The sequence below is a fragment of the Triticum aestivum genome, chromosome 3B (genome assembly GCF_018294505.1).
Source record: "Triticum aestivum cultivar Chinese Spring chromosome 3B, IWGSC CS RefSeq v2.1, whole genome shotgun sequence".
Lineage (NCBI taxonomy): Eukaryota > Viridiplantae > Streptophyta > Magnoliopsida > Poales > Poaceae > Triticum > Triticum aestivum.
In genome coordinates this window covers 424,114,512-424,186,600 of record NC_057801.1, presented here as the reverse complement: position 1 = coordinate 424,186,600, position 72,089 = coordinate 424,114,512, and positions in this window count along the sequence as shown.

Below are 72,089 nucleotides of genomic sequence, written 5' to 3'. Positions count from 1 at the left end.
TAATCATATCTAACTAAAGTCATCTTCAAGATTGCAACGGGATAAGCTCGATGCCCCCCACCTGCGGGTTAACTTGGCCCTTCTTGTAGACTCCAAGGCGTGAGCCTCATAAATTTGGACTCGCCGATGGCCTGTGCTGGTGTTTCACTGGGATAATGAGTGGCATCTCTCCGAAGAATCAGCCGACTTGAGTTTCATGGCATGTCCGGATTCAAACCTCTAGTCTATCTCTCCCGAGAGACATTCAAATGCCACCAAGTTTTGCCTAGCAGTCAACACAAGCCGGTCAGTTGGGAAACTCTTAGTACAGAATCCGTTGTGGTTTTGCTTGGGTCACGATAGGTTATCACTTGGTGACAGATTTTCAGTGCACCCGAAGCACTCGACCCGAACCAAGAGTTCAACCCATTCGTTCTATGAAACGTCAACATATTCAGGGGCTAATGATGGGATCACTTACTAAGGTTAGGATCACATACCTGACATCTAAGGCCCACCTAGGGCCCCACACCATCATTGGATGGTCTCCGGACCATTAGCACATTCGGATTTGCACTCCTGGATATCTACTTGGATATGGTCTAGCCAGTCGGATGCCTTGCTACCACTCAGCCTCACAAGCACCACTCAGACACAAGAGGCGCGGAGGCGACATGGGAGCAGCAACAGTCGAGAGGCTTAACGTTGCACTTCAAGAGTAGTTATAGTGGTAGTTACTAGTATCGCCTGTAGTTACTACCCCTCTTATCACCCCTTCTAATATAGCATTGATTAGGGAGGGCGCACTCTATATAAGCCCCCTTCATCTCCATGGAAGGGGTTCGCAAACCATTGTAATCATACACCCCAGAGAAAACACAGCTTCGGAGCTCGAGACATGGGGCTATTATCTCCCCGAGAGGGGCCTGAACTCGTGCATCCGAGTGTTACACCTGTGCTGTAGCTATGTTCTACCCGTATTCGTACCCCTAGTGCTCATTGTCAGTTTCATTGCCTCGACACACACTCCATGCATCGAGCACTTTCTGTTGAAACCACACCCACCATATTTGCACACACTAGAAATGACCATTTTGCCCTTGGGCACCGTTAGGCTTTCTGGAGCGATGTTTTGTCACTAGCTCTTTTCACTGGGCTATCAGGCTCTGTCGTGATCCTCCCAGTAGACCCCTGGGTTCAAGGCAAGCTAATCATCTAATATGTTCACCAAGTATTTCATTCGATGTTATTGTTTCATGTTTTTGGTTTTTGGGCTTGCTTATGCCCCTATTTTTTCTGGGTTGAATTACTTTCTGTATTTATTTTCCGTACTTACTTTGGTTCACTATATGTTATGGTTATTGCCATATAAGCGACTTATATGTAGTAGTATCATGGAGTTAGGTTGTTATGCTTTATATTTTTGCATGTTATTATTCTTGTGCTATATTAAGGTCGTAGGTGGAACACAGTTATGGTAATAAATCAAAAATTATAATAAGGACCTCCTCCATCAGCTGGATTGAGTCATAGTGCCACCAAATTGAACTAACCCGTCCGACCACATTTGCCTTTGTGGTAAGGCCCTATTCCATGTTATAGTTATGCCTCTTACACGTAGCGAAAATGAGGGAAGGTTGGACATGTAGTATCTCCTGATAAGGGATTGCAGTTCAAGCCCCGAGTGCATAGGTTGATGAGGAAGTTTTGAATAGATTGTCAATTCCCGGGTGAGAAGATTTATGCCATGGGGTGGTAGGGACCCAGATTTCCTCTCCTAGGAAGAACTTACAGGATGACGGTGATATGGTAGGAGTGGCATGTTGTGGATGGAGTTTGTCGGACTATTAGTCCATGATGTGGATAATATGTGCAAGTGTTGTAGAGTCTTATAATCTATTCGAACAACCACATCCTCGGTACTAGATGAAGTTTGTAGTAATTCGCATAGTTGGTTCTATCAAGTTGGAGGTATAAACACAACACAATAAAACTCACCAAGATTGGAACAAGACAAGATGGAAGTATTACATGAATGGTATAAGCAGCCCGGGCATAGGAGTATGCTAGGGGCTTGGGATTTAGCTAGCGGATGGCTATGAGGATTATGATGACTTGTTTATTTTGTTTACTTGTTGTTATGCTTTATATTTGTTGTGATCTAGTTTACTTTAGTTGTTACCGGATTAAGTCATGATATGTTTGGTGGATGGACTTTAGTATTAGTTATGATATGTTTGCTGGACAAACTTTTGTATTAGTTATGATATGTTTGGTGGACAGACTTTAGTATTATTTATGATATCGTTGGTGGAAAAACTTTAGTAGTAGACATATATGATTTGTAGGAATATCTTTAGTATGGTTATGAGTAGATGAATATAGCTAGTAGACGTCCTACTCTTCTTATTAGGTTGTTTATCATGATAGATATTGATGCTATGGTTTGATTATATTAGTAAACTAATACGTCTCCAACGTATCTATAATTTTTGATTGTTCCATGCTATTATATTACCCCTTTTGGATGTTTATGGGCTTTATTTTACATATTTATATCATTTTTGGGACTAACCAACTAACCGAAGGCCCTGCCCGTATTGCTGTTTTTTTGCCTATTTCAGTATTTCGAAGAAAAGGAATATCAAACAGAGTCCAAACAGAATGAAACCTTCGGGAGCATGATTTTTGGAACGAACGTGATCCAGAGGACTTGGAGTGCAAGTCAAGAAGCAATCGAGGCGGCCAGGAGATAGGAGGGCGCGCCCACCCCTCCTGGGCGCGCCCCCTGTCTCCTGGGCCCCTCAAGCGGCTACCGACGTACTTCTTCCTCCTATATATACCTACGTACCCCGAAAACATCCAAGGAGCCACCGACACACAATTTGCACCGTTGTAACCTTTTGTATCCGCGAGATCCCATCTTGGAGCCTTCGCCGGCACTCCACCGGAGGGGGAATCGACCATGGAGGGCTTCTACATCAACACCATAGCCCCTCCGATGAGTTGTGAGTAGTTTACCACAGACCTTCGGGTCCATAGTTATTAGCTAGATGGCTTCTTCTCTCTTTTTGGATCTCAATACAATGTTCTCCCCCTCTCTTGTGGAGATCTATTCGATGTAAAATCTTTTTGCGGTGTGTTTGTCGAGATCCGATGAATTGTGGGTTTATGATCAAGTTTATCTATGAGAAATATTTGAATCTTCTCTGAATTCTTTTATGTATGGTTGAGTTATCTTTGCAAGTCTCTTCGAATTATCAGTTTGGTTTGGCCTACTAGATTGATCTTTCTTGCCATGGGAGAAGTGCTTAGCTTTGGGTTCAATCTTACGGTGTCCTTACCCAGTGACAGAAAGGGTTGCAAGGCACGTATTGTATTGTTGCCATCGAGGATAAAAATATGGGGTTTATATCATATTGCATGAGTTTATCCCTCTACATCATGTCATCTTTCTTAATGTGTTACTCTCTTCTTATGAACTTAATACTCTAGATGCATGCTGGATAGCGGTCGATGTGTGGAGTAATAGTAGTAGATGCAGGCAGGAGTCGGTCTACTTGTCACGGACGTGATGCCTATATACATGATCATGCCTAGATAATCTGATAATTATCCGCTTTTCTATCAATTGCTCGATAGTAATTTGTTCACCCACCGTAATACTTATGCTATCTTGAGAGAAGCCACTAGTGAAACCTATGGCCCCCGGGTCTATCTTTTATCATATAAGCTTTCAATCTACTTTTATTTGCATCTTTACTTTTTGCATCTATATTATAAAATACCAAAAATATATTTATCTTATCATACTTTCTCTATCAGATCTCACTTTTGCAAGTGGCCGTGAAGGGATTGACAACCCCTTTATTGCGTTGGTTGTGAGTTCTTTGTTTGTTTGTGTAGGTGCGTGGGACTTTTGAGGAGCCTCCTACTAGATTGATGCCTTGGTTCTCAAAAACTGAGGGAAATACTTGCGCTACTATTGCTGCATCACCCTTTCCTCTTCAAGGAAAACCAACGCAACCTCAAGATGTAGCATAAACTTCAGACTGTTTTACTACCGTTGTTGACCTTGATAGATGTTTATGCTTTGTTATGATGGTTAGAATGGTTGAGATAGTTTATACATGCTTGAATGCCTTGGAATGTTTGCTTGGGCGGGATATGATTGATTTGCTTGTGAGTACATTCGAAGTACTTAATTGGCCTTTAACATGGCCATGTATAAGGATGGATCTGTCTTCCACTAGTAAGTGGTCGGAGTAGTCACATGCTAGGAGAGTGACCCAGTCAGATCCTTGTGGAGTGGAGCCACAGTAGGATTCATGCTGCCATAGATAGAGTTTCCGCCACCGGTATCTCTAAAGTTAGTTATAGAAGACTACCCTATATCACTCCGGCCTTGATGCATTGTTGAGCCTCAGAGCCTTATAAGTTGACGTTGTATGGTCATTGTTAGTTAATAAATCACTCTTTTGTCAAATGGTTTTTATCCTGTCACCCATGTATTGTAAAAGGATACGCAGGTTGATTTCCTAGGCCGGCATGTGTTGCGGTCCGTCTGAATTCGGGTGCCACATGGTCTAAGAATTGTTTGTACGTTAAGGTCTGGTGTTATGGACTATAGACTTGTGACAAAATCATCTCTAAGTAGAACATATAGCTTGGGTCAATTCAACATGAGTGTTCTTCTAACATCATACCCTCAATGTTTCTGGCATCCTCGTTACAATTTAACTCATGCCTGTGATTAGGAAATAGAACTAGCATGCAACACTTCGGCGAGTCCTAGAGGAAAGTCTAGAAATATAGTTTACCATTTATTATTCTGCATATGCATATGAGTTTTCCTTTGAACCTCTTGGTTATCACTGACTAGAGAGACATAACATTTATAGCATAGAACATAGACATTTAGTTATAAACTTGGAAACAATAAACTTAATTTTTTTAAAAAAAATTGGACAGTAGGAACACGTCCTACTGCATGGTTATATTAAAGCATCCAAAGATGGGTGATTATGTTACAAATGTACAAGGGGGGAGGGGGTCTAAACTATTACAAAGTATAGTTAGAAGGATATGGTGTTAAGCTAATTAAGAAACAGAAGCTAGGATGCCAGAGACAAGGTGTCTATTTTTTTGACCAGAAACAGTAGGAGTACCTCCCACTGTGTTATGTATTAATATAGGTTAGTAATACTGTACATTGGAATTACAAACCATCCCCCTTTGGGGGGTGGGAAGCAGGTACTAGTTTACAGGGAAGCAAGGATTATTGAAATGTATTGTTTGTGTTCTTCTCTAACCCTATGGGTGAGCAGTGAAAAGTTAGCCTTAAGTCTAGCCAACCAAGAAGATTTGGATGGTATGATCTTTCTAAAGTGTTTGTTATTACGCTCCTTCCATATGCTCTAGGCCGCCAGCAAAAACAGCTCCATAAAGAGTGGCCCATTCCAGTCTTCTTTTGCTTTGGAGATGTTGTTCAATCTTGTGTTGCCCTAAGGCCAAGAGAGGCCAAGGTGGGACCAGCAGTGAGAGCTGAAGTGGCACTCGAAGAAGAGATGCTCCAACGTCTCCTCAATTGGTAATCCACAAAGAATGCAATCATGAACATCTCCAATGTTGTAATGCCGTCGTTTTAGCATATTCCTGGTGTTGAGGCGGTCAGAAAGTAACAGCCATCCGAAGACTTTTATTTTCATGGTTGACTTAGATTTCCAAATCCATCCAAAAGATTCATGTGCTTGAATTTCTCTGAACTAGAATGTATAGTATTGTTTTGCAGAGAAGAGGTTGGTGTCCCAAACATATCTCCACTTGTCAATCTCATTGGAGAGCTGAACCTCTGAAACTTCAAGATGTAACTGTCTCAATTCTGCATGCGCTTGTGACCAAAGTAACAAGGTGTATCCTGCTAACGTTGTAACAAGATGTAACAAGGTGTCTATTATCTTCAGGGAGTCTGTAGGAGATGTTGGCAAAGTCTTTATTAAATCTGACTTGCCAACTTTCAATCGAAGGGGCCACCTTTCGAAAGTAGTTATCATTCCTTTTGTTCCATAGGCTCCACGCGGTGACCAGGAATATGTCCATGATCATTTTACGATGATCCATCATCTTTAGGTGTTTCATCATATGCAACCGATCTCCCATGGCAGGCCAGGTGATGTTGAGCTTGAGCCAGCATTGTTTGCTAAAATTGCAACGAAAGAAGAGATGTTCATGGGTTTCTTCCACGTGATCACCACAAAGCAGACAATTAAGGTTGGTCCCAATGTTATAGTGTCTCCTGCTAAGCATGTTACGTGTGTTAAGGCGGTCCACCAGCAAAACCAACCAAAAACTTTGAGCTTTGGGACGCTCTTTTCTTTCCAGAGCCATTTGAACACCTCGTGGACTTGAAACTCTCCAAAACAGAACTTATAGTATGCCATAGTTTTGAACACCAAAGCTCCCCAGGTGCAAATCCAAACATCTTTCCCATCTGAGAATGTGGTGGAGGAGACCTTGCGTTGGATTGATCTAAGCTCATCATGGGCCTGAGTTGAGAGTGCGAGGTGAAAGGCTTCACTAATGTTGGAGATAGTAAGCATCCCACAGACCGAGGTGTCTTCTCTCAAAGTATAGGAGAATGCCCTAGGGAAATTTTCTTTGAAGATATGGTTACACCAGTCGTCTTTCCAGAATAGGGCGGTCTCACCACCACGGATTTGAACTTTTGTCACGCCCCGATAAATTGGCATGAGTTTCACCAGTTCACGCCACCAGAAGGAGCCACGGGTGGGTGATGCATGCGGGATTGTGTCCACATAATAAGTATGCCAAATCAACTTGACCCAAGGGATGTCCATCTGGCTGTAGAATTTATGCAGTAACTTGAGCAGCAAAGCATCATTTTGAAGTTTGAGATTGAGACTCCCAAACCACCTTTCTCTTTAGGGCAGCAAACCATGTCCCAAGCAGACAAAGAGTTGCAGTTGTCTCCATCATCTGTTTTCTTGACCCAGAGAAAATGACGTCGTATCTTGTCTAGCTGCTCAATTATCTTTGGGCGAAACGAAGAATACCCATGGGGTAACTGGCCAAAGATGTGACAAGCGAGTTCATCAGGGCAAATTTGCCCGCGTAGGACATCAATGACATGGCAACCGTAATTTTGCACTCGGCTTTGCAAATCCAGGGGGTCATGTCAAGAACCATAGGTTTAGTAGTCCCAAGCGGCAGGCAAAGGTAGGTGAATGGCATGTTGGTAGTGGTACACACAAAAATATTTGCAATGTCGTGGCATTTATTAGCAGGAGTATTAATAGGGATCAACGTTGACTTGGAGAAATTAATGTGGAGACCAACAGAGGCGGCATAATCTGTGAGGATAGATTTCATACGAGCCGCTTGGTCCAAGCATGCGGGCATGATGATTATCGTGTCATTAGCGTATTGTAACACGTGGTAATTGGATGGCTCAGTCGAGGGGATAGGCAGTTGTAACAAGTTATGAGCTAGGGCCTCATTAATTGCAGTTTGAAGGAGGTCCGCCGCAAGGACAAAGATAAGGGAGAGAGAGGACCCCCCTGCCTAACCCCGCATTTGCACCAGAATTGTTTCCCCGGGACACCGTTTAGTAACACTAAAGATTTTCCCGAGGAGGAGATACTTTTGAACCAAGAAATCCATTTGTCATTGAACCCCATGCTCTGCATGATCTGAATGATTGCAGCATGCTCAACCGTATCAAATGCTTTTGCAAAGTCCAGCTTAAGGAGAACGATCTCACGTTCGAGGCTTGGTATTGATTAATATACTCGAAAGCCCAAGCAAGGTAGTCATGGATGGATCTCCCCTTTAAAATACCATATTGGTTTCTATGAACAATTTTCAAGATCACCCTCTGAAGTCGGTTGGCTAGGATTTTGGTGATCGACTTAAGACAGCATTTTAGCAGCGTGATCGGATGAAAGTCATTCACAGACTCCGGGGCTCTAGTCTTGAGGATCAAGGTAATGTACCCATAGTTGAGGCTCTCAAGGTTAAGCGTGCCCTGATGGAACTCCTCACAAAGACGATAGAAATCCTCTTTCATTATGGGCCAGCACACTTTCAAGGATGCACCATTAAAGCCGTCTAGTCTAGGGGCACGGTCAGGTGGCATTTCTTTGATCACGACATCAATCTCTTCATGTGTGAATGGTACGGTGAGGCTATCAAAGTCAACATGAGATCTAAGCATGTTGGAAAGATTGAATCTCATTTGTGGAGCCTTGGCTTTGCCCAAACGATTTTAAATGCCTCGAACAAGATGGACTCCTTGCTCGCGTGATCATCCACGCTAATTCCATTCTCAGATTTCAGACTCAAAATACAATTTTTTTTGTACCTTTCAGTAACGACAGCTTGAAAGAATTTGGAGTTTTCGTCCCCGAATTTAATCCAACGAATGGTGCAACGTTTTTTCTAGTATTCCTTCTCATATTGAAGCAAGCAGAGCAAATGGGCCTTAAGAATGCGCTGAAAGTTTCCCTCAGGCATTGTCGAGTGACGATGATCTGCTATGTTATCAATCTCCAGCAGAGCTTTGTTGGTGTTCTCAATGGCAATTTTCAAACGTGATATGCTTTTACTCCAATGACTGAGAGCATGTCTGAGATTTTTAAGCTTCTGGCACAAGCTGGCGGCCGCATTCACATTTCTCACATGTTTGATATGCTTGTTCCAAGCTTGGGTCACAACATAAAAAAAATCCCGGATGAGCAATCCAGTAAGTTTCAAACCTGAACATATTACTTTTAGAAATTGAGGTTTGAATGGAAACATTACAAGGCATATGATCAGAAACAGGCCTTCCAAGAGGGTTGACAAGAGTGTTAGGGAAGGTGGCCGTCCAACTGAGTGATGTGAAAAACCAATCGAGCTGTTCAAGAAGGGGATTTTGTTGCATGTTTGACCATGTAAAGTTACGGCCCTTAATAGGTAGCTCAGTAAGACATTGCTCGCGGATAAAGTCATTAAAAGTAAACATGTCGTTAACATCACCTCCAGGTTTATTACGATTATCCGGCGAATGAATATAATTAAAGTCTCCGAGAATGAGCCAATCTTCAGTAGGGAGGATATCCAAATCAAAAATCTAATCGGTAAAAGAGATGTGTTGGTCTCCTTGACACGGGCCATAGACATTAACTAGTTTCCACCGCATGCCGATTGCTTAGATGAAAATTCCACCCCTAGGGAAAATTGTTCAGACATAAAAACTGTGCCATCAAAGACATGACTACACCAAATCATGATAATACCACCAGAAGCATCACCGGGACAAAAGCAAAATAATCAAAGCGCTTAGGACATAAGGTTTTAAGCATATTCACATCAAAGTACTGCATTTTAGACTCCTGAAGACAAATAACAGCGCATCCAGAGGAGTTGATCGCGTTTGATAGATATAAATGTTTCTCAGGCGAATTTAAACCACGGACATTCCAGCAAAGAACGTTCCAATTATGCAAAAGGACCATGAACTAGAAAGGATTAGAGAAACTAAGAAGAGGAGGAGGCCGAAGTAGCTCCATCATCTCCTTCAGTAAGGATGTCTTCAGTGAGCTCCGTAGATGGAATGGCAGAGAACGGCGTACCGATGTTCTGCATCGTGGTGATGGAGGTAGGAGGTGGCAACTCGACCTCGGTCGTCCTATCCCTTGAGGCATCATCAGCAGTGGGACGGGGCAGCAAAGATGGCAAAACCCTAGGGTTCACCTTGGACTTTGAAGGGCGAGATTCATCATGCAGATTGACACGAAAACCATCATACTTATTGGACCTATTGTTGCGTCTGAGCGAAGAAGTATCAATGGGAGCAGGATCTTTACCCTTTCGAGCCCTGGGAGGAGGCAGCATGGGGTTGGTAGCCTACGGGATGACAGAGAAAACTGTCAGATTGTCAGCGCCATCAACAGCAGTGGGAACAATTGGGATATGTTCAACATCTGGAGTCAGGCTGAGCAGAGCAGTTACTTGTTCATGCATAACAGGTGTAACTGAACTAGACAGAGTGGAAGAGAGGTCCTGAACATATTCAGCAGTCTGAGCAACATCATTATCTGGAGTGGCATCAGGAAGCACAAGAAGCTCAGGCCCATTGTCAGGTATCTCTTGAATGATGACATGCGATGGAGGTGCAGACAAGTTGTTGGGGTGAGGTACAGAGACAAACTGAAGCCCTTCATCCGTTTCTGAGAGCTGAATTTCCACATGAAAGTTGTCCTATCTCATCCCGTATCCCTGGTTCCAAGGTCCCACGGTAACCAGCAGAGGGCACAGAGCCAAAAATATGGAAGTGTTCAGTTGCTGACGAGGAACAGGATCAGCCAACAGAAGTTCAGGCAGGTTAGAGCCTTGGGACGAGAGATCAAAGCGAATACCTTGACGATGCACATCCACAGTGACAGTAACCAAGTCAGATTGCGCAGTATTGGTGGCTTGCTGGTTCTCCATTATGATCATATCAAAAACAGAGTCCCCAGAACTGGAATCATCTGAAACAGTTATGGAGACATTCCAAGCATCAGCAGCACTGTCAACAAGATTGTTCTCTGGAGTAACACCAGCCTGGAAATGTGAGCCCCTCTACATTTAGCCAAGCATGAAAATTCATTAGGTGCAGGGGCATGGCCACCGGAGGAGCAGGAGGAGCAGGTTCTTCAGGCCAAGCACCCCAACCTGCATTCTGAGCAGGAGGGACAGGAGCTCCATTGGGGGTAGCATTTTGGATGAGCCAGTTATGAACTTGTTGCTGATACAATTGTTCAGCAGTGAGATCTAGTCCAAACTGCGGGTGTGGGTTTCCATCAGGCGGAGGAGGCTCCTCACCAGCAGGTGGAACTTCAGGCAACAACGCATTCCAATCATTGCTTCGCAGTATAGTAATTTGGACTGTCCAACAATCCCTAGCCCCTCCTAACTGCCAGACCACAAAACTCTTTGGAATGAGACAGAGATGAATCACTTGAGCCTTAATCAACATAAACCGATGATCTTGCCGCGGGTTGTACCAGTAAATGAGAGATCCAAAACCCCCAAGAGACTTATTGATGTAGTAATCCGTCTGGTAATCATAGGGAAACCCAAAATACATCAACCAAACGGCTGGACCAAAGATAGTAGTGCGACGGCTGAGAGCTCCATTGTGTGGCACAAAGGTGATGAGGAGATCCTCATCTTCGAGCTCGAGAGGAGTGGCCACAGCGGTATCGCGGAGGAAGGAATCAACAAAACCAAAGATCCCAATGCCAAATGGATGATCGCTGACCTCAGTGGTGAAGATTTGAGCTTCTTGCAGCAAACCTTGTACGGCATGGCGGATGGCCGCACGGCGATGGAGGGGAACATACTTGCTCGCCTCTGCAATCGCCAGATAGTCATGGTTGAGGGGTGGGATGGGACCAACCACCATCCCACTACGGACGACGCGATTGGCTGGACCTGGTTCCACGGCGAAGCCCGGCGGCAGGAACGACACCGGGTTGAGCGGATAGTTGGCGATGGTGACCAGAGAGGAGGAGGGTGGCAGGACTAGAGCTAGAGAAAGGACGGGACTGGGCGGCGTCGTTTGGGTAGTCGAGGTGGAATTTGGAGCGTGAGGGGTAGAATGGGTAGGTAAATTTTGCTTCGGGGCCCAACACCAACGTTGCAAATTGCGCTCCTTGAAGAAGGATCTCACCACGTGCCCGTAGGCCCCACAGAAAGAGCATCGGACGGTGCCAAACGAGGGCAGCCACAACTGCCGAGGATGGATAGGTGGGGCAATAAATCCAGCCTGATTAGACTCATTTCCATTATGAAAGATTTGGGTCCCGAGTGTGACTGTTGTGCTAGTCTTAGAGGGCAATAAATTGCCTTGTGATCAGGTGTTGAACAATAAAATCAAATCAATCTAGCATGGCAGGAGATCCGTTGATGACCCCATTGAAGGCATTTAGAGCAGAGATTAGCCCAATTCGTGGATAGAGATGAAATCTCTTGCTCATTATAGCTGGCTTGGGCCAGGTCCACTTTGTGCTGGGTCGATAACATAGGCGGCCAATCTTGAAAGGGTGGAGCATATTTGAAAGTCGATGCAAGGAAACATTGAGGTGACGCAGGATAATCCGCTCTGATAGGGCATTTAAAGCTCCCCAAAATAAGATATGAAAGTGACGTGGAATTTTCAAATTCCACTTGCCGCTGATATGTAGCATTAATTTTGTCTGACAATCAGAGGCCGTGACTTTCTCCTAGGCATTAATGCTTAATTGAACCTTGCCAATAGTGAGAGAACTAAGCGAATGATCATGCGTAGCATGAGAATGATCTTGAGCCATGACTGATGACGATGCCTTGTGATGATGAGAACTGGAAAAGACCATCTGAGTCATGGGAACTAAATCAAACTTGCTCAACTCACGAATAGAAGAAGAACTTAAGCAAGCACCTTGATCCAAGGAAGGAAGTTTAGAACGCACAAAAATTGGTCTTCTGGCCGAAATATCAGTTAATTCCTCATCCGCATGCCAGGAGGAGACCAGGGGTGAGTGTCTAACAAAGCGACCATTAAACAGATGAAAGTGGCAAATAAAATTAGGCCAGACATGATCCTTGAGTCCATATATGAAATGACCAACTTTGTTGTTTGCAACCGAGAATCTGAATGCCCGATGATGAATTTGCACCACTTTGAAACCATCACAAAACCGACCAATACAGCATTGGAGGGCAACCCCCACCGAATCAACCGTGAGAGGGAAGGATGTAGAGGAAAATATGACCACCAAAAAGAATTCCTTGGCATCATGGGAAGGAGAGAAATGAACCGTGGATCCAAATTTTCTTCTCACCTGATCCGCAAGGGCAAGGCCAGGGGCAAAGTTCCAATGCAGAAGACCCTCCATGATGACGAGAAAACCTAGAGATCGCCATTGTTACTAGGGAGAAGGTGGGAGGGGAGAGGTGGGAGGTGGGAGGATCCATGATCACAATAAACTCACTATTGTCTCTAGGAATGTTTCCAACAATTTTCCACTTGCACTAGAGTCAGTAATCTACTTTACATAACTTTTTTACACCAATGACAATTAGGTGTTGTTCATGCTTTGCTCGTGGTAGAGGCTTCGCCATTGGATCTAACAAATTTAGATCTGTGTGAATCTTCATTGTTGATACATCTCAAACACACACACGCACACGCACACACACACACACAGATATATATATATATATATATATATATAGATAATTTTTTGATTGTTTCATGCTATTATAATATCATTACAATACTTTTTATAGCAATATATTATTTTGTGGACTAACCTATTAATTCAGTGCCCACAGTCAGTTGTTTTCTGCATGTTGTTGATTTTCCGAAAAATCCATATCTAAGAAGGTAAAAAAACTGAGGATTTATTACAATTATTTCGTCACCAAAAGATTCCAAAAGTGTGGGACCTGTCGGGGCCTAGCCCTGGGGACCAATGTAGCGAGGTGGCGCAACCAGGGGCTAACCCGTGTGGGCAGGCCATGTGGCCCCCCTGGCCACCGCCTTCCTTCCATTATTTCGCCTATAAATTCCATAATTCATGAAACACTCAATACCAGTTTTATCTAAAAAAATCCACCACCGCATGTTTCTATTCCGGGAAGATCCAATCCGGAGGCCTATTTTGGCACCCTGTCGGATGGGGAATCCACCACGGGAGGCTTCTTCATGAACCTTGCTTCCTCCATGACGATGTGTGAGTAGTTCCTTTAGGACCTTAGGGTGAATAGAAGTAGCTAGATAACATATTATCTCCCTTGTAATTCAATACAAAGTTCCCGTGAGCTGCCTCACATGATTGAGATCCACATGTATGTAATTGGTGGTGTGTTTATTGGGATATAATGAATTGGCATTTTACGATCAAATTGTCCATTGAAATCAATTGAATCTTTTCAAGTTTCTTTGTTGCATAAATAGCTTAGTTGATCTTCTTTGGACAACTTTGATGGGTAGTTCTTCATAGGGTGTTGTGCATTGTAGTGCGTTCATATCTTCTAGTGATCTATATCCCAGTGACAGTAAGGGATGAGACACTTATTGTATTGTTGCCACTAATGATAAAACGATGGTTTCTTATCACATTTGAATGATAATTTTACTATCTACATTATGTGATCATGCTTATTGCAATGCTCTATTTTTCATGAAATGAATACTTAGAGATGCATGTTGGATAGCAGTGTTGGGGTGGAGTATTAGATGTAGATGCAGTTGGATAACAATCTACATATCGCTAGCGTAATGCCTATATAAGATTATACCATGAATGATCATAGTCATGAATATAAATGTTGCAGTTTAGTCATTGTCCATCTATAATTTGTTCACCACACCACACTCATACGCTTGGAGAGATACCACCTGTAAACCTATGGCCCCGAGGGTCTATCTTCTTATACTGAAAACTTTACCAAAGATATTATTTCTTTGTTATACTGTTCTTTTTATTTTATCTATCGATTCCTACCATACCGTGCAATTTAATCTTGTAACTAGCAAGACAAGAAGCTTGACAACCTTCTTGATGTGTTTGGGACAAGTTTGTCTTTTGTTTCGTGTGGAGATACCAATGACTTTGTTTGCTGGGAGAACTCCTAGTTCAATAAACCTTGGTTCTCTACTAAGGTAAATACTTATTAGTAGGTTACTTCACCCTTAGTCTTATGAGAGAGCAAGCAAGATTTCTGGCTCCATTGCCGGGGAGTTTCTTAAATAAATAGGTCGTACACACTACCACATTACTTCCTTGTTATCTATCTTGCCTAATTACTTTTACTAAAACTTCAAAAATAAAAAATATTGAAATTTCAGTATGGTATCTTTATCGTAGACACACAAAAACAAAATGTAAAACATTTGAAATGGATTGTAATGCTTCATTTTCTAAACTTTTTAGACTTGCTACACACTCTAAATCAATAGCTATTAATGAAGAGCTTATAAAAGAAAAGGCTATTGAGATATACTCACTGAAAGAAAAGTATGATAGGAGTACACATGGTAATCTTTATGATTCAAGTGATGAAGATGACCCATTTGATGAAAGTATTTCTTTTTATGGTGACACTATGTTTGTAAGCACTATTGAGGATGATTTTGTTATGCCTACTACTTATTGTGATGATCACGGGGAGATAATTATGATACTTCTTGTGATCTTGCAAATTTACTTGAGTCTTGTAATGAATCTATTATTGATAATAATGTTTTAAAAACTATTGAAAGTAGGTTTGGAGAGGTATGAATTTAATTGGTGTTAACCCACTATATTGGAAGATGATAAAATATATATGCATGTGGGTCATGAAGACAAAGTCCTAGGTGATGTTTATATTATTAAGTTTGATTTGATACCACATGCAATTATTATGAGAAAGGAAAATATGGTTGTAGAAACCTTCATGTTACTAAATTACCTCTCTATATGTTAAGATTATTAATGTTCCATTCTTCTTACTTGCATATGCTAGGTATTGCTTGACATAATAATTGTTTACTTATAAGAATAAGATGACTATGCATAGCAAGTGAGTTAAACTTAAATCTGTTTGTTACATGCTTATTGATGCTCTCTTCTGTGCTTCAATTCTTGTTTTTTATGTGAGCATCACTAAAATCTCAAGCTTGTCCTTATGGCTATAAAGAAAGAGCTTGCGGGAGACAACCTGAATATTTTGTGTCTCAATATGGTTATTGCTACTGTAATGGTCATATTTGTATATTTGCTTTTAATAATGTACCAATATAGCCTTTGGGCTGTTGCAACTGAAATCTTGTTAGGTTTTGTGTAGAAACACAAACTTTTGCCTCCACTGTTCGGACAACTATTAATAATTGGGGTGATGTGGAAGCACACGTACAAAAAGTCAAATAGCGGAGCCTACTATTTAGATATAGAAGATTCGATGCTTGTCTAGATGCCCCACAATTTACAGAAGTCCTCATTTGTTCACGAGTTCACAAGAGCTCATGATGAATAGTAAAATCTGAATGAATCAAAACAAACTTCTAAAAGAATTGTGAAAATATTGACAAATGTTTTGAGCGCTTGCAAAGTTTCATCATGAAATGATATTTGTGGAAGTCCTCACATCATAAAATGTTTCCTAAAACATTTTGGAGCGATTTTTTCCCATGACTTCCACTAATGTCATTTCATGATAAAACTTTGCAAGCGCTCAAAACAATTGTCAATGTTCACTACAAAAAATTTCACAATTTTCTAAACTTTTATTATATTTTTTTAGATTTTAATGTTCAACCGAGCTCATTTGAGTTTGTGGTAAGGAACATCGCGCCCACAATTTAGCCACACTTGTCGTCTTGTGATTTCCACCTAAACAAAGAATATGGCCAACGTGTCCTAAAAGCAGTGATGGATTCAAAGACCTTCTTGTTCAACGCCTATCTGATACAAGCAGGAAATAAAAAAAATTGATGGTCGCTTTGTAAGGAATATAAAAATTGATGGCTTTATTTTTCAAAGAGTAAAGGAAAGATGATCTTGCCAACATGCTGGTGCCCCATGACCCTTGTAGCATGTTCATATATGATCTGGCCGTCCAAGGCCATGTGCGGGTTGTGCAACCGCACAGGACCCCCAAATTTTAAGGGCCCCCAGTTTTGAACCAAGGTTATATTTACTATTATGATTTGTTTTCTTTGTTTGCATGGATTTTGGGCCTGCCAACCTGCTCTGATCACTCGAGCATACACGCTAGCACTTATACACGTTTTTTTAGAAGAAACCTTTTTTCTGTTTTTTCGAGAAACCCTCTCACATGCTCATTCGATTCATACAAGCAGCGTTCCAACTGAGCCCACCTATTATAGCGAGACTCGCTCCTAGGGAAAGCATTATAGTACTTTTTATTATTTTGACCATTCTACACACAACAAATAATGTATGGATCATGACTTTTTAAAATTTTGGAATATATTTTGGAAACGTGAAAATGTTTTGAACTGTGAACTAAATTTTAAAATAGGAACATTTATTAAAATTATGAACAATTTTAGAAAATACGAACATTTTCTAAAATTCACAAACAAATTTTGAAAAGGCAATTGTTTTAGAAAACACGAATATTTCTTGAATTTATAATCTAATTCTGAACGTCGCAACATTTTCTGAAATTTCCGAACTTTTTGGAAAACATGATTTTTTTGAATTCATGGAATTTCTAGACAATTTTATAAAACATGAACATTTTTTACATGTGAATATGTTTCCAATTTGTGAACAATTATAATAAACGGGAACATCTTTTGAAATTCCTAAATGTTTTGGAAACAAGAGCACTATTTAAATGTTGTGAACGTTTTTTTATAAAATCAGATTTCATTTTTGAAATTTGTGACTTTTCTATAAAAAGAGGAAGAGGGGAAAAAAGAAGAAAACAAAAACTTGAAAAATAGTAAAGAAGCCACAGAAAATGAAAACAGGTTTGGAAACCTTCTAGAAGGTTCCTAAAACCAGCCAATAACGCTCTAGAAAGTTTGCAAAACTAGAACCATATGTACATGCTACCGCTAAAATGGGCCGGCCCATTATGGCATCGCTAGCTCGCTGCTTATGAGCAATCCTGAACGGCGCCTTGTGCGCAAACACCCCGTGTTTAATGTACGTTGCAACAACCAACCAGCCACCTCATTACTCACAACTTTTTCCATATTTTCTTCTTTTATTTCTTTTGGAACTGTTTTATCTTTGTCCTTTCTTTTTCTTCTTCTTTATTTTTTATTTTTCTTTTCCTTTTTATTTCTCTTGCAACGTTTTTTTGTTTTTTCGTTTCAATTTATTTTCTGTTCCATTTTTCTATTTGCTAAATGCATGAAATTTTTATGAAATTATTTTCAAAACCGACGAACTTTTTCCCAAATTCAGGATTTACTTTTCGAAGCCCATGATTTTTTTTAAAAATCGATGAACTTTTTTTTCTAAATTGGTGCACTCTTTTCAAAGTTGATGCACCTTCTAAAATCAATGAACCTTTTTCAAATTTGTGTGATTTTTCAAATTCGATGAACTCTTTTCCAAAGTCAATCAACTTTTTCCATATTGATGACTTTTATTAAAAACTGTTGAACTTTTTCAGATGTCTCAACTTTCCTTGAAAAATGATGGTCGCCAAATTGATGAAAATTTTTAAAAATCAATAAATATTTTTCATTATTATAAAATTTTCAAATTCTTGATTTTCTACAAATCATGAAACTTTTAGTTTTTAGAATATATTTAATAAATTTATGAAATTTTTAGGAAATTGTTGAACTTTTCAATTGAATTCACACATTTTGAGTTTCCCGAACATTTTTGTTGAAATTCAAGAACTTTTTCAAGTCCGTTAACTTTTTAAAAACGTTGAACTTTTTTAGATCCCTACAAATTTTCTAAATTCGTAAAATTTTGTGCTACTTTTTTTTGAAAACTAGCGTCCATTTTTTCTAAAAAAAACAATACTTTTACGGTAGCTATTTGGTGCGAGGCTAACGATGAGGTCGAGTGAGCGGGGCCGACCCAGTTGTCACTTGGTGATGGCCCTGGTTCTCCTTACGGACGCTGAAGGCACCGAATAGGGAGTCCTGCTGCTTATGCGATTTAGCGGCAAAGAGAGTGATATAGGAATTACAGATCGACGCATATCTATTAGTCGCAAACCACATTTGACGCTAGGTGTGTCAAGGTACTCGCGCCTAGGCCAGCGGGCCGCGGCCCAATCTTGAGCATGCTTCGTCGGCTTGCTCGGATACTCGATCCCAGGTTGTTGGTCGCTGGCTCCCTTCTTGATCTTGACCGTTGACCACAACCATAACAAGAAACAATGACCCTTAACTTTTCAAAAACATCACAAAAAATTGCAAAATTCATAAATTTGGTTAAAGCTTACAAGTTTTCAAAAGTGTTTGCAAATTTGAAAAGTTTACAATTTTGAAAAAAAACTTTATTAATTTCAAAAAAATCTCGGATTTGAAAAAATGTTCAAATTTTGAAACTAGTTCCTTAGTGAGAAAAGTTGCCAATTTTTTAAAAAATAAAAAACTAGACAAGAAACTTCAAGCATTTGAAAAAAAAATCATGAATTTAAGGATTTTCTGGGAATTTGGCAAAAATGTTCACAAATTTGAGAGAAAATAATCATGAAACTGAAAAAAGTTCATGAATTTGAAACGATTGTTTGCAAATTTATAAAAGTTAATGAATTTGGGAAAAGTACACAAAATGTAAAAAGTATGTGAATTAAAATAAACAAAAGAAAAACAAAAACAAAAAAGCCAAACGAAACATGTCCTAAAAAAACCAAAGATACTAGTAGATAAAAAAGAATGAACCAGACGTAGGAATATTGTAGAACGTTCCTAAAACCTGAAAACAAGAAGAAAAAAAAAGAATTTAATGGGCCGAGCCCAAGGTCGGCGGTAGGGATTTGTGGGTGTGGGGGGGGGGGGGGGGGAGTGTCGCTAGTTGACACTAACTACTAAAACCGACCTAGAAGAGCCAAATAGGGGTCGCCCATTTTAACTGTTTTGGGCACCTTCCAAAAGATTACAATCCTGTCCTGTCTTGTAGTCGTTGCTACGTGGTCCACAGACCTATTTCTAATTTTTATTACCTTTCGTGTTCTTTGAACTACCATGATTGGGGATGAATAGATTGGAAGTCCTCACGCAAAAAAAGGTCCTGTGTAGTTTTTACTAGATTTAACTTTTTTTTAATGTTTCTTTTATTATTTTTCTTTGTTTTTTAGTTTTCCTTATTCTTTTTCTCAAAACAATTCCTTTTCAAAAAGATGTTTGAAATTTCAAAAAATGTGGGAAATTTTCAAAACATGTTTGTCTTTCAATATTTTGTTCGGTGTTTCAAAAAATGACCATTTTCAAGGAAAAACCACAATTTCAAAAAGTGTCTGAGGTTCTCAAAACTCTTTGGAAATTTAAAAATGTTCATGTGTTTTCAAAATTTGTTCAAATGTTCAAAGAATGTTTTTGTTTTAGAATTTTGTTCACAAAATAAAAAATACTCAAGAATTTTTGATAAATTTTTTCATACAAAGTTTTAAATTTTCAAAATTTTATCAAACTTCCAAATTTTATTTGCATTTGGAAACCGTTCCAAATTTCAAAATTTCTACATTAACCCTGGTCACTTTAGTGCGGTTGGTACCTGTTGTAGGATGGGTCGCTACGATAGTCACCCACTACAGGCTTGCTCACTCTACTCTCGCTACAGCGTGTATAGGCGCCAATAATGATGTTCTTGTGCGAGAGCACTTCTATTTGACGCAAAGAGCGTGAAGTTGAAGGTCCCTTTATTAGCAGGTTGTCGAGCTCGCTTCACGGGCCGGTATCCTCCTAGGCCTCCTTCTGGTTACTAGGAGCAGTGTCCTCTTCAGGATTGACAGGGGTGATCTCTCTGGATTTTCGTCTTGATCACAAATTTATTAGCAGAACTAACCAAAAACATCGCTTTTATCAAGGAGTCAAGCCCAAAAGTCACTCATATTTTATGTGCATATTGGGATCTTGAGGATCTCATCAGCGTCGATCGACATGAAGATGCTACGAACTAAATGTTCATCCCAAGCAGGTGTGGCTGGCACAATCAACTCCGACACCTTCTCCAGCAGATTCTGAACTATAGAAAGGATTGGCTGCAAAGAGGACTCTTTTGGGATCCAATTTTCTGACCATACATTAATATCATGTTTGTTCCCTATCCTCCGAGTAATGCCCTACTTGAGAATATCCCTCGCTTCCAGAATCGCATGCCATACCTGTGAGTGTCCTGTGCCTAGCTCTATTGTTAAAATAATTCCATCAGGGAAGTAAACTAATTTTAAAATTCTTGTATTCAGGGAGGATGGATCTTGAATAAGCCGCCAAGAATGTCTTGCCAATAGGGCTAGGTTAAACAGTTCCAAGTCTCTGAATACTAAACCCCACAAATATTTGGCCTTGGCATGACTTCCCACGAGACCCATGCTAGTTTTCTCTGACCTTCTTTATATCCCCACCAACACTTTCTTATAATCGAATTTAAGTGTTCACAAAGTCCTCTGGGTAGCATGAAGCAAGGCGTCGAATATACTGTGATTTCTTTAGCAACCAATTTAATTAGAACAACTTTACCCATCCATGCTATAACCTTCTCCCAAATGAGATCACTCAAATATTTGAATGTACCTCTCTTGGAGTGTCCCACATCAGTTGGCGTACCCAAGTACCTATCATCTAGTGATTCATTTGGTACATGAGAATGCCCCTTAGCTGCATCCCGAACAATCTGAAGACATCCCTTGCTGAAAAAGATAGTTGACTTATCCCTGTTTATCCTCTGACCTGATGTCCTGCAATAAGATTCCAGTAGGTTTGATACTTCTTCCACTCCATAAATGCTTGCCCTGAAAAACAACAGGCTATCGTCCGTGAACAAAAGATGTTCACCGTCGGAGACAATGCGACCACCTTAATTCCACTTAGGTGGGATGGTTGAATCTAGGATTTTAAAAGACACGAAAGGCCCTCAGCTGCGATGAAGAGAAGATATGGAGATATAGTATCTCCCAGCCGAATGCCCGGATTGGGCTGAAATTCCTCCGTCTTCATTCCATTAAAAAGACATAAAAGGAGACTGAGCTCACCATATGCATAACTGTCGAGATCCATGGTGTAGCAAAGCCCAACTTCTACATCATAGCCCTCAGATAACTCCATTTCACTTTGTCATAGGATTTCATCGTGTCCAATTTTAGAGCTGAATAACAATTGTTCTTGGCCCTGTTTCTTTTCATGAAATGCAAACACTCATACGTTGATATGATATTGTCAGTAATTCATCTCCCCAGAACAAAGGACGACTTCTCTTCAGAGATAATATTAGGCCAGATCAACTCCAAACGATTTGCAATGACCTTCGAAGAAATTTTATAAAACACATTGCATAGGCTTATTGGACGAAACTCAGATAAGTGAGAAGGATTGTGACCTTGGGAATTAGAGCATGTGTGGTATAGTTTATGCAGGTAGCACTCTCTTGTCCCCATACTATTCCAACACTTCTTTTGTCACTGAGAGATTGGCAAAACACTCGCTACCGACCACAGATGTTTTGAAGTACAGGAAAATGTCGTTGGCCGACGCATGCCGGCTTTGTGGAGCGAAGGAATCATAGAGGCATGCTCTCCGTAGTTGCACTATAGCAAGGTGTGTTTGGGCCCTATTAGACGAGGTTCTAGTGGAGAAAATGTCCGAGAACCGAGAACCGAGCGCGAAGCATTCCTTGTTCGAACTACATGATGAACTAAACTAGGAGCTTTTCATGAGGCTGGTTGTGACGCTCTGGTCAATAAGGCACGCGTGCCAAAAAGCTGTATACGAGGCGATCTTCCAGGGACCACGCCCATAATTTTTTGGTAACTGAAGCACCAACGCAACAACCAAGTACGGTAGCAGCAAATCCAGTTGATGACAGGGAGCGTTGGCTCTCTCCTCGGCCCGGAACATGTAAGTTTAATGCTGATGGCGACCAACATGGGGCAGCAGCAGTAATTTGCAGGAACCAGGAAAGAGTTTATATGGGCTCGTCGGCGGTTGTATTTCATGTGAATGATCCTACACTTTTGGAGACCTTTGCAGTGTGGGAAGCCCTCGCCCTAGCAGAAGACAGCGGTCTACGACACCTTCATGTTGCGTCATTCATTTTCATATTGCGTCGGACAACTAGGGAGTGATAAATGACATCAATCCGAGTATGGGTGGTCATCATGGAGCTATTGTTAAGAAGATATCCATCGATCAAAGAACTTCCTTTCTTGCGCCTTTATTTTTGAACATAAACATTTTAATTTTGAAACTCACAATCTTGATAAATATGCTTGTAATCTAGGAGTAAGCCGTCATTTGTCGCTGGTATACCCCATATGACCAAAATCTTGTACCAATGAACATGTGTGAGGATTAATAATGTTGGGTGAGATTTCTCAAAGAAAAAAAGGAGTGACAGGGGTGATAGTAGCACCCTGTCATTCAGTACTGAGAGATCAAAGCCTGTAGGATCTTCAGGATCTGGGAGAAGAGCCAAAACAAAAGTAGCGAGATCGACAGAAGAGAAAAACATTTCTCCGACGAGGGAACGCGCCGACCGTGTGTTGTGGACTGCCACATCCTCTGTTCCGTACCGACGATCTGATCAGGATCGTTAGTTCAAGTTGCCGGGACGGGACCACATCCTCCACTAACATGCTTGTTGATTGCTGACGCGTTGAGTGGAAAAGGTGGGAAAAAGGAGCAAAAAAAGGGTCGAAGCTAGCCTAGTGATCGGTAAACAAGGTTCCTAAGTAATTAACCTGATCATAGTGTGCATTAAACTATGGCGCTGTGCCTCTTTTGTGGAGCAAAAATACTGGTATATTTGGTCATGAGAATGATGTGCGCCATCATGTCTTGTGAAGATTGCCTTTTTGTGAAACAGCATTACGTGTTGTTGTTTGGTACCATCTCTGTTTGGATTTATTAGTCTCATCGTATTTTAGGTTAAAATTTGATCACATATTTGATTAGCAAAATATTAATGTATATCATGAAAAGTTATATTGTTAGATTCATATTTCAATGTATATTATTTTTGCTAAGTATAACTTATATTTTATTATTAAAATCATGACCAAACCTAAAATATGAATGAGACTAGTAAATCAGGACAAGGAGAATATATCACGAAAGTCGTTTAGTACGGCATGCCATATTAGATTAACCGCATGACGAAGTTAGCCAAAGCGCAACGTGCTATGCTGCAAATTCGAAAGTTTAGCTTAGTCCCGTGCCAACAGTACGAAGGTCTTCTTACCCCGGGTGTTGAGTTGTACTTTGTACTGTCACGTTTTACCATCTGTTGTAACAGTCCTAGATTATAGGATCTAGGTGACCAGGCCTTCTCCACGTTGTATAGATCGTGGCCTCTCTCACGGAGCTGTTGTGCTGCTCCTATATATGTAAACTCTGTAACTCATAAGGCAATACAATTGACAGTGCGCACTACTCTATCCTCTAGCTTGGTATCAGCCATGGCCTTCGAGGACCTCTTCGACCTCCCTCCGTCTCCGCCCGCTCAGTCGTCCTCCTCTCAGGCCTCTCCACCTGGGACCTCCCCGTCTCTCCTGTCCTCCTCCTCCCCGGCGACCACCTCTGCCATCACTGCTGTCCTGCCCGCCGCTGCCCCATCCACCGCCTCCCCTACCCTCAACATCCATGCCGATCACATCTCCAATTACATCAAGTTCAAATTAGATCCTGCCGAGAACAATTTCTCCCGCTGGCGCACCTTCTTCCGCCTCGTGCTCACCCAATACCATGTTCTGTCTCACGTTGAATCTCCCCCTCCAGCCCAGCCCGACGCCACCTGGCTCGCAGTCGACCACCGCTTACTCATCTGGATCCTCTTCACTCTCTCCGATTCCCTCCTTGAGCTTATTATGGGCGGCGCCCACAATGCCTACACTGCCTGGCAGCGCGTCTCTGACTACTTCCTTGCCAATCAAGGAGCCCAAGTGCTTCATCTCACCCGACAGTACATGAATCTCAAACAGGGTGATCTCCCGATTGTTGAGTACGCACGCCGACTCAAGACTTTGGCGGACGGTCTGGCGGACGTCGGCTCCGAGGTCTCTGACAAGGATCTCACCATGCAGCTTCTCCACGGGCTGTCTCCTCGATTCGAAACCCTCCGGATCGTGCTCGGCGACACGACCCCTCTTCCTCCCTTCGTCGTCGCCCGCTCGCGTCTTGAACTGGCTGAGTACAACCTCTCTCTGCGTGCCGCGGACGAAGGGATCTCCGCCCTCTCCATCACCCCTGGCGGCTCTGGCGGATCTGGCGGCTCGGGTGCCGGCGGTGCCGGCGGCTCGGGTGCCGGCGGCTCCGGCGATCGTGGCGGGGATCGCGGGTCTCGCGGTGCTCCGGCTGCTCCTCCTGGTGGCGGTGGCCGTGCTGCCCATGGCGAGCGCGGGCGCGGGCGTGGCCGCGGACGCGGCCGTGGCCGCGGCAACGACTACAGCGGGCGCGGTGACTACGGGGGGCGGGGCATCCAGCAGCCGCTCGTGTCCCCCTGGACCGGCTACTTCGCCCCATTTGGCATGGCGCTGCCTTCTCCTCGACCGGGCTGGGTCCCCCCCAACGCCGCTGGCGTCCTTGGCCCGCGGCCCGGTGTGCACTCCCAGGCCTACCCGCTCATGTACGCTGCTCCTCCTCAGCAGCCTGGCGCGTCAGCCTATCCTCCTCTGCTGCCGGCGTGGGATCAGTCCGCCATGTTCACACACGCCCCCAGTCAGCACGGGCTCCCTCCCAATGGCCCTGAATGGATCCTCGACTCCGGCGCGGCGTCCCATGTGACCGGCAACTCTGGTAATCTCTCCTCGTCTCGTTCTTTCTCAAAGCATTATTTTACTACTGTGGTTGTTGGCAATGGGCATCACTTTCCTATTACTGCTATTGGTTCCACCACTTTATCTCCCTCTAATCTTGCTCTCAAAGATGTTCTTGTCTGTCCTTCTATTGTAAAGAATTTAATCTCTGTTCGTAAGCTTTCTACTGACAACAATGTTTCTGTCAAATTTAACCCCCATGGCTTCTCTGTGAAGGATCTGGCCACCAAGAACATCATCATGACGTCCAGTAGCTCCTCCGACCTCTACCCACTTTCCGGCAATAAGAACTCCGGCGGCTCCGCGTTTTCCACCTCCATCGGCGATTTGTGGCACCGCCGCCTTGGCCATCCGGGCAAGGCCTCCTTAGATTCGCTACTTAGACATTTTCTTCTAGATTGTAATAATGATTCTCATTCGGTTTGTAGTTGTTCTGGTTATCAATATTATCTTGTGATACTTGACGACTTCTCCCATTATTCATGGACCTTTCCTTTACGGGCCAAATCCGACACGTCTTCTACCTTACAACGCTTCTTCACTTACATACTCACCCAATTCAACACTCTCATTAAATGCTTGCAATGTGATAATGGTGGCGAATTCATCAACACTTCTCTCCGATCTTTCTTTGCAACCCATGGCATCGTTTTTCGTCTCTCGTGTCCCCATACTTCACCACAAAATGGCAAGGCTGAGCGCCTTATCCGCACCACCAATGACATAGTTCGCACCCTTCTCATTCAAGCCAATTTACCACCCATCTTTTGGGTTGAGGCCCTCCACACCGCCACTCACCTTCTAAACCGTCGCCCTTCTAGTTCCATCGCTCACGAAACACCTCACTTTCGTCTCACCGGCGTCCATCCTCGCTATGACCACCTTCGTGTGTTTGGGTGCTTGTGTTTCCCTAATCTCTATGCGACTAGCCCTCACAAACTAGCACCGCGCTCTACCCCTTGTGTCTTCATTGGGTATCCCTTAGAACACAAGGGCTACCGCTGCTTCGACCTTTCCTCCCGACGCGTCATTGTTTCCCGTCATGTCGTGTTTGATGAAACTAATTTCCCGTACACACTGCTGCCCCCACCAGTTTCACCCACACGGGATCCAGCGCACGATCCAACCTCCCACCGTATCCGGCTCGGGATCGCCCCTCCACCCACGCCCGCAACTACCTCGTCTCCTGGATCCTCGCGCCCACCCGACTCGCCTACCGTTCTGCGCCCAGCCACCCGCATGGGCCCCACCAGCGCACCCATCCGTCCCGTGTCGCCCGCCTCTTCCCCAATGAGCCGCAACCCTGCCAGCCCATCTCCCGCTCCCCCCGCCTCGGATCGCTCTCTAGCTTCCAGCCCATCAGATGCTGCCATCGGATTTCCCTCGGATCGTGCGCCTGCTTCCTCTGACGCACCAGCTTCTGGTTCCCCCGTATCGTCCTCGAGTTCTGCGTCCACCTCTCCCTGTACGCCACGCCTTCCACCTCGTGCAGTCCCTATTCTTCCTCCTTGCAACACACATAAAATGAAGACTCGTGCCAAATCCGGTTTTGCCCAACCTAAACGTCTTTTCACCATCTCAACCCCCACCACAATTTCCCCTATTCCTCCCACTTACAAATCTGCCCTTAAAGATGCTCATTGGTACAATGCTATGCGTGAGGAATATGATGCTTTGTTAAAGAATGATACTTGGTGTTTGGTTCCTAGACCTGCAGGTGTTAACGTGGTGACGGGCAAATGGGTCTTCCGGCACAAGTTCAATACAGATGGTTCACTTGCCCGCTACAAGGCACGCTGGGTCGTCCGAGGATTCACTCAACAAGAAGGTGTTGACTACATGGAGACTTTCAGCCCGGTTGTCAAACCGGCCACCGTTCGTGTGGTTCCCAGTCTCGCCACGTCGCACTCTTGGCCCATTCATCAAATGGATGTCAAGAACGCCTTCCTTCATGGCCACCTTGGTGAGACAGTTTATTGTGCGCAACCCGCTGGTTTTGTTGATGCTTCCCATCCTTCCCATGTGTGTCTTCTTAAAAAGTCTCTCTATGGGTTGAAGCAAGCACCACGTACATGGTTTCTTCGGTTCAAGGCGTTTATCTTATCCCTTGGCTTTGTGGCTTCCAAGTGTGACTCCTCCCTTTTCATCCTTCATCGCGGTTCGACAATTGCTTATCTTCTTCTTTATGTTGATGATATCATTCTTACCGCCAACACCACCTCTACCTTGCACTCCATCATTCATGCGCTCAAACAGGAATTTTCCATGACTGATTTGGGTGACATACATCATTTTCTTGGTGTCAATGTCACTCGTTCCTCTAGTGGTCTTTTTATTTCGCAACAACAGTACATTCTTGAGATACTTGAGCGCACGCGCATGTTGAACTGCAACCCCATTGCCACCCTCGTCGACACAAAGTCTAAACTTTCTGCCTCGGATGGTGCTCCCGTGTCCGACCCATCCCTTTATCGGAGCATTGCTGGAGCGCTCCAATATCTCACATTGACCCGACCAGATATATCCTACGCGGTCCAGCAAGCATGCCTCTTCATGCATGATCCTCGGTCTTCTCACCTGCAACTCATCAAAAGGATTTTGCGCTATCTCCAAGGGACTTCTCACTTCGGCCTGCAGCTCTACCGGTCCTCTTCCACGGATCTGGTAGCTTACTCCGACGCGGATTGGGCGGGTTGTCCCGATACACGAAAATCCACCTCTGGCTTTTGTGTGTTCCTTGGCTCCAATCTGATCTCATGGTCTTCCAAGCGTCAACACACTGTCTCCCGCTCCAGTGCCAAGGATGAATATCGCGTTGTTGCAAACTATGTGGCCGAATCATGTTGGTTACGACAGCTCCTTCAGGAATTATGGAGACCGCCTACCCGTGCTACCCTGGTTTATTGTGACAACATCAGCGCCACCTATTTGTCTACCAATCCGGTCCAACACCAGCGGACCAAGCACGTTGAGATCGATCTACATTTTGTCCGGGACAAGGTCGCATTAGGAGAGGCACGCGTTCTTCACGTTCCTTCTTCGTCACAGTTTGCTGATGTGTTCACGAAGGGCCTTCCAACATCGATTTTCCACGAGTTTCGATCCAGTCTGAACATCCTACCAGGAGGAGTCCCAACTGCGGGGGGCTGTTGAGTTGTACTTTGTACTATCACGTTTTACCATCTGTTGTAACAGTCCTAGATTATAGGATCTAGGTGACCAGGCCTTCTCCACGTTGTATAGATCGTGGCCTCTCTCACGGAGCTGTTGTGCTGCTCCTATATATGTAAACTCTGTAACTCATAAGGCAATACAATTGACAGTGCGCACTACTCTATCCTCTAGCTCCGGGAAAACAAATGTAAGGTGGTGGATATATTTTGGGGCAATTGAACTTTTTCCCTTAGTTGCCCCAGCCCGTGGATATTGCACTTACTTTTCGGCTCGGTCAGTTTTGCCCTTAGATTTGCCTCTGAGGTTGCCCGACTGCCCTTTGATCGTTTGACCATTACTTAGAAATTTCATAACAAATTCATATGAACTCAGAAAATTCAACTAAGATACCAAAATATTCAGAAAAATATTACCTTCATGTGCATGTTATTTGCATTCAGGACAAAAGTACTATTTAAACAACCCAAGGTTATTAATTTTATTAAACCTGAAAAGGTATAAACCATGCTTTTTTCATGAATAGAAATGACATGCCATGTAGGTGATGTTTCCTGAACATTTTGATATCTACATTTTCTGAGTTCATATAAATTTCCAAAGTAATGGCCAAAGTTATTTTGGGTTCATTACAATTTCGGGTTCATCACATGGATTAAGATTCCATCAATAACTCATGGTTCCTCATAAGGGTATTTTAGGTTCATTACAATTCCCTAGTTTAAGCCTTCTAAACAAATGTTTTGAATTATCCTCGGTTCCATGTTTTAGAGAAAGAGAAATATGATGGCATGACATGCATGCTTATCAATAAACTAATACATTGCAACTAAAGTAGGGGAGCCAGCCTACGGCGGTGACCGGGAGATGATGAACATCATTCACGATGAAAGAAGAGGAAGAAGTTCCTATGAGGACGGGCAAGTGGAAGACTCGGATCCTACCCAATCCGACAACTACACCTAGACCGGCGCGCACCAAGCCAACACCCAGACGGGCACGCTGTAGGCCAACACCCAGACGAGCACACAACAACCGGATTGGACCGCCGGATAGAAGCAGGAAGAGGAGGAGGAAGACGACGACTAGGAGGATGATCCGGATGATCTTGTCGGCGATCCTAAGAATACGGGTAGAGGAGAAAGATTCAACATGTGGGAGGGCGAGTTGTTGTGCGATGCATGGTTGGCCACTAGTCTCGATCCGATACATGGCACGGAGCAAAAGGGCACAACCTTTTGGAACAACAGTCACATATAGTTCCATGAACACAAGCTTTTTGCGACCTACTCCAACACGGTCATCCGCAACTGTGAAACAAAGTTGCTCAATCATGGATGGTACACCATCCAAGAGGCCGTCTCGAAGTATTGCGGCCACTTGAAGCATCTCATCGCACAGTGGCCTAGCGGTGTGCAAATCCACGAGCAAGTAAGTTCATTTGGCCGGATATGCATACTTTTTCTCGATCACTAGCCGGATATGCATAGTATTGTAGCAGGACATGCATAGTTTTATAGCTGGATATGCAAACTATTGTTGATCACCACCTGGATATGCATAATTTTGTTCATCGCTAGCCCAATAAACATAGTTTTGTAGCCAGATGTGCAAAGTATTGTTGGTCACTAGCCAGATACGTATGGATAGGACTTGACAATGTTTTATTTTATAGCAATCTCATGTGTGTCTGGTGTTCAAGAAGTTGGAGAAGAAGAACTTCACCGTTATGCACTACTAGTTGAAGTTGAATGGGAAACTGAAGTGGAGCCTATTCACAGTCAAGACCGCTGCCCAAGACACCTAGGAAGAAACTGGGGACCCAACCGACCCAACAGAAGAACCGCCGAAGAAGATTAGAAGGGGGTTCCAGGGAAATAAGTGGGAGGAGGAGTGGGTGTAGCAAGAATGTGCGGCTACCAAGTTGACAAAGAAGATCGAGGGCATCTTGGTGAAGGAGGATGAAACATACGTCAAGCAGTCCGGCATCAAGGAGGAAAAAAGGCAGAGAGGTTCAAACTGTTGATGGAGGCAACCGAGAAGAAGTTGGATCTCAAAGAGAAGAAGGACATGCTCGAGGAGAAGACGAACATGCTCAAAAAAAAGAAGGTGAACATCGCTGCCTATGCAGAGGACACCAAGATGTTGTCCTCGAAGGTGGAGCCTTTGGATGCCGATGTAATAATGATCGTGCAAGCTGTCCGCTACAAGATGTTGTAGTGGATGTAGGGAATCGTTGCATGGAAAACAAAAAGAATTCCTAGAGAGAACAAATTCACCCAATGTCTAATCTACTAGGTGCAAGCTGTAAGTGCATCTAGTGCCCCTTAGTGATTTTGGTGTATTGAAGACTTATAGGTTAAGGGACTGATGCGTTTGTGAGTGTACACAGGTCTATAAGTCTATGAGGAGTTTGATATTTACAGAGAAAGTCGACCCCTAAAAATAAAGTTCTTCAACTGAAGACTTTGGATTTCTGAAGACTTTCTGAAGACTTTGAAAGTGAAGAAATTGGTGTGACCTTGAAGACTTGGTATTCATTCGAGGAACATGAAGCCTGAAGACTTTTGTTTTTATAGTTTCATTTTCTCTTTCTTGAGTCATAGGAAACACCGTACTGTTAAAGGGGGTCGAGGTAATACTAAGGAAAAATTTCCATGTGATGCTCAACTCAAAATCCTACACCTACAATTCCCTTCGAGTGAAGCCATTGGAAATCTCATACAGTTCAGTCATATTCTTCAATGACAGAGAAGAAGTTCTTCTGGTCTCTGAGGAATTTGTTCTGACTGAGGAGTTAGGAATTCGCCAGTGCGAATTGCCTACACAGTGCGGAACATGATAGCCCTGAGGTATTTGAGAGTCAAATATTCCGACCGTTGCTGTGCTACGCGCCAGCTGTCCCAAAATATCTACCCACCTAATGGGCATATCAGACAAGGGCATTTATGTCTTATCATGTCAGGCTGCTCCCTAGGCTATAAATAGCCGCCCCCTACAACCACTAGCTGGTTGGCTGCTCCAAGAGAAACTGACACTTGTCATTTGAGAGCATCCCATCCTCCGAGGACTTTGAGCGAAAATCATCAAGTGAGGAAAACCCAAACCCCAAACCTACAAACCCCAAAGTGATTGAGCATCACTGAAGAGATTGATCCTGCGTGGATCCAACGCTTGTTTCCTTTGAAGACTGTGCTTCTTCCAGACGGTTAGGCATCAAGGTCTAGAGCATCCAAGAGGAATTGTGGATCGCCGAGTGACCGAGTTTATGAAGGTTCGGAAGTCACCTGAAGACTTACCACGAGTGATTGGGCGAGGTCTGTGTGACCTTAGCTCAAGGAGAATATGGTGAGGACTGTGTGCCCGGGACTGGGTGTCCTCAAGTTTAAACACTCAGCCACTCCAACCAAATGTACAACTGAGACAGCAGTTGGAACTGGTCTACCAAATCATTGTCTTCACCGAGCTTATTGGTTCTATTTCCTCAACTCTTTAATTTCCTCATCTCTGTTGTTGTGTGATTGTTCATATCTGTTTGAAGACTTTGACTGAAGACTTTCTCAATTTCCTCAGTTCAATTTCTTCAGTCTGTCCGTCTTCATCTTGTATTATCCTATGTTTACGCTTTCTGTACTCTGTGCTTGTCTTCAATTCATCATGATGACTATGCGTGTGTTCTGCTATGTTTACTTTTGAGTACTTATTCCGCTGCAAGTAGTTCTTCATTTAGGAATTTCCTCACCAGCAAATTCCTCAATGAAGAATTCATAAAAATCGCCTATTCACCCCCCTCTAGTCGATATAACACACTTTCAATTGGTATCATAGCAAGGTACTCCCTTGTTCTGTGTGATTTTGGTTTAACCGCCTGGAGTTTCAGTTATGTCGACTGCAGGATTGAGGAGCGTATCTTGTCCCATCTTTGACGGTCATGAGTATCCTCGGTGGAAGGCCATGATGAAAAAGCGACTCATGGCTATGGACAGCAAGCTGTGGACCGTTACTGAGATCGGTCTTACCGATCTATGCAAGATGGCGGAGGCTGATGACATTCGCAAGTACACGCTACTTAACCTCACAGCGAAGGATGTCATCTGCTCCAGTCTGTCCCGAAATCAGTTCAGGAACATCATGCACCTCAATCACGCGAAGCTAATCTCGGACCGTCTTTCCGAGGTCTATGAAGGTCATCGAACCCGTCATGATCCTTGGTTTGAGGATTACAAGGACTCTCTCGATGCGATGACATTCGAACCAGAATCATCATCCTCTACACCCTGCCTCATGGGAAACAATGCGAAGGTAACTGAATGCTATCTATCCGAGTCCAGTCATGATGAATCTGGCGATGAATTTGAGCCTAGCTACTCTAAACTTGCTAAGATTGCTGTGAAACAACAAAAGGCTATTGAAAAGCTTCAAAACATGCTAGACAAAAGTGATGATATGTTGGGTGAAGAAATGGACCGCACTAAAACCTTGACCGATAATCTTCAGAGACTTCAGTCCAAGTTTGACAACCTTCAAGGTCATCATAACACTCTCTTATCTGATCACGAGAAGCTTTCTTATGAATTTCTTCAAAGAAAGCAAGATCTTGAGAAGCTAAGAGTGAGTTATGAAGATCTTCAGAAGGAGCGTGATTCATTACTTGCTCAACAAATCAGCGCTACTCAGGAAGAATTTGTTCCTCCATGTCTGAAGTGCATTGAACGTGAAAATGCTAATTCTTCACCTGAATGTTCAAATGCTTCTAATGCTACAAATTATTCACCTGTCTCTGCTATCACTAATTCCTCATCTGAGGACAATGCAAGTGTCACTGATTATGCAGGGCTGAAGGAATTGTACATGACAGGCATGTACAAAATCCTCAAAGGGCATCAGACTCTTTGTGATGTGCTTAAAAAGCAGATCCTCAACAGGAACCCTAGGAAAGAGGGTATTGCCTTTGAGAGGAAACTCAATGCTGATGGAACATATTGGAAGCCTGAGCAGTACCCCAAAACTCCATGGGTTGCTGCAAAGGGACCTCCAGTTGATCCATCCAATTTATCTGGCTTTACATGTGAATCTCCTCATTCTTCTGATGAGTCATTTGACTCCAACTATAAACTGTTCAAAAATCAGAATGGTGAAGTATTTTCTAGATATGTTGGCACTAACTGCAGGAACGACTCCCCTATGAAGAAAATCTGGGTTCCCAAAAGTTATCTTGAAAGTCTTCAGGTAGATGTCCTCATGACACCACCAGTGAAGAACCGGAACCCCAGATCCAATTCTTCATATGGACCTAATTCTTCACATGGATCAAATTCCTCAAAAGGATCAAAATCCTCATATGATCATCATCGTGCTAACCCTTCTGTTTCGCAGGGTAGAGCTAAGGGCTATGAATATGAGCATTATTCTTCTAATCATTATGTTCATAAGTCCTCAAAGAATTTCTCTGCTTATTCATATGCTTACCGTAACCCCTCTTATGTGAAACGAAGCGAACTGGCTTCTATGCCACCTTTCCCATATGGTGCACGTAGAGTGATGAATTCTTTGCCACCCCTTCAGATGTGGGTGGTGAAGAAAAAGAACTAATCTCTTATGCAGGGTCAGGTCTCCAGACGTGCTCAAAACGTCTGAAGAATTTGCTGGAGACCTGAATGTGCCTGAAAGGACGCAGGCTAATCATGAAATAAATGATTGTTCATTTCACATGTCCTCATACTCATTTATCTGTGCTGTTGCTTGATGAAATTGATCTGATGATATTGATGTCATATTCTTCACTGATGAAGTATATGAGTTCGTAAGTAGCACTAATTAGTCTGCAGGATGATCAACCCAAAGCAAACGAGTGGGTCCTCGATAGTGGATGTACAAATCACATGATTGGTGACAAGAATCTCTTGATGGACACTCCTTTATCACCGTCACATCTGAAGCATATCATCTTCGCTGACAAAGGCAAAAGTCAGGTATTGGGTCTAGGTAAGGTTGCGATCTCAACGGATCGACACATGGACAAAGTCATGCTTGTCGAGTCCTTAGGATACAACCTCATGTCTGTCTCAATGCTTTGTGATCTTGATATGGTTGTTGTCTTTGGCAAATTTCATTGCGTTGTGATCATGGAAGCTGACAACTCCAAAGTCTTCGAAGGCTTTAGGAGAGGAGACTTGTACATTGTTGATTTCTCTACAGGACCACAACCGGCTGTGTGCTTACTTGCAAAAGCTTCAGAAGGCTGGCTATGGCATCGACGACTTGGTCATGCTGGCATGAGGAATTTGCACACGCTTGCGAAGAAGAAGCATGTCATTGGCATTGAGAATGTCAAATTCCTCAAGGATCACTTATGCGGAGCCTGTGAAGCTGGAAAGATGACCAAGGCCAAGCATCCAGCAAAGACTATCATGACCACCACTCGACCATTTGAATTGTTTCACATGGATCTCTTCGGTCCTAATCATTATTCTGCTGTTACAAATGATGCATCTCTATATGGCTTTGTTATCGTTGATGATTACTCTCGTTACACATGGGTGCACATTGTCACTTACAAACATAAGGTGCAGGAAGTCTTCAAATGATTTTCCTCGAGGGCTTCAACCAACTTTGGTGTGAAGATCAAACACATAAGAAGTGACAATGGGACTGAGTTCAAGAATTCCGGTCTTGATGGCTATCTTGATGAACTTGGTATTACTCATGAGTTATCTGCTCCTTATACTCCTCAGCAGAATGGCGTCGTGGAGCGCAAGAACAGAACCCTCGCTGAAATGGCTCGCACTATGCTTGATGAATACAAGACACCTCGTCGGTTCTGGATTGATGCAATTGATACCACTTGCCACATCATCAACAGAGTATATCTTCACAAATTCTTCAAGAAGACTGCCTATGAACTCCTCACTGACAAGAAACCCAATGTAAGTTACTTCAAAGTCTTCGGTGCTATATGTTGGATTAGAGATCCACATCACAATTCTAAATTTGCACCAAAAGCACATGAGGGTTTTATGCTTGGTTACGGAAAGGACTCGCACACCTACAAAGTCTTCAACAACGTTCTTCACAAGGTTGTTGAAACTGTAGATGTGCGGTTCGATGAAACTAATGGCTCGCAAAGAGAGCACCTACCTTATGTGATAGATGAACCAGCACCTGAGGATTCTATAAAATTCAAGGCTACTGAGGATGTCATTCCTACTAAAGAATCTATTGAAGAATTCATTCCAGAACGTGATGAACATCAAGCTGGCGCACCTGAAGAAAATAGTGCTGAAGAGAATGCTCCTGAAGAAAATGTGGATCAAATTAGAGCACCAGGTTCTCTCACTCTCTCAAAGGCTTCACATTTATATAACTTTTGTGGGCATTTCGCTTTTGTCTCTATCACAGAGCCCACTAAGGTAGATGAAGCATTTCTGGAGCCTGAGTGGATTCAAGCTATGCAAGAAGAATTACATCAGTTCGAGCTCAACAACGTCTGGGAACTGGTCAAACGTCCAGATCCTCGCAAGCACAACATCATTGGCACAAAATGGATCTACCGCAACAAGCAAGATGAAAATGGCCTTGTGGTGAGGAATAAGGCATAGCTTGTAGCTCAAGGCTACACACAGGTTGAGGGTATTGATTTCGATGAAACTTTTGCACCTGTTGCTAGACTTGAGGCTATTCGCATATTACTTGCTTACGCTAACCATCATAATATCACTTTATATCAAATGGATGTGAAAAGTGCATTACTCAATGCTAAGCTTGAGGAAGAAGTATATGTTGCTCAACCCCCAGGTTTTGAAGATCCAAAGAATACCGACAAAGCCTTCAGACTCAACAAGGCCCTGTATGGCCTCAAGCAAGCCCCTCGGGCGTGGTATGATACTTTGAAGTAATTCCTCATGAAGAAAGGATTCAAACCCGGTTCACTCAACCCAACTCTTTTCACTAAATCTTATGATGATGAATTGTTTGTGTGCCAAATATATGTTGATGATACTATCTTTGGCTGTACTGACCAACGCTATAGTGATGAATTTGCCTATATGATGAGTGAAGAATATCAAGTGTCTATGATGGGAGAGTTGAAATTCTTTTTAGGTCTTCAAATTCGTCAATAACGCAATGGCATATTCATATCTCAGGAGAAATACCTCAAAGATGTATTGAGGAAATTCGGCATGCAAGACTGCAAAGGGGTCAAAATTCCAATGCCCACAAATGGCCATCTATGCACTGATGAAAATGGTAAAGACTTCGATCAAAAGGTATACCGCTCCATGATTGTCTCTTTATTGTACCTATGTGCATCTAGGCCAGATATTATGCTTAGTGTTTGCATGTGTGACCGATTTCAAGCTACACCGAAGGAATCACACCATAAGGTTGTGAAGCATATTCTTCGATATCTAGCTCACACACCAGCACTTGGATTATGGTATCCCAAGGGCTCTTCATTTTATCTCATTGGATATTCAGACTCTGACTATGCTGGCGATCGCGTGGACCGCAAGTCAACATCAGGCACATGCCATTTCCTTGGACGATCTTTGGTCTGTTGGTCCTCGAAGAACAGAACTGCGTATCACTCTCCACTACAGAAGCTGAGTACATTGCTGCTGGATCATGCTATGCTCAATTACTATGGATGAAGCAATCACTCAAGGACTATGGCATCAACGTGAATAATGTGCCTCTCTACTGCGACAATGAGAGCGCTATCAAGATTGCTCATAACCCAGTTCAGCGCTCGAAGACAAAGCACATCCAGATTCGTCATCATTTTCTTCGTGATCATGTGTTGAAGGGCGACATCTCCATCGACCATGCTAGCACTGAAGATCAACTAGCCGATATCTTCACTAAGCCCTTGGATGAGAAGAGATTTAGCAAGTTGCGGTGTGAGCTAAATATCCTAGAATCTTCGAATGTTCTCTGAAATGGACACACATCCTAACACTTATGCTGACTTGATGACTTAGATGCGCAACACACGAAGTAACGTTTTTCTTCAATCAATGAAGACTAACCCTCTAAGTGTGAAGAAATTGATTCTCAGAGCCCTACGACAATTGTACGCGGCGTCTGAAATCAGCTTTCTTATACGGTGGGTCACGCCACCAACCAAAGTTGAAAATCTTCAATTGAGTGTTTCTTCATTTTTGAAATTCCTCAGTTGTTCAAATTCTTCAACTTTGCATTGACTTCACTCTTTCCGGTGTTATTCTTCATTTGAATATATATATATATGAGTTTTATGTCCTCTACAACATTCACTTATTACTATTTCTTCAAGTTGATTTCTTCAGCTAAGTGAATGTGATCGGACCCTTCCCCCTCTATGCTAAACTCAACCCACTCTATTCACAAATTTTTCATGTGTGTTCTAATTTGAAACTCGTTCGAAATCTTCATTGTGTCCTTGACAGCTGAAGAAATTGCGAACGGGAACTTAAAACAATCTTATCTAAATTTTCGGTTTTGCCGCTCAAACCGTTCCGCATCCCATAACATACTTATCTATTCACCCACGATCCTACAAGATCGCCACCTCATAGTACGTGGGTGACACATGTCACGTGAATGAGAAGGGCTAGGGGCACGTTCGTCCGAAATCTTCGGGCGTACAGTTTTTCACCTTCGCTATAAATACCCCTACCTCTTTCTCACTTCACTTTTACTCCGCTCGACCTCACTCTCGCTCGAGCTTCCCTAAACCCTAGCGCCGCCGCTACTTCATCGTCGCCGGTGAGGAAGAGCTTCACTGCCTCGACCTCGTCGCCGTCGTACTCACACCGGTTGCAGATTTCCTCACTCCACCGCCGCCGTAGCCGTCTTCCTCTGCTGAGTTAGGGCGTGGAAGATCTGAACGGACGAACTTCACTCCTACTCTTCCCAGTTCTCGTGTTCTTCACTTCGGGTAATTAAAAGTTACTTTTACTACCCGCTTCGATTCATGTTTTTTTCATGAAAATCTTCAAAGGTGTTTTATTCTTCAAATCTTCACACACTAAACACCTCACATGTTATCTGTTCTTGATTCGTTTCTCTAAGCAATGATTTTCTTCAAGATTCCTCAATTGTGTGGATTCTCAAATCTGTACAACTCTAGAACCTAAGATAAAGAACGCTTAGTGAAATTCTTCAAGACTCGTCTGGTCAAATTCCTCAAACCTATTATTCTTGAAAATCTTCTGAGAACGCATATGACCTCTCCAAATTCCTCACAACTATACTCTGTTCATAGGTACAAATGTCTGTTGCTGAATCACTAGGTTCTCATCAACTTAGATCATTTGCAGCGTTCCTCGAAGAAAAGTTACATACCTCTTTAGAAACTTCAGTTGTTCATATTCCCTAGCTGAAGAAAATGGGCGATGGTAAGAAGCCACAAAAGGGAGGAAAGAGGCCCGAGGTAAATACTGCGTTTGAAATCCCTGAGGACATCTATGCTGGGTACTGCACCCCCCTGAGGAAGATAGAAATCAGCGCAAGGTGCGCATTCAAAAGATTGAGAGGAGATGGGACGAGAATGGAGGGAGTACAGGTATGTTACTCCCAAGTACATGAAGAAATTCGCGCTCAACCCTCCATGCTCAAGACCTCCATTGGCACCTGGGCAACTGGCACATCTCACTAGCCTCAAGCGCGGTGAGGACTATGCTGATGAATGGGCAAAGCGCCAAGCCAAACTGGCCAAGCAAGCAAAGGAAGCAGTGAAGAAATTCAATGCAGACTCTGCTGCCGCTGCTACCGCTGCTGAGGCCTCTGCTAGTCAGCCGAAGAAGGCGATGCCAAAGAAGCCTGCTCACAAGTCAAGCGCTTCTTCTTCAATGCCCTCACGGCCAAGCTCCTCGGCAATGCCCTCAAGGCCAGAATCTTCAAAGCCCTCACGGCAAATTCCTCAGTCTGCTCCTCCGACTCCAAAGTCCTCAGCTCCTTCGACAAAGTCTTCAGCTGCTCTGACCAAATCCTTGGAACCTATGCATCTCGCCACGTGCCAAAGGACCACAGGCATCTCAATTGCCTCAGGAGCATCTGCAAGTTCCTCTGTTGCACCACATTCCTCAGCTGGCCCATCTCTGCTGAAGAAAAAGGCCAATGCTGGACGAGGCCTTTGACCAAGTCCTCACAAAAGGCAGGTCGCCTTACAAATTCCATCTGATGAAGATGAGGCAGATGATGAAGAACTCGCTGAAATCATCAGAGACAGGCAAGCCAAGGCCGCTAGAGCCAAAGGTAGCAACGTGCCACTACTGTTGGATCCAAAGTTGATCCTCGACTTCATTGACTTATGGCACAAGGACCCTAACACGCCTTTGCCGGAGATGAATCTCACTCCTGGTCAAAGTAATATTCTGACTGCCTTCATTGAGGAAGAAAAGTGGAAATTTGAAGAAGGCAGAAAACTGAAGAAAGCGCAATACAAGAAACAGTGCTACCTCAAGGACAATGTCCTCACTCTCACCCCTGATCAGCTCATTGCCTTGCAAGCTGAAATCAAGCAATTGAGTGATGAATTTGATCGCTACTACGCTGATTGGAAGGGAGCCAAGGTTCGGTTCGTCAATCTGACGAAGAAATTCACTTCAAGTGCTGCTCCTCCTGTGCACATTGAAGTTTCACCTGCTGAAGCATCTGCTCAGCCTACTGAAGAACATGCCAGCACCGCTGATGACAATCAAGCTGCTGAAGAAAATGAGAGTGTCAGGGATGATGACTCCATTCCAGCCGCTGAAGATATTCCCAGGGCATCCACTAGTGGTGCGCCTGAAGAAAATGAAGAAATCAGGACAACTGCAACAGTTGCGCCTGAGGAAAATGATCCAAAGTCCTCTACACCTCCTGCGCCCACACCAACTCCGATCCTTCCATCTGCATCAGATGCTAAGAAGACCAAGGCTGCAGAACGTGCATCTGTGAAGAAAAGGAAGGCATCAACTTCATCAAATTCTTCAGCTCCGAAGAAGATGAAGACTCTGACCAGTTCAATAGACAATCCAATTGATGCCATTCCTGTCTCCTTCATGCCATCAAAGGACCTTGTTCCGTTTGGTGAAGATTATGTGATTCCCGAGGAATCAGATGAAGAAACTCCTTCTACTGCTTCAACAGAGCAGTTGGATGAAGAAATTGAAGTGGATAAAATCCCTTCAACCCCAATCATTTCCTCACCCATGCCTCAGTTCACACTGCTGAAGAGGTAGGTGTTGAAGAAATAGAAGATGATGATGTGGACATTGGTTGTACCACTCCTGTGCTCAATGATGAATTTTGGGACAGTCATCACCCCAACTCTCCAATGTTCACTCCACTCCAAGCAATTCCTCAGTCCCCTGCTGCCAGTGAAGTGCAAATGGGATCTGAAGAACCTCATGCAACCCCAAGTGTTCATGAAGAAATTCCAGCCACTAGCGTTGAAGAAAATGTAAATGAAGAATTGAAGACCCAGGCTGAAGCTGTAGAAGAGCCTGAAATTCCTCAGCCCGAGGAACCTGAGATTGCGATTCCTGAGGTGGTGATGCAATTGACTCACACTCCTCAGCCTGAAGATTCCTGAGGTGGTGATTCCTGAGGATCCCTTCTCTAAGAAGCAAAAATTCAAGGCTGATGATTTCTTTGGCGAGCACGTGTTCTTCACCGAATTCAACCCCTATGACAATGCTCGTCTTCGAAGGAAGCGTTTCTGGACTGCCAGCCAGGCCAACTTCTATTCCTCAGTGCTCTTCAACAAGGACAAAGTCTTCGATCATGAGCATATTCCTCATGTGGACATGGAATCAATGCAGTGCTTCTCTCAAGTCCTCAACATGATTCATGATGTAGGCTTGCTCAATTTCTGCTTTGACATAGTTGATTCGAATGAAGAGCTTATTCTTCAGTTCTACGCAACTCTGCATATCACAGGTGATGCTGCTGACGTCAACTCGTGGGTGTTGGACTGGATGACCGAAAACACTCACTACATAGCACCAGCCTCTAAATTGCTTCCTGCCTTCCCAATCAGTCCACCACCTGACGGTTCTCGTTGTCTGTATGATGAGCCTGAACTCACTGATCACTATATGCAAGTACTCATGAAGCCGTTGAAGCCGGGTCAAGCCCCAAGGACCAAATTCCTTGTGAAGGAATTGCTCTATGTGCCAAGAACCATCTATCGCATACTGACGAAGACTATCAGTCCTATCAAAGGCCATGACTCATCCGATGAAGAAGTTATCGGGATGATGAAGAATATGCTTTTCAACATAATGCATGGCATCCCCATAAACTATCATGATTTCTTCATGAGGACTCTCGCAAATGTTGCACTTTCACCGTTTGAGCTGAAGCCTTATGCGCCGTGGATCATGAGATTCCTCAGATCAAGGTCTTCACTCAACTATAAGGCTAATTTTCAGAATCACCTCAGCTACTTGCCCCCCATTGAAGTCCTCAAGCGAACAATTTCCTCATCTGATGAGAAGGGCAAGTCACCAGCCGTTATCGATGAAGGCATTCGTCCATTGGATGGTCAGTTCCGCAAAGCTGCATCTTACTCCACCAATGACGACTCTGCCACTCATGATTCTGCTGCCATTGCTCCCAAGTCAAGTCCTCAAGCTACTGCTCCTCGTGTGATGACTGACCGTGAACTGCTTATAAGTCTTCACCAGAAGGTGGATCGAAACCACAAATGGGTTAAGCGTCAGTTTGGTTCTATTCTTCACAACATGACCTCTACACATAATGCAGTGAAGAAAAATCATTACTACCTCCATGAAGTATTTGATCGCACCTGGGCTATTCTAGCACATATATATGGTGAAGAAGATTTGAAGCAAATGGGATTCAAGGAAGATTTTGACTGGTCTGCTCCACCACCGAAGAAATTCAAGAAGGTCAAGGTTCCTTCCTTGGTGGCCAGTTCATACTCTTCATCGCACGACACAGACAGGTATGAAGACTTGGACGACACTGCAGCAAGCCCTACATCGACTCAAGACCCTGACAACGCTGGCGCTCCTCCATCATCATGATATTCTTCAGGGGCGTTAGTCCTCATTTTCAACCCTTTTGATCATTCGATGACAAAGGGGGAGAAATTTGAGTTAGTCTTCAAGCGGGTCTATCATATATGGGAGTTTTTTTGCTAAGTTACAACTCTCGTTCTTCTGATGACTTTGCTGGATCGAGTTGTAATCTTAAACTCTATGGTGGCCTGATACTTTTGTTGTGTTCTTCTGCATGCTTATTACTCATCAATGTTAATGCATGCATGCTGAATTACATCAGTCACCATATTTCATCATGCATTTCAAATTCTTCATATTTTATGTCAAATGCGTGTATGAATTACAAGATATAGGGGAGATCTCCATGATTATAATCTTCAAGTGTGCATTTCTTCAAAAGAAAATTCCTCACTATGCACATCTTCAGGGGGAGTTCTTCTATATCTTGCAATCAAATTCCTCAATATCAGTATCTACACTTCATATGTTTATCCCCGTTTGAAAACTTAACCTATATTGTCATCAAACACCAAAAAGGGGGAGATTGTAAGTGCATCTAGTGCCCCTTAGTGATTTTGGTGTATTGAAGACTTATAGGTTAAGGGACTGATGCGTTTGTGAGTGTACTGTTGGGTAACGTAGTAATTTCAAAAAAAATCCTACGCACACGCAAGATCATGTGATGCATAGCAACGAGGCGGAGAGTATTGTCTACGTACCCAACGCAGACCGACTGCGGAAGCGATGACACGACATAGAGCAAGTAGTCGTACGTCTTCACAATCCAACCGATCAAGCACCGAAACTACGGCACCTCCGAGTTCGAGCACACGTTCAGCTCGATGACGATCCCCGGACTCCGATCCAGCAAAGTGTCGGGGAAGAGTTCCGTCAGCACGACGGCGTGGTGACGATCTTGATGTACTACAGCAGCAGGGCTTCGCCTAAACTCCGCTACAGTATTATCGAGGTATATGGTGGCAGGGGGCACCGCACACGGCTAAGGAATAGATCACGTGGATCAACTTGTGTGTCTAGAGGTGCCCCCTGCCTCCGTATATAAAGGATGGAGGAGGAGGAGGCCGGCCAAGGCAAAGGTGCGGCCAGGATAGGGAGTCCTACTAGGACTCCAAGTCCTAGTAGGAGTCCACCAAGAGGGGAGGAAGGGAGAAGGAATAGGAGGAGAAGGAGAGGTGGCCGGCCCCCTTTTCCCTAGTCCAATTCGGACCAAAGGGGAGGGGGGGCGCAGCAGCCTTTTTCCTCTTCCCACTAAAGCCCATCAAGGCCCATTACTTCTCCCGTAACTACCCAGTACTCCAAAAAATACCCGAATCATTCGAAACCTTTCCGATGTCCGAATATAGTCGTCCAATATATCGATCTTTACATCTCGACCATTTCGAGACTCCTCGTCATGTCCCCGATCTCATCCGGGACTCCGAACTCCTTCGGTACATCAAAACTCATAAACTCATAATATAACTGTCATCGAAACCTTAAGCGTGCGGACCCTACGGGTTCGAGAACAATGTAGACATGACCGAGACACGTCTCCGGTCAATAACCAATAGCGGGACCTGGATGCCCATATTGGCTCCTACATATTCTACGAAGATCTTTATCGGTCAGACCGCATAACAACATACGTTGTTCCCTTTGTCATCGGTATGTTACTTGCCCGAGATTCGATCGTCGGTATCCAATACCTAGTTCAATCTCGTTACCGGCAAGTCTCTTTACTCGTTCCGTAATACATCATCTCACAACTAACATATTAGTTGTAATGCTTGCAAGGCTTATGTGATGTGTATTACCGAGAGGGCCCAGAGATACCTCTTCGACAATCAGAGTGACAAATCCTAATCTCAAAATATGCCAACCCAACATCTACCTTTGGAGACACCTGTAATGCTCCTTTATAATCACCCAGTTACGTTGTGACGTTTGGTAGCACCCAAAGTGTTCCTCCGGCAAACGGGAGTTGCATAATCTCATAGTCATAGGAACATGTATAAGTCATGAAGAAAGCAATAGCAACATACTAAACGATCGTGTGCTAAGCTAATGGAATGGGTCATGTCAATCAGATCATTCAACTAATGATGTGACCTCATTAATCAAATAACAACTCATTGTTCATGGTTAGGAAACATAACCATCTTTGATTAACGAGCTAGTCAAGTAGAGGCATACTAGTGACACTTTGTTTGTCTATGTATTCACACATGTATTATGTTTCCGGTTAATACAATTCTAGCATGAATAATAAACATTTATCATGATTATAAGGAAATAAATAATAACTTTATTATTGCCTCTAGGGCATATTTCCTTCAGTCTCCCACTTGCACTAGAGTCAATAATCTAGATTACACTATAATGATTCTAACACCCATGGAGCTTTGGTGCTGATCATGTTTTGCTCGTGTAAGAGGCTTAGTCAACGGGTCTGCAACATTCAGATCCGTATGTATCTTGCAAATCTCTATGTCTCCCACCTGGACTAGATCCCGGATGGAATTGAAGCGTCTCTTGATGTGTTTGGTCCTTTTGTGAAATCTGTATTCCTTTGCCAAGGCAATTGCACCAGTGTTGTCACAAAAGATTTTCATTGGACCCGATGCACTAGGTATGACACCTAGATCGGATATGAACTCCTTCATCCAGACTCCTTCATTTGCTGCTTCCGAAGCAGCTATGTACTCCGCTTCACATGTAGATCCCGCTACGACGCTTTGTTTAGAACTGCACCAACTGACAGCTCCACCGTTTAATGTAAACACGTATCCGGTTTGCGATTTAGAATCGTCCGGATCAGTGTCAAAGCTTGCATCAACGTAACCTTTTACAGTGAGCTCTTTGTCACCTCCATATACGAGAAACATATCCTTAGTCCTTTTCAGGTATTTCAGGATGTTCTTGACCGCTGTCTAGTGATTCACTCCTGGATTACTTTGGTACCTCCCTGCTAAACTTATAGCAAGGCACACATCAGGTCTGGTACACAGCATTGCATACATGATAGAGCCTATGGCTGATGCATAGGGAACATCTTTCATATTCTCTCTATCTTCTGCAGTGGTCGGGCATTGAGTCTTACTCAACTTCACACCTTGTAACACAGGCAAGAATCCTTTCTTTGCTTGATCCATTTTGAACTTCTTCAAAATTTTGTCAAGGTATGTGCTTTGTGAAAGTCCAATTAAGCGTCTTGATCTATCTCTATAGATCTTAATGCCTAATATGTAAGCAGCTTCACCGAGGTCTTTCATTGAAAAACTTTTATTCAAGTATCCCTTTATGCTATCCAGAAATTCAATATCATTTCCAATCAGCAATATGTCATCCACATATAATATCAGAAATGCTACAGAGCTCCCACTCACTTTCTTGTAAATACAGGCTTCTCCGAAAGTCTGTATAAAACCAAATGCTTTGATCACACTATCAAAACGTTTGTTCCAACTCCGAGAGGCTTGCACCAGTCCATAAATGGATCGCTGGAGCTTGCACACTTTGTTAGCTCTCTTTGGATCGACAAAACCTTCTGGTTGCATCATGTACAACTCTTCTTCCAGAAATCCATTCAGGAATGCAGTTTTGACATCCATCTGCCAGATTTCATAATCATAAAATGCGGCAATCGCTAACATGATTCGGACAGACTTAAGCATCGCTACGGGTGAGAAAGTCTCATCGTAGTCAACCCCTTGAACTTGTCGAAAACCTTTCGCGACAAGTCGAGCTTTGTAGACAGTAACATTACCATCAGCGTCAGTCTTCTTCTTGAAGATCCATTTATTCTCAATTGCTTGCCGATCATCGGGCAAGTCAACCAAAGTCCATACTTTGTTCTCATACATGGATCCCATCTCAGATTTCATGGCTTCACCATCGCTTCTTCATAGTTCGTAGGTTCATCATGATCTAGTAGCATGACTTCCAGAATAGGATTACCGTACCACTCTGGTGCGGATCTTACTCTGGTTGATCTACGAGGTTCAGTAGTATCTTGTTCTGAAGTTTCATGATCATTATCATTAACTTCCTCACTTATTGGTGTAAGTGTCGCAGAAACAGTTTTCTGTGATGTACTACTTTCCAATAAGGGAGCAGGTACAGTTACCTCGTCAATTTCTACTTTCCTCCCACTCACTTCTTTCGAGAGAAACTCCTTCTCAAGAAAGTTTCCGAATTTAGCAACAAAAGTCTTGCCTTCGGATATGTGATAGAAGGTGTATCCAATAGTTTCCTTTGGATATCCTATGAAGACACATTTCTCCGATTTGGGTTCGAGCTTATCAGGTTGAAGCTTTTTCACATAAGCATCGCAGCCCCAAACTTTCAGAAACGACAACTTTGGTTTCTTGCCAAACCATAGTTCATAAGGCGTCGTCTCAACGGATTTTGATGGTGCCCTATTTAACGTGAATGCGGCCGTCTCTAGAGCGTATCCCCAAAATGATAGCGGTAAATCAGTAAGAGACATCATAGATCGTACCATATCTAGTAAAGTACGATTACGACGTTTAGACACACCATTACGCTGTGGTGTTCCGGGTGGCGTGAGTTGCGAAACTATTCCACAGTTTTTCAAATGTACACCAAACTCGTAACTCAAATATTCTCCTCCACGATCAGATCGTAGAAACTTTATTTTCTTGTTACAATGATTTTCAACTTCACTCTGAAATTCTTTGAACTTTTCAAATGTTTCAGACTTATGTTTCATTAAGTAGATATATCCATATCTGCTCAAATCATCTGTGAAGGTGAGAAAATAACGATATCCGCCACGAGCCTCAATATTCATCGGACCACATACATCGGTATGTAGGATTTCCAACAAATCTGTTGCTCTCTCCATAGTACCGGAGAACGGTGTTTTAGTCATCTTGCCCATGAGGCACGGTTCGCAAGTACCAAGTGATTCATAATCAAGTGATTCCAAAAGTCCATCAGTATGGAGTTTCTTCATGCGCTTTACAAAGATATGACCTAAATGACAGTGCCACAAATAAGTTGCACTTTCATTATCAACTCTGCATCTTTTGGCTTCAACATTATGAATATGTGTATTACTACTATCGAGATTCAATAAAAATAGACCACTCTTCAAGGGTGCATGACCATAAAAGATATTACTCATATAAATAGAACAACCATTATTCTCTGATTTAAATGAATAACCGTCTTGCATTAAACAAGATCCAGATATAATGTTCATGCTCAACGCTGGCACCAAATAACAATTATTTAGGTCTAATATTAATCCCGAAGGTAGATGTAGAGGTAGCGTGCCGACCGCGATCACATCAACTTTGGAACCGTTTCCCACGCGCATCGTCACCTCGTCCTTAGCCAATCTTCGCTTAATCCGTAGCCCCTGTTTCGAGTTGCAAATATTAGCAACAGAACCAGTATCAAATACCCAGGTGCTACTGCGAGCATTAGTAAGGTACACATCAATAACATGTATATCACATATACCTTTGTTCACCTTGCCATCCTTCTTATCCGCCAAATACTTTGGGAAGTTCCGCTTCCAGTGACCAGTCTGCTTACAGTAGAAGCACTCAGTTTCAGGCTTAGGTCCAGACTTGGGTTTCTTCTCTTGAGCAGCAACTTGTTTGCCGTTCTTCTTGAAGTTCCCCTTCTTCTTCCCTTTGCCCTTTTTCTTGAAACTAGTGGTTTTGTTTACCATCAACACTTGATGCTCCTTTTTGATTTCTACCTCTGCAGCTTTCAGCATTGCGAAGAGCTCGGGAAGAGTCTTGTTCATCCCTTGCATATTATAGTTCATCACGAAGCTCTTGTAGCTTGGTGGCAGTGATTGGAGAATTCTGTCAATGACGCAATCATCTGGAAGATTAACTCCCAATTGAATCAAGTGATTATTATACCCAGACATTTTGAGTATATGCTCACTAACAGAACTGTTCTCCTCCATCTTGCAGCTATAGAACTTATTGGAGACTTCATATCTCTCAATTCGGGCATTTGCTTGAAATATTAACTTCAACTCCTGGAACATCTCATCTGCTCCATGACGTTCAAAACGCCGTTGAAGTCCCGATTCTAAGCCGTAAAGCATGGCACACTGAACTATCGAGTAGTCATCAACTTTGCTCTGCCAGACGTTCATAACATCTGGTGTTGCTCCAGCAGCAGGCCTGGCACCCAGCGGTGCTTCCAGGACGTAATTCTTCTGTGCAGCAATGAGGATAATCCTCAAGTTACGGACCCAATCCGTGTAATTGCTACCATCATCTTTCAACTTTGCTTTCTCAAGGAACGCATTAAAATTCAACGGAACAACAGCACGAGCCATCTATCTACAATCAACATAAATAAGCAAGATACTATCAGGTACTAAGTTCATGATAAATTTAGTTCAATTAATCATATTACTTAAGAACTCCCACTTAGATAGACATCCCTCTAATCCTCTAAGTAATCACGTGATCCAAATCAACTAAACCATGTCCGATCATCACGTGAGATGGAGTAGTTTCATCGGTGAACATCATTATGTTGATCATATCTACTATATGATTCACGCTCGACCTTTCGGTCTCCGTGTTCCGAGGCCATATCTGTATATGCTTGGCTCGTCAAGTATAACCCGAGTATTCCGCGTGCGCAACTGTTTTGCACCCGTTGTATTTGAACGTAGAGCCTATCACACCCGATCATCACGTGGTGTCTCAACACGAAGAACTTTCGCAATGGTGCATACTCAGGGAGAACACTTCTTGATAATTTAGTGAGAGATCATCTTATAATGCTACCGTCAATCAAAGCAAGATAAGATGCATAAAAAGATAAACATCACATGCAATCAATATAAGTGATATGATATGGCCATCATCATCTTGTGCTTGTGATCTCCATCTCCGAAGCACCGTCATGATCACCATCGTCACCGGCGCGACACCTTGATCTCCATCGTAGCATCGTTGTCGTCTCGCCAATCTTATGCTTCCACGACTATCACTACCGTTTAGTAATAAAGTAAAGCATTACATCGCGATTGCATTGCATACAATAAAGCGACAACCATATGGCTCCTGCCAGTTGCCGATAACTTGGTTACAAAACATGATCATCTCATACAATAAAATTCAGCATCATGCCTTGACCATATCACATCACAACATGCCCTGCAAAAACAAGTTAGACGTCCTCTACTTTGTTGTTGCATGTTTTACGTGGCTGCTACGGGCTTAAGTAAGAACCAATCTCACCTACGCATCAAAATCACAACGATAGTTTGTCAAATAGACTCCGTTTTAACCTTCGCAAGGACCGGGTGTAGGCACACTCGGTTCAACTAAAGTTGGAGAGACAGTCGCCCGCAAGCCATCTATGTGCAAAGCACGTCGAGGGAACCGGTCTCGCGTAAGCGTACGCGTAAGGTTGGTCCGGGTCGTCTCGTCCAACAATACCGCTGAACCAAAGTATGACATGCTGGTAGGCAGTATGACTTGTATCGTCCACAACTCACTTGTGTTCTACTCGTGCATATAACATCAACATAAATAACCTAGGCTCGGATGCCACTGTTGGGTAACGTAGTAATTTCAAAAAAATTCCTACGGAAACGCAAGATCATGTGATGCATAGCAACGAGGGGGAGAGTATTTTCTACGTACCCAACACAGACCGACTGCGGAAGCGATGACACGACGTAGAGGAAGTAGTCGTACGTCTTCACGATCCAACCGATCAAGCACCGAAACTACAGCACCTCCGAGTTCGAGCACACGTTCAGCTCGATGACGATCCCCGGACTCCGATCCAGCAAAGTGTCGGGGAAGAGTTCCGTCAGCACGACGGCGTGGTGACGATCTTGATGTACTACAACAGCAGGGCTTCGCCTAAACTCCGCTACAGTATTATCGAGGTATATGGTGACAGGGGGCACCGCACACGGCTAAGGAATAGATCACGTGGATCAACTTGTGTGTCTAGAGGTGCCCCCTACCTCCGTATATAAAGGATGGAGGAGGAGGAGGCCGGCCAAGGCAAAGGTGCGGCCAGGATAGGGAGTCCTACTAGGACTCCAAGTCCTAGTAGGAGTCCACCAAGAGGGGAGGAAGGGAGAAGGAATAGGAGGAGAAGGAGAGGTGGCCGGCCCCCTTTTCCCTAGTCCAATTCGGACCAAAGGGGAGGGGGGGCGCAACAGCCTTTTTCCTCTTCCCACTAAAGCCCATCAAGGCCCATTACTTCTCCCGTAACTACCCGGTACTCCGAAAAATACCCGAATCATTCGGAACCTTTCCGATGTCCGAATATAGTCGTCCAATATATCGATCATTACGTCTCGACCATTTCGAGACTCCTCGTCATGTCCCCGATCTCATCCGGGACTCCGAACTCCTTCGGTACATCAAAACTCATAAACTCATAATATAACTGTCATCGAAACCTTAAGCGTGCGGACCCTACGGGTTCGAGAACAATGTAGACATGACCGAGACACGTCTCCGGTCAATAACCAATAGCGGGACCTGGATGCCCATATTGGCTCCTACATATTCTACGAAGATCTTTATCGGTCAGACCACATAACAACATACGTTGTTCCCTTTGTCATCGGTATGTTACTTGCCCGAGATTCGATCGTCGGTATCCAATACCTAGTTCAATCTCGTTACCGGCAAGTCTCTTTACTCGTTCCGTAATACATCATCTCACAACTAACATATTAGTTGTAATGCTTGCAAGGCTTATGTGATGTGTATTACCGAGAGGGCCCAGAGATACCTCTTCGACAATCGGAGTGACAAATCCTAATCTCGAAATACGCCAACCCAACATCTACCTTTGGAGACACCTGTAATGCTCCTTTATAATCACCCAGTTACGTTGTGACGTTTGGTAGCACCCAAAGTGTTCCTCCGGCAAACGGGAGTTGCATAATCTCATAGTCATAGGAACATGTATAAGTCATGAAGAAAGCAATAGCAACATACTAAACGATCGTGTGCTAAGCTAATGGAATGGGTCATGTCAATCAGATCATTCAACTAATGATGTGACCTCGTTAATCAAATAACAACTCATTGTTCATGGTTAGGAAACATAACCATCTTTGATTAACGAGCTAGTCAAGTAGAGGCATACTAGTGACACTTTGTTTGTCTATGTATTCACACATGTATTATGTTTCCGGTTAATACAATTCTAGCATGAATAATAAACATTTATCATGATTATAAGGAAATAAATAATAACTTTATTATTGCCTCTAGGGCATATTTCCTTCATGTACACAGGTCTATAAGTCTATGAGGAGTTTGATATTTACAGAGAAAGTCGACCCCTAAAAATGAAGTTCTTCAATGAAGACTTTGGATTTCTGAAGACTTTCTGAAGACTTTGAAAGTGAAGAAATTGGTGTGACCTTGAAGACTTGGTATTCATTCGAGGAACATGAAGCTTGAAGACTTTTGTTTTAATAGTTTCATTTTCTCTTTCTTGAGTCATAGGAAACACCGTACTGTTAAAGGGGGTCGAGGAAATACTAAGGAAAAATTTCCATGTGATGCTCAACTCAAAATCCTACACCTACCAATCCCTTCGAGTGAAGCCATTGGAAATCTCATACAGTTCAGTCATATTCTTCAGTGATAGAGACAAAGTTCTTCTGGTCTCTGAGGAATTTGTTCTGACTGAGGAGTTAGGAATTTGGCAGTGCGAATTGCCTACACAATGAGGAACATGATAGCCCTGAGGTATTTGAGAGTCAAATATTCTGACCGTTGATGTGCTACGCGCCAGCTGTCCCAAAATATCTACCCACCTAACGGTCATATCAGACAAGGGCATTTATATCTTATCATGTCGGGCTGCTCCCTAGGCTATAAATAGCCGCCCCCTACAACCACTAGCTGGTTGGCTGCTCCAAGAGAAACTGACACTTGTCATTTGAGAGCATCCCATCCTCCGAGGACTTTGAGCGAAAATCATCAAGTGAGGAAAACCCAAACCCCAAACCTACAAACCCCAAAGTGATTGAGCATCACTGAAGAGATTGATCCTACGTGAATCCGACGCTTGTTTCCTTTGAAGACTGTGCTTCTTCCAGACGGTTAGGCGTCAAGGTCTAGAGCATCCAGGAGGAATTGTGGATCGCCGAGTGACCGAGTTTGTGAAGGTTCGGAAGTCACCTGAAGACTTACCACGAGTGATTGGGCGAGGTCTGTGTGACCTTAGCTCAAGGAGAATACGGTGAGGACTGTGTGTCCGGGACTGGTGTCCTCAAGTTTAAATACTCAGCCGCTCCAACCAGATGTACAATTGAGACAGCAGTTGGAACAGGTCTACCAAATCATTGTCTTCACCGAGCTTACTGGTTCTATTTCCTCAACTCTTTAATTTCCTCATCTCTATTGTTGTGTGCTTGTTCATATCTGTTTGAAGACTTTGACTGAAGACTTCCTCAATTTCCTCAGTTCAATTTCTTCAGTTTGTTCGTCTTCATCTTGTATTATCCTGTGTTTACGCTTTCTATACTATGTGCTTGTCTTCATTTCATCATGATGACTATGCGTGTGTTCTGCTATGTTTACTTTTGAGTACTTATTCCGCTGCAAGTAGTTCTTCATTTAGGAATTTCCTCACCAGCAAATTTCTCGGTGAAGAATTCATAAAATCGCCTATTCACCCCCCCTCTAGTCAATATAACGCACTTTCACAGGCAACGAGTGGGAGAAAGTGTACATACCCGTGTAGATCGAGAGCATAAATGTTCTAACAAACGTGGTTGATGCAGTCATACTTTCTTCGCAATCCAATCTGATCAAGCACCGCACGAACATCACCTCCAAGATATACACATGTATATATCAGTGATGTCCCCTACTTCTTGATCCAGAAAGCAAGAGGGAGAAGTATATGGGATCTAGGCCAACAACATGATGACGTAGTTGTGGAGTTATGGTGGAACTCCTGCAGGACTTCACTAGGCGGTTGCGGAGGAGGAGGGAGGAGTAGCAGGGGGAGGCGCCTAGGTTTTTTTTATGGCTGTTGCCCCTGTGCCTCCCCCTTTATATACGCGTCGGGGAGGCTTGCCCTCCAAACCCTAGGGCTAGCGGCCAAGGGGGGACTTGGCCTCCAAGCCCCCCTTCCTTTCCTTATTTTAGGTAGGGTTTTTTCCTATGTCGCATGGTCCAAACTCCACATTCTCATTAATTCAGCTACTCAGCTCCAGCTTTCATCTTGTCAGGACATTTAGTAGAATAATGTCATGCTTCCTTGCAGCAAAAATAGATGACTTCTCACAAGTCTAAGTGCTTCTTGGGGACTGTGTCTGTTCCTTGTGTTCTTGGCTTCTTTTTTGGACATTTATCAATGTAGTGTCCTAAATCCTAGCACCTGAAACATGTGATATGACTCAAGTCCTTTTCTGTAGAAATTGAGTTGCTCTGGGGATGTCTTCGGTTTCTTTTCCTGGACTTCTTTGTACTTATAAAATTTTCCATTTCTTGTGGATCAAACTCCACTCTTCTGTCAGGAAGTTTCCTAGATACTCTTTTCTTCCCTTTGTGCAATACTAGGAAAATGTCCTTCTTCTCCACATGAATATTAGGCATTGGTGTAAAATATTATTAGGCCTTCTTCATATGTGTCTTCAATGTCCCTTCACCACAGGTTCTTTTAAACTTTCCCTGAGGGCTTCGTTCTGCTGCTTGGTAATTTCCTGTACCTTAGGGTAAATTTGGCACTAGCCGGGTAATGAGTAGTTCCTTCACACAAGAATCAAGTCACCTGCCTACTGGGGCATTCTTCCTCTGGGTGATGTTCTTCACAATGAGGGAATCCATCCTTGTGTTCTTTCTGGGTGTGTCCTATTTATCTGCAAAAACTTGCAGGCACAAGGTTTCTTCATCGGGTTATCAGAGTGCTTCCGGATAAAATGGGATCTCAATAGAGTCTTCTTGAATTCCTCCCAAGTTTTTGCTCCATTACATCCTTGTATGGCTTTATGCATTTTCCACCAGGTCGTGGCACTTTTTTTAAAGTACTGAAGAGCATATTGAGCCTCATACTTCCTTGCAACCAAATAGCTCCTGAAGTGATTCTCCATGTTTTTCATCCATAGCTCTGCCTCCGACTGGGTCATTGGTCCGGAGAGTACAAGTCCATCTTCAATCATCATCTATTGGGTCCAAGGGTTTTGGGACGAGTTAAGAGAGATACATACAATACAAATCACATCTCACAAATCATCATATCTAATGTGAGTATATAACAGGGGTTTGGTATTCTAAAGGTCAAATAAATCTTCAGGGTCTTCAAATTCTTCAAGTCTTCGGAGTCTTCAACTGTTGTAGCTTCAATCCTTGTACTCTGAGGTGGTCCTTTGTTGATTATCCATGGGGTCAAAAGGAGAAGGGGTGTATTCTTACTATTTGAGGTAAGAGGGACTAGTTGGTAAAATCAGAAGAGGAGATGTAAATGATATTTTTGAAAATAAAGTTTTAGAGATATCCTGTCCTAGGGCTTTCCAGTTTCTAGGGTCACGTCCTACAGTCAACATGTGCTCTTATACCATCTCTGTAGCGACCCGACCCAATATAGCCAAGTCTTTGTGATTTCTGTGCCATCCCTGGATCAGTATGCTAGCACACACAATACTTCGATGAGATATCATAACATCACATGTAAAATATATATCGTTGATCCTACGGTGCTGGGGGGTGTCCGATGCATTAGAAGAATGGGGTGGCTGAGTCTTATAGAGGGGGTCGTCGACGGTGACTGTGGCGGCCCGATGGTCGACGTGGAGCTCGCTCTGGTGATCTTCAGGGGAGGGGAAGAGGACGAAGTGACGCGGACGAGCACGGGGAGTCCAGCAGTGGCCATTGGTGAGCTTGGGGACGACGGAGGTTGACAATGGCGAGCTCGGGGCGGAGGTGGTGCTCAGTGGTGGTCGGGGAGGCGGCTCCCGAGGGTCTCCGGGCTCGGGGAATGCTCCAGGTGATGCGGCAGACGACGATGAGCTCAGGGGTGGCATCAGCGAGGGGACAGAGGGTCGGGATGATGCTCAGGGGCAGCAATGGCGTTCGATGGCCGTGGCAACTCCGTCGAGCTATTGCAGGCGCTGCAGGGGGTCTCCGGGAGGGGAAGGGGCAGAACAAGTCTAAGGAGGATGGGGCTTTATAGTGGGCATTGTGTGGGGCCAGGGCGAGGCCAAAACGGCACGGAATCACGGCGGGATCCGATATCCGGTGAAATAGAAAGAAATCACGACAGGGGGGAGAAATGACCGCGTGGTGGATTCGATCGGTGATGGGGCTCCCTGGCAGAGAGGGAGATGAAAGGAAAGAGGGGGCGGCGGCTAGACTGTAGGGGATTCGCTCATATGCACATTCCGTCCAATTGGGACATATCTCGCCCAAGAGAAAGTCATGCAGGAACAAACTCTTGGGGACCGAAGAATAAACATGTTATGGATGAGGTGGAAAAGAATATTGAGTTAATTCGTCAAGATCTTCAGGAAATTCAGAGTTTGAGGGAGGCACTCATAAGCACTATGGAGAACAAGCCCACACTTCATCACCACCATCATCACCAAAGAAAGAAACTTGAGTACATGGGTATGGGCACTCCCCTTGGCTTGTGCCAGGCTTGGGGAGGTGCCCCGATATCGTATCACCATCACTTTTATTATCTTTACCTATTTTTAGTTTGGTCCTTAGTTATTTCGTGGTTCAGTTGAATAAGAGTATAGAATGATCTATTTTCGGGTGCTAGTTTCGTGATCTATCTATCCATGTAATCGAGTTGAAAGTTATATAATAAAGAGTAGTTTGAGTTTTTGCTTCTCTACTTTTATGTTTCAGTCTTAGCAATGAAAATAATGGAAAGATCATATGCTAATCTTATGGAAAGTAATGACATTACATAAGGAAAAGTGTAAGTGGTAACATTTACTGAAGGTTAACAAACATAGCATTGGTCAATGATTCAATTCATGAAAGAATTAATAAGGGAAGAGAAGATTCACATGCAAATATACTATTTTGGACATCTTTTATGGTTGTGACCCCATTAAGTATTTTATGTCAAATTGTTGACGTTGGATAAGGAAGACAACATAATGAGTTATGTTTGATTATATTGACATAGAAGTTATATTGTTATAGATCCTCCAAAATGTGATGCTTGCTCAATATCTTTTCTAGCCAAAAATCTGCACCAAGTAGAGATACTACTTGTGCATCCAGAAACCCTTAAACCCAATTTTATGTCATGAGAGTCCAGTATACCTACCTATGGATTGAATAAGATCCTTCAAGTAAGTTGTCATTAGTGCATAAGGCAATAAAAATTGCTTCTAAATATGTATGATCTTTTATTGTAAGGGAAAATAAGCTTTGTACAATCTTGTGATGGTAAAGAAATAAAAGCGACGGACTGCATAATAATGGTTGCTATCACAAAGGGAAATATAAAGTGACATTCCTTTGCATTAAGAGCTTGCACATTCAAAAACAAAAAGCGCATGACAACCTCTGTTTCCCTCTGTGAAGGGCCTATCTTTCACTTTTATGTATTCACTTTTCATGCAAGAGTCAATAGTGTTATTGAAAGATCGAGGATGTCGCCTAGAGGGGGGAGGGGGTGAATAGGCACTTTAAAATAATTACAGTTTAGTCTTGAACAAATGTGGAATAAACCTAGCGGTTAATTTGTCAAGCACAAAACCTACAACAACTAGGCTCACCTATGTGCACCAACAACTTATGCTAAGCAAGATAAACAACTAAGTGATAGCAAGATATATGACAAAGAGCAATAAGGCTATCACAAAGTAAAGTGCATAAGTAAAGTGCTCGGGTAAGATATAACCGAGGCACGTGGAGACGACGATGTATCCCAAAGTTAACACCCTTGCGGATGCTAATCTCCGTTTGGAGCGGTGTGGAGGCACAATGCTCCCCAAGAAGCCACTAGGGCCACCGTAATCTCCTCATGCCCTCGCACAATGCAAGATGCCATGATTCCACTAAGGGACCCTTGAGGGCGGTCATGGAACCCGTACAAATGGCAACCCTTGGGGGCGGTCACTGAACCCATCAAATTACTCGGGGCGATCTCCACAACCTAATTGGAGACCCCGATGCTTGCCCGGAGCTTTACACAACAATGATTGAGCTCCGAACACCACCAACCGTCTAGGGCGCCCAAGCACCCAAGAGGAACAAGCTCAAGGGTACCAAGCACCCAAGAGAAATAAGCTTCTCAACTTGTAACTCCCATGTATCACCGTGGAGAACTCAAGCCGATTCACCAAATGCAATGGAAAGGGCATACGGAGTGCCCAAGTCCTTCTCACCCAAATCCCACCAAAGCAACTAATGCTAGGGAGGAAAGTGAGAGGAAGAACAAGAAGGAGAACACCAAGAACTCCAAGATCTAGATCCAAGGGGTTCCCCTCACATAGAGGAGAAAGTGATTGCTGGAAATGTGGATCTAGATCTCCTCTCTCTTTTACCTAAAAAACTAGCAAGAATCCATGGAGGGATTGAGAGTTAGCAAGCTCGAAAAAGGTCAACAATGGGGGAAGAGCACGAGCTCAAAGGATAAGGTTCAATGGGGAAGAAGAGCCCCTTTTATAGGAGGGGGAAAATCCAACCGTGCTGCTCACAGCCCGCACAGAGCGGTACTACCGCCGCTACGAGCGGTACTACCGCTAGGGCGACAGAAGCCCAAAGAAACAACACTGCAAAGGGACAACAGGGCAGTACTACTGTAGGGGCGGTACTACCGCCTGCCCTCGCGGTACTACCGCGCAACCACAGATGTAAAAAATAACTGCCGCACCTACAACTGCTGGAGCTAGCTACGAGAAAAAGTCAGCACAGTACTACCGCTCACAGGGAGCGGTACTACCACGTCAGAGCAGATGTAAAAAATTACATCTGCGCCTACTACTGCATGCAACAATGCCAGGACACGAGGCAGCGGTACTACCGCTCACGAGGAGTGGTACTACCATGTAGGGAGCGGAAGTAAAAAATTGCTTCCGCGCCTACATCCGTGCACACCGCAACCTAACCCCACAAAGAACTCTCACGAATACCATGGGTTAGCATACAAAGCGTAATGGACAATGCTTACCATACCATGGGATCACTTGATCCCTTGGTACATCTTGTACGCTTGGTATGTTGATCAACTTGATTCACTGTTTGACTGAGTCTTGATCAACCTCTCACAAGACCAATCTTTAGGTAATTCCTTGAATAGCACTTTGGTTGACACAACCTCTCCTTGAAACCAACACATGTATTCTAAGAAAAGCCTATGGACAAAACCTTCAAATGTAACTCAAGGCAACCATTAGTCCATAGATGTCCAAAACCAAACATGGGGGCACCGTATGTTCTTTCACTTATCCTCTATTCCTTTTTATTTTTCTCTTTTGCAAGCATCATGTGGTGGGGAAAGATCTAGGCGTATATATCCAGTTGGATATGAGTGACCATGAGTTACTATTGTTGACATTACACTCGAGGTAAATGAGTTGGGAGGAGAAATTATAAGCTCCTATCTTTCTATGTGTCTAGCTGAAACTTTTGCTCCATATATATGTCGTGAGTGTTAGCAATCAAGAAGACTAAATAATGGTTGAGTATGTGAATTTGCTAAACAAAATCTCCTACATGGGACCATTCACTACTGGAATCAGAGAATTTGCCATCAGCCAGTAGACGACACAGAAGGATTTTGCCGTCAACTTACAGAAAACAGACGACAATGAAATGGCTGATGGCAACCATACAGTTTTCCATCAACCTAATCTTTGTCGTCCGCCAGCAGACGGTAAAGGGCCTGAATGCAGATGGCAAAGAGCCCAGATGGGCCCCACTGGACCGTGGAGCGGGCTAGGTCAGGTGGACGGGTTGGATGTCGTCCGCTGGATCTTTTCCCGTCTGCTTCAGCACTCTTTGCGACTGCTAGCATACGACAAAGAAGATGCCTAACTAATGGCCGTGCCCCATGGCCCCACCCCTCTTTGCCGTCTTCTAGCAGATCTCTTTGCCGTCTGCTAGCAGACGACAAAGAGGCTGCATAAGTAGCGGTTGTGCCCCCTCTCTCCCTCTCTCTCCTCGTCGATCTCTCTCTCTCTCCCCAACCTCACCCACCCCACCTGATGCCCCAGGCCTGCCCGACGACATCGAGCCCCGCCGCCGGCCCCTATGCCCTCCTCGCCCCAGCCCCTGCTACCGCCCCGCCCCATGGCCCCTATGTCCGTGACGCCGCACCGCCGGCGAGCCCCGCGATGACCCACCGAGGCGAGCCGGGCCGCAACGCAAGCCCCCTCCCCATGGCCCATCTCCAACATCACAACACCAGCGTCCTCCTTGCGGTGGCCCTCCTCCAGCGGCCCCTCCAAGGTGAGCTTTTTTTCTTCTATTTTTTGCTATTTAGGTTTAGGTTGCAGTGCTAGGTTTAGATTTATATTTACATAATTAGAAGAACAAATAAGAAAGATGAAAAAAAGAAGAAAATAATTATAAGAAGAAGAAGAAGAATAAGAAGAGGAGGAGGAGGAGAAGAGAAGAATAAGAATAAGAAGAAGAAGAAGAAGAAGAAGAAGAAGAAGAAGAAGAAGAAGAAGAAGAAGAAGAAGAAGAAGAAGAAGAAGAAGAAGAAGAAGAAGAAGAAGAAGAAGAAGAAGAAGAAGAAGAAGAAGAAGAAGAAGAAGAAGAAGAAGGACACGAGGATGGCCTTGGAGTAGGCGACATGGATGGCGTCCGGTGAGTGATTCGGCCAGCAAACGAGCCATCCTTCATGCTCGAACATTGGTTTTATTTTGGCATGTCTAGGTTGTTGAACTAGGATTTTCTTTGCTTCATTTTGAACTGTTTAATTCGGACAATTTGTATCATATGATCATCGTGCATGGGTTGCATAAATTTGAGACTCTGCATTTGAGGTGTGCGGATGTGCGACAACCCATATGAGGGGCCGCCCCGGCGTTTTCGGGATGAAGCACCGGCGTCTCAAGGCGGAAGCTGGGCAGGAGCACTTTTCCTCTTTGACGGAGCGATTCTGCCGGGGAAACTTCCCCCCGAGAGGGGGAAATTGAAGCCATCATCATCACCAACGATCCTCCCATCGTGGGAGGACCAATCTTCATCAACATCTTCACTAGCATCATCTCATCTCAAACCCTAGTTCATCTCTTGTATTCAATCTTTCTCTCAAAACCTCATATTGGTACTTGTGGGTTGCTAGTAGTGTTGATTACATCTTGTAGTTGATGCTAGTTGGTTTATTTGGTGGAACATTATATGTCCAGATCCTTGATGATATTCAATAATGTTGGGGAAACAAACACCTATGGGGTCACAAGGATCCCTTCTACGTTCGGCGGGGGATTAGCTGCACGAAGAGCAGGTCAATCAGTTAGCACACAGGGCTTTTACCCAGGTTCGAGCCGCAAAGATGCGTAATACCCTAGTCCTGCTTGTCTGGATGTATGTGTTCTTGAGCTTTTGAACTAGCTACGGTGCGAGCACGGTCCAAAAGTCCTAATCATATCTCTGTATGCCTTGGGCCTCCTTTTATACGTAAGGGGGTTGCCACAGTGGCACACAGGAGGTGGCAAGCTACAGTGTACGAGCTTATCGCTCGACTACGTAGGACCAACGCATTTAATGTGCTGCCTATGTGCCCTCTTACTTTATTGGGGATGACAACGGAAGCCATCCCGTCCGTCGCCGCTCCTCCTTGCTTCGACACGCGTCCAAGTTGTCGAGGCATGTAGTGCCATGCTGGCTAACTACCTGCTATGTTGGCGCGATGGTAGAGCCTCCACGAAGATCTGCATGCCGCCACGCAGGCGCCTGCTTAGTTGGCACACTGGTCGTCATGTTGGAGTGGTGGTGAGGTGGCGAACCCTTGCCGGGCACGGGTCTGGCCGCAGCCCGACAATCGTCCCGGCAAGGCTTGCTGGGGTTTTGGAGTTGTCCCTGGCAAGGGTCTTGCCGGAGGTCTTCGTCTTCTGGTCCCACGTGGATCCACAGGCCATCAATCTTTATGAGGATATGCATGCTACCAAGCATGCGTTCTCAGGTCTTGGTCTTAACGTTGTCGATGGTGTCAGAGCTCTCAGCCCCAAGGGCGATGGGCTTGTTGGTGCTGCACAGGTCGCCCCAGCAAGGGTGTTGTCGGGGAAGGTCCAGCTCGCACTCCAGCTCCTTGTTCTTCATGTACCTTTCTTGGTAGTCTCTTGTATTTCGTCTTCCTCTGCCTTGCCGCAGGGGTGGCTGCGACTGCCCGTGCACAAGTAAGGGGTACATAAGTACCCATACTTTTGTACAACGACAGGAGCCTCCGGGCCTGGGCCACACATAAGTGCAAGGCGTAGTTGGGCCAGGCCCAAAGCAGTGCGCGGGCGGGCATGCCAGAGACAGATCGCCGTGATCTTTCTATCAGTTGCGCTTCCCCATGACTCGCGTTGGGCGCATGATGTGGAGGTCACGCGTGGGATGGGCATGGCACGCATGTGTCACCCCGCAGTAAATGGTAAATAGGCGGCCCGCGCCTTCCCCATAAAAAAGGGAAATCCGCAGGGGCACTGCTCATTTACCCTCTCTGCTTTCCCCAATCTTGGAACCGTCGTCCCCCTTCTTGTTGCTTGAGTGAATACCAGAGTTCTTGCTTCTCCTCGCCGCCGCCACGCCTCCATTGCTTTCAGATCTCTTGCCTCTTCTCAGTCGGCATGGCAGCCAAGGCAAGCAAGGGCAAGGGTGCGGCCAAGGCCGCCGAGGGGAGAGAGTTGTCGGAGAACGAGCTGGTGAAGTTGCGGAAAAGGCACGCCCTCTTCGTCTCATTGATCGACGTGCTTACTCTTAGGGACTAGTTCCAGTACCCATGGGGGAGGGAGACGATGGGGAATCCCGCCACGATGGTCATCCCCGCCCCCTTCGCCAAGCCTGGTCCGAAGACTTATCCTTTCTTTGTTGATTTTTTTTCCTGCGGCCTCTGCCCTCCTTTCTCCGACTTCTTCAATGACATTATGCACACATTTGGCTTCCACCTTCTGGATTTCATGCCAAATGTTGTGGCGTGCATGGCTTTCTTCGCCCATCTTTGTGAAGGTTTTGTCGGGGTTCATCCCAACACGGCACTCTTTCGCCACTACTTCACCCCCCATATCCAGCCAGGGGACGCCGTTTTTGGCTGCATTACTTGGATCCCCAGGGCTTCGAGCAAGGGTGTGTATCCTGAAGGAGGCCACAAGGTGCGGTGGGATGAATGGCGGGGCCGTTAGTGTTGGATTGTGGAGGAGGACCCACGGTCGTTTTGTGAGGTTCGACGGACTCCGCCGGTCCGTGGCAACGACTGGAGCAATCTCGACCCAAATGACAAGAAGCTCACAATCTCCACCACCAGAATTCATCGCCTCGTTGCCGCCGGCCTCACCCTGGGGATGATTGGGGCTGACTTCATCCGTCGCCGTATCGCCCCTTTGCATCAGAAGGGGAGGCCGGCCTGGGACTTTAAGAATGCAGCAGATATCATGAGGCTCCGCCCTGGCTTGAAGCATAACTTCACGGTGATGCAGTATGCATCCATCTGCTAGAGGCTCTTTCAGCTCAAAGTCGATGAGGACGGCAATGCTGAGAGGACCGGCAAGGTCGCAAAGACTAGCAAGATCAGCAACCCGTTCAGGTTGCCGGCAGGGGTGCACCCATTGAGCAACAACTCTCGCTTGACTGACATCATTGCTATGATGCCAGTCTTCAACGCCCATGGCCTGGACCCAACTTGGGACAAGCCAAAGGAAGAGTTGGTGCAATAGTTCTTCGATAACTTGTCGGAGGGCTCCATTCACGCTAAGCCAGAGCTCATCCGCCCCACCACCGACGAAGAGGTGGCATATATTGACGCCAGGGCAGATGAGGCAGCACTTGCCATGGAGGCCGGCAGCTTCGGCACCATGGTGGACGAGGCCGAAGAGGCTGAAGAGGAGAGGAGATTCCTTGAGTGGATGGGGCCTGCCGGGGAAACCAGCGGCGCCATCGGCAGGACCCCCTGCTGAGAAAGCAGCCGAAGAGCTGGCCGAGGAGGCATTTGAGGTGGACGAGCCCTCGGCTCCGAAGAAGAAACGCGTCCTGCGGCGGACCGGCTCCAACGATCCAGTCCACTCCAGCAGGGCCACGTAATGGCAAGAGGCCCAGGTGCAACCCATGTGCCAGACGAGGCACGCAGCGGCGACAGAGAAAGAAGCCGCGGTGGCAAAGAAGGCCACGGCCGCGGCGGCAAAGAAGACCATGGTCGTTGCCTCCTCCTCATCCAAGCGTGCAAGGACCCCATCCCCTTCCCCCGCGGGCACCACTCCAGCGGCTGACTACGACCTTGGGTCTTTCAGCCCGAGGAGGAAAAGGAGGGCAGAGGAGGAAGACGAGTAAGTACTTCGCGCCCTCATCCATCCTTTGATCTCCCATTTTGATTGGCTTGCCTTGACTTGATCTTGTCTTCCATAGCGACATCGAGACATTGGCTCAGCGGGTGGCAAAGAGGACCAAAGCCTCAATGGGCGACGAGCCCCCGGCAAGCACTCCACGTGCGTCGGGGACGATCTTCATCAGCCCGGAGTCCAGCCCGAGCACAACCCCCACGCCAGCCCCCAGCGTAAGTTCGTTAATTGTTTCTTGCTGGTAGGCGTTTGGAGCGTGCAGCCTTATTGATGATCTTGTTGGGCCTACAGGAGGAGAGCGGTAGCAGGAGGAGCCACTAGGGGCCGCCCCTGACACGCTGCCCCCATCGACTACACCGACCAAAGGGGCGTCCCCGATAGGGGCACCCACCAACGAGCCCATGCGCACGGAGGAGGAGGAGGTGGCGGGCACGAGTGCCGGCAACCCCGTCCCAGCAACAGACATCGCCGGGGAGGGGGATGCATCCTCTCCACTTGCCGCGGGTAAGTTACTCGCCTCTGCTCCTTGCCATTGTCGCCTTGATTTCTTTCCTTTTCCCTGTCTTGAACTCCTTTGATTTTTGCCTTGCCTCACTCCCCTTTTTGCCTTCAGATCCTCCCCTGGTAAACCAGGCAGACATCAACATCGTGATCGTGGAGACCACCAAGGACGCCGAGGCTGAGGCCGCCAACATCGCTGCCAAGGAGGCCGCCAGGGGATCCGCTGAGGAGGCCAGCAAGGCGCCACTGAAGAGGCCGCCACGAGGCCTGCTGGGGAGGCCGGCAAGGATCCTGCCAGGGAGGGCGGCAAGGCTGCCACTGAGGAGGCCGCCATGTGGCCTGCCGGGGAGGCCAGCGAGGCTGCCACTGGAGAGGCCGCCAAGGATCCTGCCGGGGAGGATATGGCCAATGACCAGCCTTCCTCCTCCTCAGCTTCTACCTTGAGTAGGTACTTGAAGGTTGGTGATGGTCTTTTCGTCAACATCCCAGGAGTGGCAAGCACCAGAGCACCAACCGAGGGGGAGGTCTTCGATGAGGAGATCCTCACCGCCGCCAGGCTCCAGGTTATTCATGAACCGAGCATCAACAGTGGTGGTTCTAAATAAGACAACTCCTTCAGGCCATGAGCGCCAACTTCCACAAGCTCCAAGCTCTCCATCGGGCTCGCAAGGAGAAGGTGGACTCTAGGATGGCGGCCGTGGACACGGCCGAGGTGGACTTCCAAGAGTGCGTCACTCAGATGCAGGGCTGGTTTGCTGAGGCCCAAGATCTGAGGGCCGCCCAGGATCAGCTGGACGAGCGTCAGTGCGAGCTCCTCTTGAAACAGGCCGACATCGAAAAGGCTCAGGAGGAGGCAAAGGCGAATGCTGCCAAGAACGATTCCGATCAGATGCAGTGCCACGTCTCGCTCGACGCCGAGGAGGACGACTTGGTTGCTCGCGAAGCAGCGCTTGCCACCACGCTTCGCGCCAAGTACAAAGAAATTGAAAGACTCGTCGCGCAGCGAACTCAAGATCTGATGCAAAAGCACCAAGAGGCACTGGATGCTCTGGTCCTCGACCACACCGGCAAGCTGAAGGAGGCCGTCGGCCATGCTGAGGCCGCAGAGGCCACCAGGGTTGAACTGGCCAGCAAGGTGGAGAAGCTGGAGGCGGACCTGGCAAAGCTCGACAAGGAGCTCTCCATGCTCAAGGGCGACAGAGAGAAGACTCTCTATGACCTGGTGGAGATGCAGACCACCATATCTGACAAAACCAAGCTGCTCTCCAAGGCCAACAACTCCATTGCTGATCTGAAGCTGAAGCTGGAGACCCAGGAGAAGATGCTTTCGCACTCCCAGGCGCGCGAGCTGACCCTGACCAAGGAGCTCGCGGACGAGCAACTGCTGCTGCGGACCGCTATCACTTCCCACAACGTGCTTGTGGCCAGCACGAAACTATGGAATAGCCGCCTCGTGGACGTTGCGGAGAAGCTTACTGCACAGCTGTCTGCCATGGGCATGCCAAGTTTCAGGTTCTCCCATGAGGTGAACGTGACTGACAGCGCTAGGCTGACTCTGTTCTTCGAGCGTGTTCTTGACGCCCTGAAGCTGCTCCAATCCAACAGGGTGGCCTACCTGGCCGAGGAGTCCCAGAAGCTTTGCCGGGGCATCTTGACCAAAGTTCTCACCAAGGTGGCGCACTGGAACCCCATCGTTGACTTTGCTCAGGCGCTTGATAGCTTGCTGGAGGGCATCGACCATTAGGCGCTCGAGAAGCGCATTGAGACCATCATCAGCTGAGTCAGCGGAGTCGTGAGGCTGGAGGGCCAGCGCTGGGATTAGCTGCTTCATTCCTTGCTACTGTTGCGATTTCGCACCCAAGACAATTTATCTTAAGTTAGAATCATGGAAACTTTTGATGTAATATAACTTTTGATGTGCCTTGAACTGATTGCATGTTATCTTCCTGTTTAGTTCATCCTTGTATGTTCTGCACCCTACGCTTAATTGGATAGGCCTGTCGGCGCGTGCACCCCTTGTCGCAGGCGCTAGAAGGACGGATCCTTAGCAGCCTGCAGAGGGTGTCGATGCCAATAGGTTACCTTTCCATTCTTGGTGCAGTTACCTGAGCTGTCGAGCGGACTCGAAGCAGAACAGGGGCGCTGTTGGTTATGGCAAGGTACCCCGCCGTCCTTATCAGAGCGCAGCACCTGAGCTGTTGAGCGGACTCGAAATAGAACAGGGGCGTTGACAATCATGGCAGGGTTCCTTTTGCATGCAAGTTCTCCATACAAGGACCAAAACCATCAAGGAGGATAATCTTATAAAGGAAGAATTAGTCAAGGTTTGGTTAACTTAGCTTTTTGTTGCCGTGCGGGTCGTCGTCGCGGCTACAACGACACTGCTCGCCTAACTCTTTGCACCAGGGTGGCATGGATAACCTTGATCTCCTCCACCACTGGCGTCTGCTGCATCGCCTGTCCACGCGAGCACGGGCAAAGCGGCTCCGGACAGGCCGATCGCTGTGATCATCTTCTTCCTCGGAGCCATGGCAATGAAGAAACTACTGTACTAACTAACAGACCATATTCTCACAACTAACACCCCCTGCCTGGTGCGCCAAATATGTCGGGGAAACGAACACCTATGGGGTCACAAGGATCCCTTCTACGTTCGGTGGGGGATTAGCTGCATGAAGAGCAGGTCTATCAGTTAGCACACAGGGCTTTTACCCAGGTTTAGGCCGCAAAGATGTGTAATGCCCTAGTCCTTGTTGTCTGGATATATGTGTTCTTGAGATTTTGAACTAGCTACGGTGTGACCAAGGTCCAAAAGTCTGAATCCTCTCTCTATATGCCTTGGGCCTCCTTCTATACGTAAGGGGTTGCCACAGTGGCACACAGGAGGTGGCAAGCTACAGTGTATGAGCTTATTACTCGGCAACATAGGACAAACACATTTAATGTGCTGCCTACTTGCCCTCTTACTTTATCGGGGACGGCAACAGAAGCCATCCCGTCCATCGCCGCTCCTCCTTGCTTCGACACGCGTCCAGGCTGACGAGACATGCAACGCCATGCTGGCTAACTAGATGTTGTGTTGGTGTGATGGTAGAGCCTCCACGAAGATCTGCATGCCACCATGCAGGCGCCTGCTTAGTTGGCACACTGGTCGTCATGCTGGAGTGGTGGTGAGGTGGTGAACCCTTGCCAGGCGCAGGTTTGGCCGCAGCCCGCCGATCATCCCGGCAAGGCTTGCCGGGGCTTTGGAGTTGTCCCCGGCAAGGATCTTGCCGGGGGTCTTTGTCTTCTGGTCCCACATGGATCCAGAGGCCATCAATCTTTATGAGGATCTGCATGCTACCAAGCATGTGTTCTCAGATCTTGGTCTTAACATTGTCGATGGTGTCAAAGCTCTCAGCCCCAAGGGTGATGGGCTTGCTGGTGTTGTGCAGGTCGCCCCGGCAAGGTTGTTGTCGGGGGAGGTCCAGCTCGCCCTCCTACTCCTTGTCCTTCAAGTACCCATCTTGGTATTCTCTTGTATTTTGTCTTCCTCTGCCTTGCGAGGCCTTGCCGCAGGGGTGGCCGCGACTGCCCGTGCACAAGTAAGGGGTACAGAAGTACCCATACTTTTGTACACCGATAAATACCCCTCTAGTCTTGAGCATGAACATGATTTGGGAGTACTCACTTTTGTTCTTGAGGGCATGGGAGAAGTCTTGTCATAAGTAATCATGTGAATTTGGTATCCGTTCAATATTCTGATGATATGTATGTTGTTGCTTCCATTAGTAGTGTCATATGAACATCGACTACATGACACTTCACCAACTTTAAGCCTAAGGGAAGCCATTGTGGATTAGTTATTAGATGATGGGTTTCTAGAGTGACAGAAGCTTAAACCCTAGTTTATGCGTTATTCCGTAAGGGGCTAATTTGCATCAATATGTTTCATGTTATGGTTAGCTTCATCTTAATTCTTATTTCATAGTTACAGATGCTTGTGAGAGGGGGTAATCATAAGTGGGAGGGGTGTTCAAGTAAGAACAACACCCAAGCACCGGTCCACCCACATATCAAATTATCAAAGTAATGGACGTGAATCAAACAATATGATGAAAGTGATTAGATGAAATTCCCGTGTGTCCTTGATGTCTACTACACAACCTTATTCTTGTAGACGTTGTTGGGCCTCCAAGTGCAGAGGTTTGTAGCACAGTAGAAATTTTCCCTCAAGTGGATGACCTAAGGTTTATCAATCTGTGGGAGGCATAGGATGAAGACGGTCTCTCTCAAACAACCCTGCAACCAAATAGCAAAGAGTCTCTTGTGTCCCCAACACACCCAATACAATGGTAAATTGTATAGGTGCACTAGTTCGGTGAAGAGATGGTGATACAAGTGAAATATGGATGGTAGATATAGGTTTTTGTAATATGAAAATATAAAAACAGCAAGGTAACAAGTGATAAAAGTGAGCACAAATGGTATTGCAATGCTTTGAAACAAGGCCTAGGGTTCATACTTTCACTAGTGCAAGTTCTCTCAACAATAATAACATAATTGGATCATATAACTATCCCTCAACATGCAACAAAGAGTCACTCCAAAGTCACTAATAGCGGAGAACAAACGAAGAGATTATTGTAGGGTACGAACCCACCACAAAGTTATCCTTTCTGATCGATCTATTCAAGAGTCCATAGTAAAATAACACGAAGCTATTCTTTCCGTTCGATCTATCATAGAGTTCGTACTAGAATAACACCTTAAGACACAAATCAACCAAAACCCTAATGTCACATAGATACTCCAATGTCACCTCAAGTATCCACGGGTATGATTATACGATATGCATCACACAATCTCAGATTCATCTATTAAACCAACACAAAGAACTTCAAAGATTGCCCCAAAGTTTTTACCGGAGATTCAAGACGAAAACGTGCGCCAACCCCTATGCATAAGTTCACAAGGTCACTGAACCCGCAAGTTGATCAGCAAAACATACATCAAGTAGATCACATGATATCCCATTGTCACCACAGATAAGCACATGCAAGACATACATCAAGTGTTCTCAAATCCTTAAAGACTCAATCCGATAAGATAACTTCAAAGGGAAAACTCAATCCATTACAAGAGAGTAGAGGGGGAGAAACATCATAAGATCCAACTATAATAGCAAAGCTCGCGGTACATCAAGATCGTGCCAAATGAAGAACACGAGAGGGAGAGAGAGATCAAACACATAGCTACTGGTACATACCCTCAGCCCCGAGGGTGAACTACTCCCTCCTCATCAAGGAGAGCATCGGGATGATGAAGATGGCCACCGGTGATGGATCCCCCCTCCGGCAAGGTGCCGGAACAGGGTCCTGATTGGTTTTTGTTGGCTACAGAGGCTTGCGGCGGCGGAACTCCCGATCTATTGTGCTCCTAGATGTTTTCTGGGTATATGGATATATATAGGCGAAAGAAGTCGGTCAGGGGAGCCACGAGGGGCCCACGAGGGTGGGGGCGCACCCAGGGGGGTAGGGCGCGCCCTGGACCCTTGTGGCCACCTTGAAGCTTCCCTGACGTCTACTCCAAGTCTCCTGGATTGCTTCCATTTCAAAAATAACTCTCCCAAAGGTTTCAATCCGTTTGCACTCTCTTTGACATTCCTTTTCTTCGAAACACTGAAATGGGCAAGAAAACAACAATTTGGGCTGGGCCTCCGGTTAATAGGTTAGTCCCAAAAAGAATATAAAAGTGTATAATAAAGCCCATAAACATCCAAAACAGGTAATATAATAGCATGGAACAATCAAAAATTATAGATACGTTGGAGACGTATCAAGCATCCCCAAGCTTAATTCCTGCTCATCCTCGAGTAGGTAAATGATAAAAATAGAATTTTTAATGTGGAATGCTACCTAACATATTTATCAATGCAATCTTCTTTATTGTGGCATGAATGTTCAGATCCAAATGATTCAAGATAAAAGTTCATATTAACATAAAAATATTAATACTTCAAGCATACTAACAAGTAATCATGTCTTATCAAAATAACATAGCCAAAGAAAGCTTATCCCTACAAAATCATATAGTTAGGCTATGTTTCATTTTCGTCACACAAAATACTCCCATCATGCACAACCCCGGTTTCAGCCAAGCAATTGGTTCATACTTTTTAATGCGCTTCAGCTTTTTTCAACTCTCACGCAATACATGAGTGTAAGCCATGGATATAGCACTACGGGTGGAATAGAATATGTTGATGGAGGTTGTGTGGAGAAGACAAAAAAGGAGAAAGTCTCACATTGACGAGGCTAACCAACGGGCTATGGAGATGCCCATCAATTGATGTCAACATGAGGAGTAGGGATTGCCATGCAACAGATGAACTAGAGCTATAAATGTATGAAAGCTCAACAAAAGAAACTAAGTGGGTGTGCATCCAACTTGCTTGCTCACGAAGACCTAGGGCATTTTGAGGAAGCCCATCATTGGAATATACAATCCAAGTTCTATAATGAAAAATTCCCACTAGTATATGAAAGTGACAAAATAAGAGACTCTCTATCATAAAGGTCATGGTGCTACTTTGAAGCACAAGTGTGGAAAAGGATAGTAACATTGCCCCCCTTTTTTTGGGCCTTCTTTTTTTATTTGGCCTTTCTCTTTTTTTGGTCTTTCTTTTGAAGGGACAATGCTCTAATAATGATGATCATCACACTTCTATTTACTTACAACTCATGGATTACAACTTGATACTAGAACAAAATATGACTCTATATGAGTGCCTCCGGTGGTGTACCGGGATGGGCAATGAACCAAGAGTGACATGTATGAAAAATCATGCATGGTGGCTTTGCCACAAATACGATGTCAACTACATGATCATGCAAGGCAATATGACAATAATGAAACGTGTCATAATAAATGAAACGGTGAAAAGTTGCATGGCAATATATCTCGGAATGGCTATGGAAATGCCATAATAGGTAGGTATGGTGGCTGTTTTGAGGAAGATATAAGGAGGTTTATGTGTGATAGAGTGTATCGTATCACGGGGTTTGGATGCACTGGCGAAGTTTGCACCAACTCTTAAGGTGAGAAAGGGCAATGCGGCACCGTAGAGGCTAGCAATGTTGGAAGGGTAAGAGTGCGTATAATCAATGGACTCACATTAGTCATAAAGAACTCATATACTTATTGCAAAAGTTTATTATCCCTCGAAGCAAAGTACTACTACGCATGCTCCTAGGGGAAGGGTTGGTAGAAATCAACCATCGCGACATCCTGACCTCCACTCATAAGGAAGGCAATCAAAAGAGCACCCAATGCTACAAATTTGTTACACAACTTTTACCATACGTGCATGCTACGGGACTTGCCAACTTTAACGCAAGTATTTCTCAATTTCATAATTACCCAACTAGCATGACTCTAATATTACCACCTTTATATCTCAAAACAATTATCAAGTATCAAACTTCTCTTAGTATTCAATGAACTCCATATGAAAGTTTTTATAACCA